Source organism: Hyperoodon ampullatus (assembly GCF_949752795.1).
Source record: "Hyperoodon ampullatus genome assembly, chromosome: 11".
NCBI lineage: Eukaryota > Metazoa > Chordata > Mammalia > Artiodactyla > Ziphiidae > Hyperoodon > Hyperoodon ampullatus.
Window position 1 is genome coordinate 54,420,303 of NC_136924.1, and position 72,089 is coordinate 54,492,391.

At 40.5% G+C, this 72,089-nt stretch overlaps 2 protein-coding genes across 4 annotated transcripts; one reads left to right on the top strand and one right to left on the bottom strand.

Annotated features, from left to right (window-relative positions):
• Positions 1–41,198: 41,198 nt before the first annotated feature.
• Positions 41,199–52,323, top strand: H1-7 (H1.7 linker histone; the record flags this gene model as incomplete). The annotated part of the gene is given in 5 exon segments (XM_079714924.1): positions 41,199–41,215; positions 43,853–43,956; positions 45,323–45,426; positions 51,387–52,160; positions 52,162–52,323. Coding segments are annotated over 5 exon segments (1,161 nt in total).
• A 10,220-nt stretch (positions 52,324–62,543) lies between these two features.
• Positions 62,544–67,291, bottom strand: ZNF641 (zinc finger protein 641; the record flags this gene model as incomplete). 3 transcript variants are annotated; one of them, XM_079715825.1, is made up of 5 exons in its annotated part: positions 62,544–63,298; positions 64,170–64,283; positions 65,081–65,168; positions 66,398–66,489; positions 67,108–67,291. In XM_079715825.1, the coding sequence occupies 5 exons, from the start codon at positions 67,289–67,291 to the stop codon at positions 62,544–62,546; spliced, it is 1,233 nt and encodes a 410-aa protein (XP_079571951.1). The 3 variants fall into 3 exon arrangements, with proteins under 3 accessions (XP_079571951.1, XP_079571950.1, XP_079571949.1); XM_079715824.1 differs by having other exon boundaries at positions 65,081–65,210; XM_079715823.1 differs by having other exon boundaries at positions 65,081–65,210; positions 67,087–67,291.
• Positions 67,292–72,089: the final 4,798 nt, after the last annotated feature.

Here is a 72,089-nt window from a genome sequence, read left to right on the forward strand (position 1 = left end):
TTCCTTCTTTCTTTTTCTTTCCTCCCTCGCTCCCTCCCACCCTTCTTCTTTCCACTTTCTTTTTCTTTCCTTCCTCCCTCCCTCCCTCCTGTCTTTCTTTCTTTCTTTCCTTCCTCCCTCCCTCCCTCCCTTCTTCCATTCACTCTTCCTTTTGCTTTCATTCCTCCCTCCCTCCCTCCTTTCTTTCCTTCTTTCTTTCCATTCTTCCTCCCTCCCCCCCTCCTTTCTTTCTTTCGTCCTTCCTTCCTTCCTTTCTTCCCTTCTTCCTTTCTTTCCCTCTCTCTTTCTTTCTTCTACTAATTCTTTCTTTCTACTTTTTCTCACTGTTATTCTGAGCCGGGTGGATGAAAGGCTCTTGGTGCTGCAGCCAGGAGTCAGTGCTGTGCCTCTGAAGTGGGAGAGCCAACCTCAGGACACGGGTCCACAAGAGACGTCCCAGCTCCACATAATATCAAGCAGCGAAAATCTCCCAGGGATCTCCATCTCAACACCAGCACCCAGCTTCAGTCAACGACCAGCAAGCTTCAGTGCTGGTCACCCTATGCCAAGCAACTAGCAAGGCAGGAACACAACCCCACCCATTAGCAGAGAGGCTACCTAAAAACATAACAAGGCTACAGGCACCCCAAAACACACCACCAGACGTGGACCTGTCCACCAGAAAGACAAGATCGAGCCTCAACCACCAGAACACAGGCATTAGTCCCCCCCACCAGGAAGCCTACACAACCTACTGAAACAACCTTAGCCACGGGGGACAGATACCAAAAACAACGGGAACTACGAATCTGCAGCCTGCAAAAAGGAGACCCCAAACACAGTAACATAAGCAAAATGAGAAAGCAGAAAAACACACAGCAGGTGAAGGAGCAAAATAAAAACCTACCAGACCTAACAAATGAAGAGGTAATAGGCAGTCTACCTGAAAAAGAATTCAGAATAATGATAGTAAAGATGATCCAAAATCTTGGAAATAGGATAGACAAAATGCAAGAAACAGTTAACAAGGACCTAGAAGAACTAAAGATGAATCAAGCATCGATTAAAAACACAATAAATGAAATGAAAAATACTCTAGATGGGATCAATAGCAGAATAACTGAGGCAGAAGAACGGATAAGTGAGGTGGAAGATAAAATAGTGGAAATAACTGATGCAGAGCAAAATAAAGAAAAAAGAATGAAAAGAATAGAGGACAGTCTCAGAGACCTCTGGGACAACATTAAACGCACCAACATTCGAATTATAGGGGTTCCAGAAGAAGAAGAGAAAAAGAAAGGGACTGAGAAAATATTTGAAGAGATTATAGTTGAAAACTTCCCTAATATGGGAAAGGAAATAGTTAATCAAGTCCAGGAGGCACAGAGAGTCCCATACAGAATAAATCCAAGGAGAAATACTCCAAGACACATATTAATCAAACTGTCAAAAATTAAACACAAAGAAATCATATTAAAAGCAGCAAGGGAAAAACAACAAATAACACACAAGGGAATCCCCATCAGGTTAACAGCTGATCTCTCAGCAGAAACTCTACAAGCCAGAAGGGAGTGGCAGGACATAATTAAAGTGATGAAGGAGAGAAACCTGCAACCAAGATTACTCTACCCAGCAAGGATCTCATTCAGATTTGATGGAGAAATTAAAACGTTTACAGACAATCAAAAGCTGAGAGAGTTCAGCACCACCAAACCAGCTTTACAACAAATGCTAAAGGAACTTCTCTAGGCAAGAAACACAACAGAAGGAATATACCTACAATAACGAACCCAAAGCAATTAAGGAAATGGGAATAGAAACATACATATCAATAATTACCTTAAATGTAAATGGACTAAATGCTCCCACCAAAAGACACAGAGTGGCTGAATGGATACAAAAACAAGACCCATATATATGCTGTCTACAAGAGACCCACTTCAGACCTAGAGACACATACAGATTGAAAGTAAGGGGATGGAAAAAGATATTCCATGCAAATGGAAATCAAAAGAAAGCTGGAGTAGCAATTCTTATATCAGACAAAATAGACTTTAAAATAAAGACTATTAGAAGAGACCAAGAAGGACACTACATAACGATAAAGGGATCGATCCAAGAAGAAGATATAACAATTGTAAATATTTATGCACCCAACATAGGAGCACCTGAATACATAAGGCAAATACTAACAGCCATAAAAGGGGAAATCGACAGTAACACAATCATAGTAGGGGACTTTAACACCCCACTTTCACCAATGGACAGATCATCCAAAATGAAAATAAATAAGGAAACACAAGCTTTAAATGATACATTAAACAAGATGGACTTAGTTGATATTTATAGGACATTCCATCCAAAAACAACAGAATACACATTTTTCTCAAGTGCTCATGGAACATTCTCCAGGATAGATCATATCTTGGGTCACAAATCAAGCCTTGGTAAATTTAAGAAAATTGAAATTGTATCAAGTATCTTTTCCGACCACAATGCTATGAGACTAGACATCAATTACAGGAAAAGATCTGTAAAAAATACAAACACATGGAGGCTAAACAATACACTACTCAATAACGAAGTGATCACTGAAGAAATCAAAGAGGAAATTAAAAAATACCTAGAAACAAATGACAATGGAGACACGACGACCCAAAACCTATGGGACGCAGCAAAAGCAGTTCTAAGGGGGAAGTTTATAGCAATACAATCCCACCTTAAGAAACAGGAAACATTTCGAGTAAACAACCTTACCCTGCACCTAAAGCAATTAGAGAAAGAAGAACAAAAAACCCCCAAAGTTAGCAGAAGGAAAGAAATCATAAGGATCAGATCAGAAATAAATGAAAAAGAAATGAAGGAAACAATAGCAAAGATCAACCAAACTAAAAGCTGGTTCTTTGAGAAGATAAACAAAATTGACAAACCATTAGCCAGACTCATCAAGAAAAGAAGGGAGAAGACTCAAATCAACAGAATTAGAAATGAAAAAGGAGAAGTAACAACTGACACTGCAGAAATACAAAAGATCATGAGAGATTACTACAAGTAACTCTATGCCAATAAAATGGACAACCTGGAAGAAATGGACAAATTCTTAGAAATGCACAACCTACCAAGACTGACACAGGAAGAAATAGAAAATATGAATAGACCAATCACAAGCACTGAAATTGAAACTGTGATTAAAAATCTTCCATCAAACAAAAGCCCAGGACCAGATGGCTTCACAGGCGAATTCTATCAAACATTTAGAGAAGAGCTAACACCCATCCTTCTCAAACTCTTCCAAACAATATCAGAGGACGGAACACTCCCAAACTCATTCTATGAGGCCACCATCACCTTGATACCAAAACCAGGCAAGGATGTCACAAAGAAAGAAAACTACAGGCCAATATCACTGATGAACATAGATGCAAAAATCCTCAACAAAATACTAGCAAATAGAATCCAACAGCACATTAAAAGGATCATACACCATGATCAAGTGGGGTTTATTCCAGGAATGCAAGGATTCTTCAATATACGCAAATCAATCAATGTGATACACCATATTAACAAGTTGAAGGAGAAAAACCATATGATCATCTCAATAGATGCAGAGAAAGCTTTCGACAAAATTCAACACCCATTTATGATAAAAACCCTGCAGAAAGTAGGCATAGAGGGAACTTTCCTCAACATAATAAAGGCCATATATGACAAACCCACAGCCAACATTGTCCTCAATGGTGAAAAACTGAAACCATTTCCACTAAGATCAGGAACAAGACAAGGCTGCCCACTCTCACCACTCTTATTCAACATAGTTTTGGAAGTTTTAGCCACAGCAATCAGAGAAGAAAAGGAAATAAAAGGAATCCAAATTGGAAAAGAAGAAGTAAAGCTGTCACTGTTTGCAGATGACATGATACTATACATAGAGAATCCTAAAGATGCTACCAGAAAACTACTAGAGCTAATCAATGAATTTGGTAAAGTAGCAGGATACAAAATTAATGCACAGAAATCTCTGGCATTCCTGTACACTAATGATGAAAAATCTGAAAATGAAATCAAGAAAACACTCCCATTTACCATTGCAACAAAAAGAATAAAATATCTAGGAATAAACCTACCTAAGGAGACAAAAGACCTTTATGCAGAAAATTATAAGACACTGATGAAAGAAATTAAAGAGGATACAAATAGATGGAGAGATATACCATGCTCCTGGATTGGAAGAATCAATATTGTGAAAATGACTCTACTACCCAAAGCAATATACAGATTCAATGCAATCCCTATCAAACTACCACTGGCATTTTTCACAGAACTAGAACAAAAAATTTCAAAATTTGTTTGGAAAAACAAAAGACCCCGAATAGCCAAAGCAATCTTAAGAACGAAAAACGGAGCTGGAGGAATCAGGCTCCCTGACTTCAGACTATACTACAAAGCTACAGTAATTAAGACAGTGTGGTACTGGCATAAAAACAGAAAGATAGATCAGTGGATCAGGATAGAAAGCCCAGAGATAAACCCACGCACATATGGCCAACTTATCTTTGATAAAGGAGGCAGGAATGTACAGTGGAGAAAGGACAGCCTCTTCAATAAGTGGTGCTGGGAAAACTGGACAGGGACATGTAAAAGTATGAGATTATATCATTCCCTAACACCATACACAAAAATAAGCTCAAAATGGATTAAAGACCTAAATGTAAGGCCAGAAACTATCAAACTCTTAGAGGAAAACATAGGTAGAACACTCTATGACATAAATCACAGCAAGATCCTTTTGGACCCACCTCCTAGAGAAATGGAACTAAAAACAAAGATAAACAAATGGGACCTAATGAAACTTCAAAGCTTTTGCACAGCAAAGGAAACCATAAACAAGACCAAAAGACAACCCTCAGAATGGGAGAAAATATTTGCAAATGAAGCAACTGACAAAGGATTAATCTCCAAAATTTATAAACAGCTCATGCAGCTCAATAGCAAAAAAACAAACAACCCAATCCAAAAATGGGCAGAAGACTTAAATAGGCATTTCTCCAAAGAAGATATACAGACTGCCAACAAACACATGAAAGAATGCTCAACATCATTAATCATTAGAGAAATGCAAATCAAAACTACAATGAGATATCACCTCACACCAGTCAGAATGGCCATCATCAAGAAATCTACAAACAATAAATGCTGGAGAGGGTGTGGAGAAAAGGGAACACTCTTGCACTGCTGGTGGGAATGTGAATTGGTACAGCCACTATGGAGAACAGTATGGAGGTTCCTTAAAAAACTAAAAATAGAACTACCATATGACCCAGCAATCCCACTACTGGGCATATACCCTGAGAAGACCATAATTCAAAAAGAGACATGTACCAAAATGTTCATTGCAGCTCTATTCACAATAGCCCGGAGCTGGAAACAACCTAAGTGTCCATCATCGGATGAATGGATAAAGAAGATGTGGCACATATATACAATGGAATATTACTCAGCCATAAAAAGGAACGAAACTGAGCTATTTGTAATGAGGTGGATAGACCTAGAGTCTGTCATACAGAGTGAAGTAAGTCAGAAAGAGAAAGACAAATACCGTATGCTAACACATATATATGGAATTAAAAAAAAAATGTCATAAAGAACCTAGGGGTAAAACGGGAATAAAGACACAGACCTACTTGAGAACGGACTTGAGGATATGGGGAGGGTGAAGGGTAAGCTGTGACAAAGTGAGAGAGAGGCATGGACATATATACACTACCAAACGTAAGGTGGATAGATAGTGGGAAGCAGCCGCAGAGCACAGGGAGATCAGCTCGGTGCTTTGTGACCGCCTGGAGGGGTGGGATAGGGAGGGTGGGAGGGAGGGAGACGCAATAGGGAAGGGATGTGGGAACAGATGTGTATGTATGACTGATTCACTTTGTTATAAAGCAGAAACTAATAAAAAATAAATTAAAAAAAAAAAAAAGAAAACTATAAGACACTGATGAAAGAAATTAAAGATGACACAAACAGATGGAGAGACATATCATGTTCTTGGATTGGAAGAATCAACATTGTGAAAATGACTATACTACCCAAAGCAATTTACAGGTTCAATGCAATCCCTATCAAACAACCAATGGCATTTTTCACAGAACTAGAAGAAAACCTTTCACAATTTGTATGTAAACACAAAAGACCTTGAATACCCAAAGCAATCTTGAGAAAGGAAAACAGAGCTGGAGGAATCAGGCTCCCTGACTTCAGACTATACTACAAAGCTACAGTAATCAAGACAGTATGGTACTGGCACAAAAACAGAAAAATAGATCAATGGAACAGGATAGAAAGCCCAGAGATAAACCCACACACATATGGTCACCTTATCTTTGATAAAGGAGGCAAGAATATACAATGGAGAAAAGACAGCCTCTTCATTAAGTGGTGCTGGGAAAACTGGACAGCTACATGTAAAAGAATGAAATTAGAACACTCCCTAACACCATACACAAAAATGAACTCAAAATGGATTAAAGAACTAAATGTAAGGCCAGACACCATAAAACTTTTAGGGGAAAACATAGGCAGAACACTCTATGACATAAATCACAGCAAGATCCTTTTGGACCCACCTCCTAGAGAAATGGAAATTAAAAAAATAAACAAATGGGACCTAATGAAACTTAAAAGCTTTTGCACAGCAAAGGAAACCATAAACAAGACGAAAAGACAACCCTCAGAATAGGAGAAAATATTTGCAAATGAAGCAACTGACAAACGATTAATCTCCAAAATTTACAAGCAGCTCAGTATCAAAAAAACAAACAACCCAATCCAAAAATGGACAGAAGATAAATAGACATTTCTTCAAAAAAGATATACAGATTACCAACAAACACATGAAAGGCTGCATAACATCACTAATCATTAGAGAAATGCAAATCAAAACTACAGTGAAATATCACCTCACACCGGTCAGAATGGCCATCATCAAAAAATCTACAAACAATAAATACTGGAGAGGTTGTGGAGAAATGCAACCCTCTTGCACTGTTGGTGGGAATGTAAATTGATACAGCCACTATGCAGAACAGTATGGAGATTCCTTAAAAAACTAAAACTAGAACTACCATATGACCCAGCAATCCCACTACTGGGCATATACCCTGAGAAAACCATAATTCAAAGAGTCATGTACCACAAAGTTCACTGCAGCTCTATTTACAATAGCCAGGACATGGAAGCAACCTAAGTGTCCATCAACAGATGAATGGATAAAGAAGATGTGGCACATATATACAATGGAATATTACTCAGCCATAAAAAGAAACGAAATTGAGCTTTTTGTAGTGAGGTGGATAGACCTAGAGTCTGTCATACAGAGTGAAGTAAGTCAGAAATAGAAAAACAAATACCGTATGCTAAGACATATATATGGAATCTAAGAAAAAAAAAAAAAAGGTCATGAAGAACCTGAGGGTAAGACGGGAATTAAGACACAGACCTAGTAGAGAATGGACTTGAGGATATGGGGAGAGGGAAGGGTAAGCTGTGACAAAATGAGAGAGTGGCATGGACATATATACACTACCAAACGTAAAATAGATAGCTAGTGGGAAGCAGCCATATAGCACAGGGAGATCAGCTCGGTGGTTTGTGACCACCTAGAGGGGTGGGATAGGGAGACTGGGAGGGAGGGAGATGCAAGAGGGAAGAGATGTGGGAACATATGTATATGTATAACTGATTCACTTTGTTATAAAGCAGAAACTAACACACCATTGTAAAGCAATTATACTCCAATAAAGATGTTAAAAATAAATAAATAAAAATTAAAAAAATAAAAAATCCTTTAGCTAGACTCACCAAGAAAAGAAGAGAGCCCAAAAAAATAAAACCAGAAATTAAGGAAGAAAAATTACAATGGACACTACGGAAATACAAAGGATTATAAGAGTACACTATGAACAATTAAATGCCAACAAATTAGACAGGCTGGAATAAATGAATAAATTCCTAGAACCATATAATCTTTAAAGCCTGAGTCATAAAGAAATAGAAAATCTGAACAGACTGATTACTAGTAATGAAATTAAATCAGTAATAAGAAAACTTGCATCCTAAAATTTCAGGTCCAGAACACTTCACAGGTGAATTTTTGCCAAACCTATAAAGAAGATTTAATACATATCCTTCTCAAATTATTCCAAAAATTGAAGAACAAACATATTCAAACTCATTTTATGAGGACAGATTACAAAACCAGACAAGGACAATGCAAAAAAAAAATTAACACCAAAATCCTTGATGAACATATTTGCAAAAATTCTCAATAAAATATTAGAAAACTGAAGTTAACATTAAAAAAAAACCGTACACCATGATCAAGTGGGATTCATTTCAGGGATGCAAGGATGATTTTACATCTGTAAATTGATCAATGTGATACATTATATTAACAAAACAAAGGATAAAAGTCATATGATCATCTCAATAGATACAGCAAAAGCATTTGACAAATTCACATTCATGTATGATAAAAACTCTCAACAAAGTGGGTGCAGAGGGAACATATATCATCACAATAAAGGCCAATATGACAAACACACAGCTAACATCATAACTCAATTCTCTAAGATTAGGAACAAGACAAGGATGCCTACTCTCACCACTTTTATTCAACATTGTATTGGAAGTTCTAGCCCGAGCAACTAGGCAAGAGAACTCAAAAATTCAACCAAACTGGAAAGGAAGGAGAAAAAACTGTCACTATTTGCTGATGACATGATACTATATATATAAAATTCTAAAGACTCTACCAGAAAACAATTAGAACTAATAAGTGAATTCAGTGGAGTTGCAGGATACAAAATTAATATACAGAAATTTGTTGCATTTATATACACTAATAATAAACTATCAGAAAGAGCAGTGAAGAAAACAATTTCAATGACAATTGCACCAAAAAGAATAAAATACTTAGGAATAAATTTAGCCAAGGAGATGAAAGCCCTGTACTCTGTCTGAAAAGCATAAGACACTGAGGAAAGAAACTGAAGGTGACACACAAATGGAAAGATATACGGTGCTCATGGATTGGAAGAATCAATATCATTAAAATGTCCATACTACTCAAAGTAATCTACAGATTCAGTGCAATCCCTATCAAAATACTAATGGCATTTTTCACAGAACTAGAACAAATAATGCTAAAATTTGTATGGAACCACAAAAGCCAAAGCAATCTTGAGAAATAAGAACAAAGCTGGAGGTATCACATGCCCAGACTTGAAACTATACTACAAAGATATAATAATCAAAACAGTATGGTACTGGCACAAAAACAGACACATAGATCAATGGAACAGAACAGAGAGCCCAGAAATAAATCCACACTTATAGGTCAATTAATATTTGACAAACGAGGCAAAAATATACAATGGGGAAAGGACAGTCTCTTCAATAGATGGTGTTGGGAAAATTGGACAGCTACATGCAAAAGAATGAAATTTGACCACTTTCTTACACCATATACAAAAATGAACTCAAACTGGATTAAAGAGTGAAATGTAAGACCTGAAATCATAAAGCTCCTAGAAGAAAACATATGCAGGGCAGTCTCTGACATAGTTCTTAGCAATAGTTTTTTGGATCTGTCTCTTCAGGCAAGGGAAACAAAAGCTAAAATAAACAAATGGAACTCTATCGAACTAAAATGTTTTTGCACACTGAAGGGAACCACCAACAATATGTAGGAGATAGCAAATAGCAGACGTTTGCAAACTATGTACCTGATAAGTGGTTGATATCCAAAATACGTAAAGAATGCATACAACTAAAAAAAATTAAAAATTGGGCAGAGGACCCGAATAGTCATCTTTCCAAAGAAGACATACAAATGCACATGAAAAGATGCTCAATATTACTAATCATCAGGGAAATGCAAATCAAATCCACAGGGATGGACCTTTAGGGTATTATGCTAAGTGAAATATGGCAGACAGAGAAATTCAAATACTGTACTATTTCATTCACATGTGGAATCTTAAAAATCAAAAGAAATGAGCAAACAAGACAAAACAGAAAGAGACTCACAGATGGAGAGTACAAACTGATGCTGGCCAGAAGAAGGATGGGTGCAGGGATGGATAAAATGTGGGTGCAGGTGAAGGAGATTAAAAGGTACAATCTTCTAGCTATAAAATAAATAAGTCATGGGGATGTAATGTACACATAGGAAATAGAGTCAGTAATGTTGTAACAACTTTGTATGGTGCTTGATGGTAACTGGATTGATTGTGGTGATTATTTCATAATGTATAAAAACACTGAACGTATATACTTTGTTGTACATCTGAAACAAATATAATATTGTATGTCAAGTATAACTTAGTAAAAAAAACTCCAAAATACCTGAAGCAAAAGTAAATAAAACTAGGAGAAAAAGACTACAAAATTACGGTCAGAGATGTCGCCATAATCAATTCTACAAGTAGATGAAATCCCAAAATATAATAGATCTGAACAACTCTATCACTCATGTTAACCAAAGTGACATTTACGGAACACTGAACCTAGCATTAACAATATAAATACCATGTCCTTTCCAGATGGACAAGGAGAATTCACCAAGATAGACGTTACTCTGGGCAATAAATAAGGAATTTTAAAGAACTTAAATCATTCAAATTATGTTACTTGATAATAACAAAATTATATTAGAAATCAATAACATAAAGATAGACATTTAGGTTGCCTCCATATTTTGGCTACTGTAAACAATGCTGCTATGCACATTGGGGTGCATGTATCCTTTCAAATTAGTGTTTTTGTTTTTTTCTGGATGTATACTCAGGAGTAGAATTTCTGGATCATATAGTAGTTCTATTTTTAGCTTTTTTGAGAAACCTTCATACTATTTTCCATAGTGGTTGCACCAATTTACATTCCCACCAACAGTGTACAAGGGTTTCCTTTTCTCCACACCTTTGCCAGCAGTTATTTGTATACTTTTTAATGATGACCATTCTGAAAGATGTGAGGTGATATCTCATTGTGGTTTTGATTTGCATTTCTCTAGTAATTAGAGATGTTGAGCATCTTTTCATGTGCATGTTAGCCATCTGTATGTCTTCTATGGAAAAATACCTATTCAGGTCTTCTGCCCATTCTTTGATTGGGTTCTTTGTTTTTACGATATTGAGTTAATATGAGCTGTATACATATTGACACTTTATTGGTCATATCATTTGCAAATATTTTCTCCCATTCAATAGGTTATCTTTTCATTTTTTTAATGGCTTCCTTTGCTGTGCAAAACTTTAAAATTTGGTTAGGTCCCATTTGTTTATTTTTGCTTTTAGCTATTTTGCCTTAGTAGACAGATCCAAAAAATATTGCTAGGATTTATGTTGGAGGGTGTTCTGCCTATATTCTCTTCTAGGAGTTTTATGGTTTCCTGTCTTACATTTAGGTCTTTAAACCATTTTGAATTTATTTTTGTATATGGTGTGAGGAACTGTTCTAATCTCATTCTTTTACATGTTGCTGTCCAGTTTTCCCAGCACCACTTGTTGAAGAGACTGTCTTTTCTCCATTGTATATTCTTGTCTCCGGTGTCATGGATTAGTTAGCCATAGGTGTGTGAGTTTATTTCTGGGCTCTTTGTTCTGTTCCATTGATCTATGTGTCTTTTTTTTTTTTTTTTTTTTTGGTGCCAGTACAATACTGTTTTGATACTATAGCTTTGTAGTACAGTCTGAAATCTGGGAGGACTATACCACCAGCTTTGTTCTTTTCCCCCAAGATTGCTTTGGCAATTTGGGTCTTTTGTGTTTCCATATGGATTTTAGGATTATTTATTCTACTTCTGTGAAAAATGTCATAGGTATTTTGATAGGGATTGCATTAAATCTGTAGATTGCTTTGGGTAGTATGGATATTTTAAAGATATTAATTCTCTTTTCTTCTTGAAACAACTGACAACAAAAGTTCTTTGTGACTATGAGATGACCTTGAGGATACTAGCGTACTATCACTTCTGCCTACATTCTATTGGTCAAAGAAAGTCACTTAGTCAAGTTAGATTCAATGGGTAGAAATGTATAGTCACATGATAATGGATAGGGATTATTATCCTATTGCAAGGAGATAGAAACTAGTCTATTAAATCAATCTATGTAATTGCCATTCCAGAAACCTAGGAGTCTCCTTTGATTCCTCCATTTTCCTCACTCCTCACATCTACTCCCTCAGGACATCCTGTTGAATCTTTTGTCAAAATACAGAGTCCATACATTTTCTTTCTGCCATGCTAATCTAAGATACCATCATCTCTTGCCTGGGCTCCAAGAGTCTCCTAATTGGTCTTCTCACTATTACTCTTACACTTCGTCTATCAATTTTCCTCACTGCAGCAAGACTGATCTTAAGATGTAAATCAGTTTGCATTGTTCACTCACTTAAAAAAAGACTTTCTATTGTACTTAGAATAAAATTTAAACTCCTAACAGCATTGGAAGTCACGTATTATCCTCCTTCTGCCTATCTCTCTAATCTCATCTCATTCTGGTTTCTTCTTTTATTCAGTATATTCCAGCCACAAGAGTCTTATTTCAGAAAAAAATTTCCAAGCTCTTTCCTGTATCATTCCCTTTGCATATGCTGTTAAATCTCTCTAGAATGCTTTTTTTTTTTTTTGGCTCATCATCATCCCTTAAGTCTTAGTTTATGTATCATTTTCTCAGATAGGCCTTCTGTGACTCTCCTCTCTAAAGTCTGTCCCCTGCTATTCTCTACCTAGCTCTTTGTTTGATTCTATCATCTTATTTGTTGGTTTACTTATCTCCTCAACTAGAGTGTAAGCACAATGAAGGCAGGAACCATTTCTGTGTTGCTCACTGTTGTATCCCCACACCTGGCCTTGACCCTGGTACTTTGTAGGTTTAAAAAAATGTTGAATAAATGAGTGTATTAATGAATAAATGAAATAATGAAATTGTTATCCAGTGCAGTGGCCATGGGGAAAGAAAAGAAAGAACATTTGAAACTTTTTAGACCCAGGTGAAATGTCCAGTCCTTTCTGAGGCCTCTTCTTATCTCTCTATTAAGAAATTGAGTATAGTGTTCCATGGCTGAATGATCTCTGATTTTTGTTTGTGCCTAATTTGTGGTACTTAACATTCTCTAACTCTTGTAGTGATTGTTTTGAACAACTACTCTCTCCTGTCAGATTTTTACCTATCTTAAAGCAAAGACTATATATTATTCATCTATCTCCCATAATATGCAGCACCTGACTTGGCAAATAGTAGACTGAATGTATGTTTGTTTTTTTTTTTTTTTTTTTAGAGGATGGTCAGTAGGATCACAGCTCCCAGGTCACCCTCCAGTCTTTTTTTTTGTTGTTGTTGTTCTTGTAATTTATTTAATTAATTAATTTTTGTCTGCGTTGGGTCTTTGTTGCTGCGTGGAGGCTTTCTCTAGTTGCAGTGAGCGGGGGCTACTCTTCGTTGTGGAGCACGGGCTTCTCATCACGGTGACTTCTCTTGTTGCGGAGCATGGGCTCTAGAGCACAGGCTCAGTAGTTGTGGCACATGGGCTTAGTTGCTCCGCAGCATGTGGGATCTTCCCGGACCAGGGCTCGAACCCGCGTCCCCTGCATTGACAGGCGGGGTCTTAACCACTGCACCGCCAGGGAAGCCCCCTGAATATATGTTTTGAATGAAAGGATTAAGGGATGATCTGAACATTTCCTGTTCTAGGATGAGGGGAGGGAGGGGCTCATGCTGCTTGAAAGTTTTCCAATCTCATTACAAAAGTTCTTTGCCCAGGGCATGAGCTTGCCATACTTCACTTTCTGAGGGAGACCAAAGAAAGATACAAATAATGGATTGACCTTTTTCCAGAATTAATAATCTTGAGTAAAAAGCCTGTTATTTCCCAAATGATTATAATACAGAGCATTTCCCAGCACAACCCATTAAGGCCAATAGAAATTACTTTGAACTTGCAAACTTTTCTCCCTGGGGAAACCTGGTAATAGTCTTGAACACACTCTGAGGAGGCACTTGGGTCCCAGCCAGTCTCTTCCCTCCTTTGGTGTGTGTGGGAATACATTTAAGGAGAAGAGAAGGTAGAATCAAACTGAGACCCTCACGGACTCCTTAGCATTTGTTACTTAGAGATTCCCAGAGGTTCCAAGTGTGGACATCCCAACAGGCAGCTTTACTTCAGACCAGTTAAGGCCAGACTGAGTTTTGCTTTTACTCTAAATGAGTCTCAGGAAGTTAGTTAGGAAGATGCCTACAGGAACTCCCTGAGTGACAGCCTAAAGAGGATCAGGAGCAGCTGGGATTTATTAAAGGCGTGAGCAAAGGGCATACGTCCAGGAGATGTCCCTGCAGATCTTGTTCTGAACATCCTGAGTAGCTTGGCAACTCCAGGGCCAACTGTCCTGTTAAGTAACTTAAAGACTGTTCCTGGAAGACTCTCTCTACTCCCACCACAAATCTTTCCTTTGCAGTCTCTTTTAGATTAGTCAGGAAAGGCTGATCTCTGATTTTGGGACATCCCTGTTAACTGTGCATTTCTCTAACCCATCCCAATCACCAATAGACAGATTAAATTCCTTCTGGAAACAAGACTTTCATCTTATTTACCCTGTATCACAGACTGTTTGCAATAACAAAAAAGCAAAAGCAATCCAATTATTCAACAATAGATAAGCTGTTAAATAAAATATGGACCACCTATATAATGACATTTTATGCAGTCATAAAAATATTTATAATGAGTTGTTTACTCCATGAATACCTATTTACCTATAATTTTAAGTGAAAAGTCAGGATGAAGAATTCTATATATAATATGAAAAGGCTATATAAAATCACATTTAGGAAAGGAATACATGGAAATATACCAAAATGAGAACAATGGAAGTATTATAGATAATATTTCCTACTTGTTATCTTTCTTTAAATGTTTCTATAGTTTCAATAGCATGTATTACTATCATAATAAGGAAAAACATATTAAAATGGTAATGGAGCCATTCAGCACAGAGTTATGATTGTCTCACATAACACCAAAGAAAAATCACTGATCAATGTATTTGTTTCCTAGAGCTGCCATAACCACAAACTGGGTAGTTTAAAACAACAGAAGTTTATTCTCTCATAGTTCGGGAAGCTAGAAGTCCAAAAGCAAGGTGTTGGCAGGATTTTTCCTTCTGGAGGCTCTGAGGGAGAATTTGTTCCATACAGCTCTCCTTCTGGTGGTTTCTGGCAATCCCTGGCATTCTTTGGCTTGTAGAAACATTACTTCATCATCACATGGGCTTTTCCCTGTGTGTTTTTGTCCAAATCTCCCTCTTCTTATAAGGACACCAGTCATTAGATAAGGGTCCACCCTCATCCAGTATGACCTCATCTTAACCTGATTACATCTGCTAAGACCCTATTTCCAAATAAGGTCACATTCACAGAAAGGTTGCTGGGCGAATAAATACCCAGACTTTACTCTGTTCTATCTCCCATCTCTAGCCAAATGGTAGAACCTAAATGGAAGCCAGAGGGCAAGGAAGCCTATGATGGAGACCATACACATTCATCCTCTGGGAGCACTGAGCAGAGTGAGGAATGGAATTGTAACGGCAAAAGGAAGCTACCTAGAACACTGGATATTTATTTAGTGTCATGAATGGTTGTATGTTTGGCCTGAGGCCTCAGTTCCTCTCTAGTACTTGTTGGGAGGCTGTTCCTTGCCATGTGGGCCTTTTACATTGCTTCATCAAAGTAAAGACTCAAGAAGATCCAGAGAGAGAAAATCCCAGCCAGATGAAAGTTGGTATCTCTTATAACCTAATCATGGAAGTGACACACCATCATTTTTCCTGTACTGTATTCATCAGGAGCAAGTCAGTAGGTCTAGTCCACACTCAAGGGGAAAGAATTAAATAAGAATGTGAACAACACGGCCTCCTTCATTCTAATAGAGTGCTAATTTTGTTCCCCTCTTCCTAACAACCAAATGCTTCAGAGGTAGCTGGGTCCCTTCCCAGCTCCAGGGGGTCAATCTTAATTAGCCTAAACCAATCATGGTTATCCTATTTCCTTTGCCAAGGGTTACTTTAAGTGTATGATACAATTCTGGCAAAAAATATGCGAGGCTAACCTCCTGGGAGGCTTCTGAGAAGATCACCCTCATTCTTAAAAGGGACACAAACACAGGGACACTTCCTGCTCCTCTGAATGTAGTTTTTTTGTATCTGATGCCTGGAACCATGTCAGCCATCTTGGAAGCATGTGGGCATCCAGACTAAGAAGGCAAACCAACACTAAGTGAAGATGGCAGAGCAGAAAGATTTAGCAAACACCTGGGATTCTGATAATGTTGCTGAGTTGCTGAATTAACCAACCCCAGATCAACCATCTCTATAGTCCTTGTTATGTGATTTAACAATGTATTCATTGTTGTGTCACTTTTGGTTGAATTTATATTAAGTTCAACTAAAAGTATCCCGACAGACAATACTGTGACTTATTTGTTAAACAGCAGCTATGCCACACTGAGTATCTAACTCTTATTAAAGTCTGTGACCACACTGAGTATCTAAACTCTTATTAAAGACCTGCTAGACCTGTGTTCGGGAGGACTTTTGAAAGATTGGCAATCCAACGGTGCAACAAAGAGAGCAGTGTTTTGCCTTTCACTCTTCGTTCCAAGAGATGATCCGAAGGGCCTAGGTCCCTGTATGTTGGTAGGTCGCCTAAGAAGTGACATCTGGTACACATTGTGTTTTCATGAGACGTGGTGAGGACGCGGGAGTCCCAGGAGTCCTGAAAAGCACACTAGCGTTTAGCCACTGCTTTGAGTAATGCTTCCTGGGAAATGCTGCATGCCTGCCTGGCATTGTGGATGCAATTCCTGGACCTTGCCTTCAGCTTGGCGCTCAGTATCGTTTTCCTTTTATGTAAAGGCGGCTCTGGGATGCCTCAGGAATGGAAGTGGAAACACACGATTTCTCTCAAGAAAATTCCACTTTCCTTCCAAAGACATTCCAGCATGCAAGAATGGACTGACAGAGCACTGTATTTCAGGCAGCTTTCACGTTGAACGATCCTTCTTTCCCGTTGGGAGGTACTACATTTCTCTTAAGGTCCCAGTCTCAAAGTTGAACACAGCCCACGTACATATAGTTTCTCACGAACCAAAAGGGACACAAGGAGGACTGTGGCACCTTCTCTGAATAATTTTGTAGCCAGGGAGTTGTGCACTGTGCGAATGGCATGAAATATTAAAGGTGCTAGGTATCAGATTTAGGTGTTCCCTGAACCTGCCAAAAGCCTAGCAGTGTTCAGGGGGAAACTGTCCATTTTCCAGACTGCATCTAAAGTCGAGTTACTGCTTGCCAGAAAGAGCCGGTAGGTAAGTACACCCAGAATGAACACTACACACCGTGTTTCACATTGCTCCTCAGTAATGTAATTATTGAGTAATTTAACCTCTCTTACTTCAGTTTTCTTATCTGCAAAATGGAAGTAATAATAATACCTATGTCATATATCTCTTGTGAAGATTAAATCCATCAATGTATGTAAACAATGACTCACATATTACAAGGGTGCAATAAATGTGAGATATTATTATTACTATTGTTGTTGTTCTTATTTATGTCAGACATTAAACTAGGCAACTTACACAGTCATTATTCTCTTTCCAGGTAGATATTACTACTTTTATTTTACTGGTGAAAAAATGAGATCAAGCAGAGAGAAAAAATGTATTCAAAGTCACACAATAACTATATTAGGTAGGGATTAGTGTATCTCTATTTTATAGATATGGAAATTGAGGTTTAGTCACACATCTAGTAAACAGTAGAGCAAAAATCTGAAGACAGACTTTCTAGCTCCAGAGCCCATGCTTTTAACCACTGTTCCATGTACTGCCTCCACAGATGAATCATAATTTATTGAACCATTCTCCTATGAACCATTCTCCTATTGTTGGTTAATTAGTATTCTAAACTTTCACTGTTACAAGTAAATGAACATCTTGAACACATATCCTTGACACAGTTAAACAAACAACTATTTCTGTATGATAAATTCCTAAAAGTGAAGGAGGGTCTGTTTTTTAATATCCAACAATGCCTTGCAAAATCAGAACAAAAATTCAGAAATTAATAAAAACTTTTTAACATGATCTAGAGCAAGGCATCTGAATAGGAGAGGAGAGAGATCCTTGTGTATTTTTTTTCCACTTTTGAAAATCAATAATGGTTTTTATTAGAATATAAAAACTGCTGCACATGTCCATTAAAATTCCATTTAGCATCCATTTTATTCGAGATTCAATGGGGCACCATTTTATTTTATTTTTTAAACATCTTTATTGGAGTATAATTGCTTTACAATGGTGTGTTAGTTTCTGCTTTATAACAAAGTGAATCAGTTATACATATACATATGTCCCCATATCTCTTCCATCTTGCATCTCCCTCCCTCCCACCCTCCCTCTCCCACCCCTCTAGGTGGTCACAAAGCACAGAGCTGATCTCCCTGTGCTATGTGGCTGCTTCCCACTAGCTATCGATTTTATGTTTGGTAGTGTATATATATCCATGCCACTCTCTCACTTTGGCCCAGCTTACCCTTCCCCCTCCCCGTATCCTCAAGTCCATTCTCTAGTAGGTCTGTGTCTTTATTCCCATCTTGCCCCTAGGTTCTTCATGACCTTTTTTTTTTTTTTAGATTCCATATATATGTGTTAGCATATGGTATTTGTTTTTCTCTTTATGATTTCACTCTTTATGACAGACTCTCAGTCCATCCACCTCACTACAAATAACTCAATTTCGTTTCTTTTTATGGCTGAGTAATATTCCATTGTATATATGTGCCACATCTTCTTTATCCATTCATCTGTTGATGGACACTTAGGTTGCTTCCATGTTCTGGATATTGTAAATAGAGCTGCAATGAACATTTTGGTACATGGCTCTTTTTGAATTATGGTTTTCTCAGGGTATATGCCCAGGCCTGGGGTTGCTTGCTCTAGTTCCTCCTCCAGCTACTCTCACCCTAAGCAGCTTCTTCTTTCTCACAGAGGACAGGGCAGCTTCCTCCACTACCGCCCCAGACAAGTGAGGAGGGAGGTCCCAAGAAAACCTCCAGTTAGTTTGGGGGGCTGTATTTAGAAAAGGGAAGCAGGTGTGTAAATCCCTGATTGGATGCTCACAGAATGGTGGAATTGATGAGCTGCCTTCAAATTTTGTAGGGATCTTGTCATATTTACATGTTCCTAAAGATGTGTGCCTACATTTTGCCTTGAAATGTCTGATTGTAAGAGGCTTGCTGTGGTAACCTGAGCTAGTAGGGTAACAGGGGGCAATGGAAGTATGATGGTTAATTTTATGTGTCAATTTGACTAGGCCACAGGATGCCCAGATATTTGGTTAAATGTTATTTCTAGGTGTGTCAGTGAGGGTATTTCCAGAAGAGATTAGCATTGGAATAAGTATGCTGAGTAAAGCAGATTGTGTTTTCCAATGTGGGTGGGCATCATTCAATCTGTTGAGGGCCTGAAAAGAATAAAAAGGCAGAGGAAAGGAGAATTTGTGCTCTCTGACTGCTTGAGTTTTGGCATTGGTCTTCTCCTGCCCTTATACTGGGACTTAACATCATTGGTGACCCAGTTCTCAGGCCCTTGGACTTGCACTAGAACTATACCACCAGCTTTGCTGGGTCTCCAGCTTGCAGATGGCAGACTGTGGGATTTCTTAGCCTTTATAATCATACAAGCCAGTTCCTCATAATAAACCTCTTGAGATATATAAAATTGATACTGTTAATCTTTCTCCTGGCCTTCCCCAAAGGGACTTATGGCCTTTTATCAGAGTTACTGCGCACTGAAGAAAATGAAATAATCAAACCTTTCACGGACTACTGGACACTGACTCTGAACTGATACAAATTCCAGGAAACCCAAAATGTCACTGTGGTCCACCAGGCAGAATACAGGCTTATAGAGGTTAGGTGATCAATGAAGTTTTAGGTCAGATCCATCTCAGAGAGGGCACAGTGGGTCACCAAACCTATTGTGTGGTTATTTCTCCATTTCAAGAATACACGCCTAGGGCTTCCCTCGTGGCGCAGTGGTTGAGAATCTGCCTGCCAATGCAGGGGACACGGTTTCGAGCCCTGGTCTGGGAAGATCCCACATGCCGCGGAGCAACTAGACCCGTGAGCCACAACTACTGAGCCTGCGCGTCTGGAGCCTGCGCTCCGCAACACGAGGCCGCGATAGTGAAGAGGCCCGCACACCGCGATGAAGAGTGGCCCCCGCTTGCAGCAACTAGAAAAAGCCCTTGCACAGAAACGAAGACCCAACACAGCCAAAAATAAATATAAAAACAAACAAATAAATAAATAAAAGATTACTAAAAAATAAGAATCTACACTTGGCAGAATCCCCACATTAGTTCTCTGACTTGCGGAGTGAGGGCTATTATGGTGGGAAAGGCAAAGTCGAAGCCACTAGAACTGCCTCTACCTAGGAAAATCATAAACCAAAAGCACTACCATACTGCTGAAGGGATTGCAAAGATTAGTACCACCATCAAGGACTTGAGGGATGCAGGAGTGGTGAGTCCCACTACATCCCCATTCAACTCTCCTATGTGGCCTGTGCAGAAGGCAGATGGATCTTGGAGAATGAGAGTGGATTATCATAAGCTTATCAGGTGGTGACTCCAATTGCAGCTTCTGTACCAGATGTGGTTTCAATGCTTAACCAAATGCTTTTTTCTTGATACCTGTTAGTTAAGACCACAAGAAACAGTATGCTTTCAGTTAACAAGGCAAGCAATACACCTTCACTGTCCTACCTCAGAGATATACCAACTATCCAGCCCTACTTCATAATTTAGTTTGCAGGGATCTTGATCACCTTTTCCTTCCACAATATATTACACTGGTCCATTAAATGGATGCTGTTATTGCAAGTATGCATCACCAGTGAAAAAACAGCCTGTTTCATGTTTATGCATGAAGCTTTAGAAACCGTGGAAATTATATAAGCTCTAAAGTCCCCAAGCACCTTCTTGCCTTCTTGACTCCACTGACCTTAGTCCCTAGGGGGCAGGCCAGCTACCCTTATTAACATTTCTCTTCCACATAGAGCTAAATGCATAAGTGGACTTAGGGCTCCTCTTGGGGAGCCACAGTCTTTTTTTCTCTTTGCAAGCACATCTGGGAGTATAGGTCCCAAAATTTAGAGCTGGGGATCAGAGAAAACAGAAAGCCTTCATTTAAGGCTTGAGCCTAAGCAATACCTGCTAACTCATAATTTACCAGAAAGTCCTATACTAGGAATTTTTAGACACTGACTCAACTAATTAACGATTCCCATTCTGTCACTTCTTATTTCTAAGTCTAGGATAAGGTCAGTCATGAATAGGCCCAATGAAATTTCAGAAGAAGAACAATATTAGATAAAGTGCCAGTCTAGTACTATCCTGCAAGATTTACCATTCATTCCCCCACATGAAGTCTGCCCATAATCTTGATAGTATCCCATTTAAAAATTCCTCACTTTTTCTTTCCTTAGCTGGATGTTTTCTTCAAATAGTAGAAAGGCAAAAATCTATAGAAATTTTTTTAATGCACAAAGATAAGTAAATTTGAGATTTAATACTTGAGGAATGTGGTAGTATTTCCTGACTCCTGCACTGTTTAACAGAGAAACCAAATCTCTCTTTATAACCCAAGAAGTTATTGTGTAAGTGATGGAAAGGGGTCTAGTTAAAAGGAAAAGAGTAGGCAACAAGCAAAAGAGGTGAAAGCCAAATAGAAGGTAAGAAGTTTTTTTAAGGAAAGACAGAAGTGAGCAGAAGGGGCAGAGACTTCCTACTGGCACAGACTTCCTCTTAATGATAAATCACTGTTCAATTATTTCCAGTAACTTCTTGTAATTCCTTTTCCAATTATGGGCCATTCACTCTGCTTATAAAATTAAAGTCAGCTCTTGCTTAATGAAAAAAAGCCAGCACAAATCATTATCCAGTGAAACAATATTTCAGTAGGTCTCCTGCTTGAGTCCCTCTTAGTTCTGATTGAGAAATTTTGCTCCTCCATTCTTTCTGGAAGAAAGATACACTTAAGTCTTCACACACTGTTATATGTGTGTGTCATATGGGTTCCTCCTTTATCCATGTATCAGGGGGCTTCTAGACCACTGTATTCTAGAACTTTAAACATTTGAGATTCAGCCTCATATTTATCGAGCATCTACTATGCTCCAGACACTCGATGCAGGAGATGTAGCAGTGAAGAAGGCAGACAAGTCCCTTGCTCTTATGGATTGTAGATTCTAGAGGAAGGGGAAGTTAACTACCAAATCAATAAGTAAACAAACAGGATATTATTCAGATAATAATAAATGCTATACTACTTTATATTGGGTGTTCAAGGAATGACCTGAGAAAAGAATGATATGAAGGAGCAAGTATGAAGATTTTGGAACAGAGGGTTACAGGCAGAAAGAACAGAAAGTGCCGAGTGTTAAGATGGAAATAAGAAAGACTAGTGTGACTGGAGCAGGGTGAGAAAAGTGGAGAGGAGTGGCACAGGTGTCCAGAGGACTGTTCATGCAGGGAGTGTAGGTCAGGGAAGGAGTCTGAATTTCGTTTTACATGTATAGGGAACAAAATTCTCTATAGTAGGATTCATAAAAACTTCATCATAGAGGAAGTCAAATGAATAAGCTTCTGGTTGAACTTTTCTTTTTGCTTTCAAGATAGCTTATTATATCTAGCATCAATTATGAAATAATCTGCTGAGAAAGAATTCTTAAACAAGAATTTAAAAATACATAAAAAATAAGGATTTCTGCCCAAAGAAGAACTTTATTGGCATTAATTATTATATAATAATAGAACATTAATATTCTATTAATAAGAATTTTTCAACACTTTTATCCTAATAAATAGAATCTACTTAAGTAATTATTAAAATATACTCATGAAAAATATATTCTTAAATAAAATCATGAGAAGTCTTCATATTCCAGAATACATTCTTATTACTCTATTATTTTTATGATCTTTAATCTCTTCCTCTATTTGTCCCTCAAAATCTAGCTATAGTAGCAAGAGATGGGGTAAAGAAAAATAAACATTATTTAAAACGCTGTTAGGCAACAAATAATTTTTAAAAAGCTTTAAATAGTAGTATATAGTTAAAATAAAGAGGTAAATTTGTTGAAATGATTTGGTGAATTGACAATTTGGCAAACTGGCCATTTGCTTTTGTTGAACTGGCATTCTACATATTGTTAGAGAATTAACTGAGGGCCAATGAGAGAGGTCAAAGTTTATGGGAGCCAGAAGACTGTAATCTGAACACAAACATCTAATTTTGCTCTCTCCTAAACCCTGCATAAACTATAGGAAAGAGGGTTTTTTTCCCAAAAGACACAAATCTACAGAGTAAACAAAAGATAAAACATCAGCAACAATATATTTTGGAAACTGAAGGTAGATAGATGTGTGGTATCTGATTTTGCAGAGCTAAGAAAGATAAATTCCAGGCCGGTAGCTAGGCAGGGGTATGGAACTGAGAATAAACTGATGTGTACTGCAAAATCCTCTGGAATTGGGAATGAAAGGTATGAGGTAAAGGCTAAAATAGGAAGAACTGGTTGAAAGCTACCTTAAAAACTTTTCAATCCTTTCATCCCTTTCCCCATTGCACACTGTTGTGAGATCATCTCTCACTCACCCTAGCAGAAAATTGGGAGTTTATGCTTTGCAGAGAAGAAGCAGTGATTTGGTCTCAGACACACTAGGTCTACTTGAAAGCATTAATATTATGCTTAAAATAGGAGGGATTAAAGAAACATATGCTTCCTAAATGTTAAGAGGCCCAGATCTCTTTCCCACCTTAACTTACAGATGCTGACAGCCACGTCTTAAGCCTCCAGGTAGAAGACTGGAAGAGTCTTCTCTGAGGAATCAGAGCAGCCTAAGAGGAAAGGCCTAAATGTATTGATATCAGGGCTTCCTAACCAAAGACCCAACCAAATTAAACAATAAAAAAACCCTCAAAGTTGACAAGTCCCACCAAAGAACTTGGAATTTCATCCAAATTTTAGTCTTCCGCTGTAAATATGAACAGGCAACAAAGTATTACTAGGAAAATGAGGAAAGCTTTCAATATGAAAGATAAAGACCAAATCAAACTAATAGGAACAAAAAGAGCAGCTAGAAGAAACAGACAATATGCAGAGAGAAGAAAACCAAAAGTCAACACCCAGAGAGATGAAATGCATCCATGAAGCAAGTATAAAAAGGAATATTTAGAAAACAAAGAAAGGGCTCTTAGCATTAAATATGATAACAGAAATGAAAATTTCAATAGAATTGGAAAATAAAGTTAAAGATATCTCCCAGGAAGTAAGGCAAAGAGCCAAAGAGGCTACCACGTGGGAGAAAACCATCACCATGATAATTTCTTTTTCTTAGAACCTAACAGTTTCTTACACTGCATGAATTTTCAGATTGAAGGGTTCAAAAATGCTCATTGTGATAAAGAAAATAAAAAAACATTGAAGTACACCACTGTAAAATTATAGTATACTGGGACAAAGAAAATTCTATAAGCTTCCAGATAGAAATATGGAAAAATAGAAAGATAGAAATAATAAGTTAAAAAGAATCATAAACCAAAAATGGTTTTGTACTTCTCAAAAGTTACTCCAGAATCTAGAAAACAATGGATAAATACCAAAGAAAAATAGTATTTCCAACCTAAAACACTATATCCTGTGAAACTACCAATCAAATGAGAGGGTATAATAAACACATTTTTGACATGCAAGTTCTTACATTTATCTTCTTTGCACTTTTTCTTAGAAGATACTAGAGGATAGTTTACTTTAAAAAAGGGGAGTAAACTAAGAGGAATATATGGGATGCAGAAGACAGGAGATCCAGCAGAAGTGAGAGGTGAAAGAAATCCCCAAGGATGAAGAGATACCCTAAAATGAGAATTATGTACCAGATTAGAGCAGTGTAACTCAAAAAAATACATATTAAGGGCTGTCATCCCCATTCCCTGTCATTATTCCATTTTTTAATCTTCACAAAGCTACTGGTAAGTGTATTCCCCCCCCAAAACACAAAGGCATGAGATCCAGGAAACAGGGAATCCAAATCAGAAGAAAGCCAAAGGGAATTCCTAGGATGGCAGTAAAAGGAAGTCCCAGGATCACAGTTTCAGAGCAGGACCAAAAAGCAAGCAGGGCAGAATGAATCTCTTGGAAGAGTCTTAAGTGTCTGTCTGTGTGTCTGTCTCTCTCTCAATCCCCCATAGACTCACACACACACACACACACTCTGGAACTGATATATTAGCTGATAAAATTGCTCTTGTGGAAAATTATAGTGAGAGATTATTGGAAGATATGAGAAGAAATAGCAATTGGTAAAAAAAATTATGTAAAAACTGCGAAAAAAACAAAGCAATTATTTTTTTAACATCTTTACTGGAGTATAATTTCTTTACAATGGTGTGTTAGTTTCTGCTGTATAACAAAGTGAATCAGCTATACGTATACATATATCCCCATATCTCCTCCCTCTTGCGCCTCCCTCCCACCCTCCCTATCCACCCCTCTAGGTGGTCACAAAGCACTGAGCTGATCTCCCTGTGCTATGTGGCTGCTTCCCACTAGCTATCTATTTTACATTTGGTAATGTATATATGTCAGTGTTACTCTCTCACTTCGTTCCAGCTTACCCTTCCCCCTCCCCGTGTACTTTAGGGAAAGACATAAGAATGTAATCCTAGTACCTTACAATAATATGATAGAAATATCTGGACAGACAATAATCATATAAATACTGAATACTGATTTATAAAAAACTATACTGTAACTCCACTGGGAGGATGGGGAAGGAAAAGCCAGAGAGGATGGAAGCACACCAAAGCTAAATCCTCTCTCCACCATTCCTATCTACCAAAATAGGATGTCAAAGGACAATGTCAAAAATAAATGAATGAACAAGATTAGAAATTTGGAGATAAGTAAATGGAGATGTATAAAAGCCAGAAGACACAGCTAGAAAAGGAGTCAGAAGTTGTTGCTTCTGAGGAGGAAGACTTGGGGAAGCAAAGAGGAGTGGGGTAGTCACTATATTTACACTAAGTCTTTCAGTACTATTTGATAACTCTTTATACTTAGTGCGTGTATTATGTTAATCAAAATCAAAAGTAATATTTAAAATTCCTGGGTTCCAAGAGAGGCCATAATACCTGATTTTGGCCTATATATAAATTGGATATTCACTCTGAATATCCAGCTTGCTCTCCCGTTGTAAATGCCCACAGCTTACACTCCCCTCTTTATGTCCCAAAATGCACAGAGAAATCTCATGGACATAGAATATGGGTGGGCAAACCATACCCCTTAGGGAAAATCAGCCTGCCACCTGTTTTAGTATGACCTATGACGTAAGAATGGCTTTTACAATTTTAAGTGGCTGAAAAAAATCAAAAGAAGAATATTTTATGACAAAATTATATGAAATTCATATTTCGGTGTCACTCACTTGTTTATTTTTTGTCCATGGATTTTTTTTTGCTACTAGTACAGCTGAGTAGTTGTGACAGTGACAGTGGCCAGAAAAGTAAAGAATATTTGCTATCTGGCCCTCTATAGAAAAGGTTTGCATACTCATGACCTGGAAGCTTAGTGTCACAGGATGGGTACACATAGGACCATCCTTCCTCTTTTAGCACCTTTCTGAAATCATATTCCAGAAATACATGCACATATAAGCAAACACACACTCTAAACTATCAGAAAATCATCTCCTTTAGCTTCACTACTGAAGCTTTTTGTCAAATTTCATCACCGAATTTCATGGCAGTCCCCATTTCCCAGCATTATGATTTTGGAATCATTAACTTAACCTGTCATCTTCTCAATTAAGAACAGAGAAAAACTGAGGACCTGATTCTAAGAAAACTAGGGATGCCACATTCCAGTCTAGTATTACTGTCAGGAAGAAGAGAGGGAAACTAGGAGGGTGGATGATCCATAAAAGAAAGTAATTAGAAAAAAGCAGTATTCTGATTTTTTTCATCACAAGAGGGTCTATCTCCCCAAAGGTAATACTACTAGCCACCCTAAGAAAATGAAAACTGAAATGTAGTTTTTTTTATCATTAATTTGAAATCTAGATCCACTCTCCATAAAATTGATTCTAGAAAGTTAGTTTGGTTGGTCCCAATCTGAATATGTTTCTCAGAAAGTGAGACTGAAAAGTTTTGGGTGGGGACAAAGGATGTAGGTCATAAACAGTTCTCTGTCCCGTGAGTCCATATCGGGCTTAAACTTCTGAAACTTCCACTCACTTACCTAGGCCTTCCCTCTTCCTCTAATCTGGGAAACAGATGTTGTGACTCCTCTTCTTCTTCAGGTTATGGTACAGTTTTCGCTACTGGGGAACTCAGTGATGCTAACTCCACCAAAAGAACTCCCTGGTCCTATTTCTGGATTGTGACCTGAACACCATTCCTTGTTTGCTGTAGCATTCAGGATTGAGGCTTCTTGAAAAAAGTGGCCTGACTTTTGCATAGAATAAGAGAAGGGAAAACAGAAAATAAAGTCCTGTTTTCAGGGGTTGTTAAGGAGAATAAAGAAATTTCCAAAAACTTCTGGCCTACAGCTTGAGCTAGGATCTACTGAGATATAGGGTAATGAGAGTTAGCAGGACCTTCCAGTCACTACTCTACTGTGTTGCCCTCTAGTTTCATTCATACCTATCATGACCTCTGCTGTGCTTCAATATTTAATAACTTCAAGCAAAGAAACAAATCAATACTGGGGGCTAATGGGCCTCAGAAAAGGATCACTAACCTCTTCTCTCAAAAGATTAGGGGCCCAAAAGAAATATAAATCTTCGTAACATGAAGGAAGGGTACTGGCCCAAACATAAACTCCTTCCTCTCTGTTCATTGTTTTCCTTTCTGGGAGAAAATTCTCAAAAACATTTACAAGTATTCTACATACTGTATTTGTATGTGTCCTTACAGAAAACAAAGAGGCAATGAGCTCCATTCCTTTTCTCCAACTCTGCCTTTCTAGCCCCACACCCCCCCTTAATACGAGTACCCCATTTCATCTACTGTGTGTGCTTCCAGGGCTCTTTCTGCAAGTTTTCTCTTATGTCATGGTCATAAATTCTTCACCACATTTTGGATGCTGCTACTGAACCCAGGACTAGATATTCTTGGGCAGATTCTGTTCCTTGGTGTGGTTCTGACTGAACTCAAGGCATAGCTGCCAGAATTGAGTCAGAACTAATTCAAAGAAGCTATGGCAGGAAATATTGGGGTCAAAAGAGTTCCCACTTAGGCTGAACTTCTGATTCCATGGGGGCAATATTCCTGAGTTTCACTGCAGGGTACCCTTCTGGCTCCAATGTCTGGCCCTAAAGGCATTATCTAGCTCAGAGAACAACTTCAGGCCAGGGGGAAGCCAGCTTCTTTTTTTTTAATTATTATTTTTTTAAATTAATTTTTATTGGAGTATAGTTTCTTTACAATGTTGTGTTAGTTTCTACTGTACAGCACAGTGAATCAGCTATACATATAAATGTATCCTCTCTTTTTTGGATTTCCTTCCCATTTAGGTCACCACAGAGCACTGAGTAGAGCTCCCTGAGCTATACAGTGGGTTCTCATTAGTTATCTATTTTATACGTAGTATCAACAGTGTACATATGTCAATCTCCCAGTTCATCCCACCCCCCTCCCACCATGGTGTCCATACATTTGTTCTCTACTACTATGTCTCTATTTCTGCTTTGCAAATAAGTTCATCTGTACCATTTTCTAAATTCCACATATAAGCGATATTATATTTTTTTCTCTTTCTGTCTTACGTCACTCTGTATGACAGTCTCTACGTCTATCCACGTCTCTGCAAATGGCACTGTTTCTTTCCTTTTCATGACGGAGTAATATTCCATTGTATATATGTACCTCATCTTCTTTATCCATTCCTCTGTTGATGGACATTTAGGTTGCTTCCATGTCCTGGATATTGTAAATAGTGCTGCTATGAACATTGGGGTGCATGTGTCTTTTTGAATTATGGTTTTCTCTGGGTATATGCCCATTGCTGGGTCATATGGTAGTTCTATTTTTAGTTTTTTAAGGAATTTCCATACTGTTCTCCATAGTGGCTGTATCAATTTACATTCCCAACAACAGTGCAAGAGGGTTCCCTTTTCTCCACACCCTCTCCAGCATTTATTGTTTGTAGATTTTTTAATGATGGCCATTCTAACCGGTGTGAGGTGATACCTCATTGTAGTTTTGATTTGTATTTCTCTAATAATTAGTGATGTTGAGCAGCTTTTCATGTGCCTCTTGGCCATCTGTATGTCTTCTCTGGAGAAAAGTCCATTTTGGTCTTCTACCCATTTTTTGATTGGGTTGTTTTTTTTAATATTGAGCTGCATGGGCTGTTTGTATATTTTGTAGATTAATCCTTTGTCCGTTGCTTCATTTGCAAATATTTTCTCCCATTCTGAGGGTTGTCTTTTCATCTTGTTTATGGTTTCCTTTGCTGTGCAAAAGCTTTTAAGTTTCATTAGGTCTCATTAGTTTATTTTTGGTTTTGTTTTCATTACTCTAGGAGGTGGGTCAAAAAGGATCTTGCTGTGATTTATGTCAAAGAGTATTCTGCCTATGTTTTCCTCTAAGAGTTTTATAGTGTCTGGTATTACATTTAAGTCTTTAATCCATTTTGAGTTTATTTTTGTGTATGGTGTTAGGTAGTGTTCTAATTTCATTCGTTTACATGTAGCTGTCCAGTTTTTCCAGCACCACTTATTGAAGATACTGTCTTTTCTCCATTGTATATCCTTGCCTCCTTTGTCACAGATTAGTTGACCATAGGTGCGTGTGTTTATCTCTGGGCTTTCTATCCTGTTCCATTGGTCTATATTTCTGTTTTTGTGCCAGTACCATACTGTCTTGATTACTGTCACTTTATAATATAGTCTGAAGTTAAGGAGTCTGATTCCTTCAGCTCTGTTTTTCTTTCTCAAAATTGCTTTAGCTATCTGGGGTCTTTTGTGTTTCCATACAAATTGTAAAATTTTCTGTTCTAGTTGTGTGAAAACTGCCATTGGTAATTTGATAGGGATTGCATTGAATCTGTAGATTACTTTGGGTAGTATATTCATTTTCACAATATTGATTCTTCCAATCCAAGAACATGGTATATCTCTCCATCTGTTTGTGTCACCTTTGATTTCTTTCATCAGTATCTTATAGTTTTCTGCATACAGGTCTTTGGCCTCCATAGGTACAGGTCTCTGGCCTCCATAGGTACAGGTCTCTGGCCTCCTTAGGCCTCCTTTATTCCCAGGTGAAAAGAGATACAGACTTCAGAAGTGCAGCCCTGTGAATACAGGAGCTATATGGAAATTAAACACTATCTCAGTCTATGTGATACCATTCCAAATTTCTGTTATACACTGTTCCCTCAGGGAGAAAGATCTTCTCCCAGGATTTCCTCTAAAAGCTTTTATTTGTGTATCCTGCTTTTCTAGTTCTTCAACTATAATTCACGGACATTTGGGGACCAGAGAGAAGCCAATTTCAAAACCCTTGAAACCAATGTGCTTTCTACCATGTGTTAGTGCTTTACTCTGATAAAAATCTCACTTGTGAGGTTTTTTTTCAAGACTATCTACCACAGCCTTATGAAGTTTTCGTATCCCCATTTAGTAGATGAGAAAACTCAGAGAACTTGATTATGTCAGATTTAATGATAGAGCTGGGACTTGAATCTAGGCTTTTCTAAGACCAAGGCCTCTGTTCTTTCCATTTTCCATGTTGGGGGTCATCACTCAATTAGAAATTCAATTTCTAAAGTTATCTAGGAAAGAAAGAATGAAACCCTCTAAACTCATCATTTCAGAGGTTAGTTTAGAATTGATAAGAATCATTAGGAGGAGGAAAAGACATGAAATGGAAGGGATAATCTAGCTTAGGCCAGACTGTATGATACAACTGAATATGTCCACTTTACCAATTTCATGTGTCCCAAGTTCCTTGTCACTGGGGATTCAAACAGTTAATTGTCCTGTCCTGAAGCTCAAAGGAAGGGTAAGTTCTCTTTGTAGAGCCAAGCTACACATCATATTCCCTAGGAGCAGGAGGCTTCCATTTGTCTAGGCAGAAAACCCAGATTCTAACATTACCTTTCCCTGACACTGCCTGCCTGGCCTTTATCCACCCCCGGAGGTGTGAGAAGCTGATTTCCATACTTCATTGGCCCACTTAGAGCTAAATCATTGGAGGGAGAGCCCTGGGTACTAGTTTCAATGTTTTTGCTATACAGTGGTGGAACCCTGGGTGGGGCCTTTTATCTCTGTTTTCTCTTCTGTGAAATGAGAGAGCTGGCCAAGACCTACTGTCAGTAGTCAAGCAATGGACAAGGGAAGATCCATGGAGCCTCTGACCCACACCATATATTGCTCCCTTCCAAGTTCCTAACCCATAATGGGTAATACTTTTATTCCCAGAGCCTTTACCATGTTAGATTCAACAAACACCCATATCTACTAGCTTTTTTGTGCCAAGCACTGTGCTGAGCATCTTTACATATTTGGGGCTTTCCAATTGGCACTCTCGGGGAGAAACAAAAACTAAACACATCCCCAACTTCCGCACCCTAATGCTTGGGTGAACAAAATAAAAGTCCTAGTCAGATTCTGGAACACTCTGCAGTTCCAAGGCAAGAGACTGAAAGAGAGTAGGGCCTGTTCAGGAGGGTGAAATTTAGAAGGCTGCCAAATTCTACTCCAGATTGTCTATAGCTATCTTTTTACCCATTTCTTATTCTTCTATGTCTCATTAATAAGGAGCACAACAGCCTTTTTCCTTCAGAGGCAAATGACCACGACAGCATCTTGAGGCTTAGCGGCCTCTCAGGCTCCACATCAGACTCAGGACACAGGAGGCTCTGAGACTACATTTCCCAGAAACCACCGCTCCGCTTGTGGTCTCAGAACAGCCTTTTGAGGGGGCGCACATGCTCTGACCATTAGCACCAGATTCTCCTCCGCCCCCTATCTCCCCCAACCCCGCGATTGGAGTATTGACAAGTTAGACCCACCCAGCCTTCAGAGTACCGGAAAGGGGTAAGCAACAAGACCGGAGCTTTTGGCTTTCACCCACTCCAGGCACCCAGTCTTTCTCCACCTCTTGTGGTAGTCCCAGGACCCCACATCGTCCCTCTTTTTGATGCCCGTCGTCCTTTGAGGACGGGAGTCCGCTGCGTGCGTCCCCTCAGCCTTAAGACAAGAAGGAGGAGCCAAAGCCCCACAAAAGGGGCTTTGGCGAATCTTCATGGAAATTATTCCTGCAGCTTGCATAATTTTAGTTTTAAGTGTAGTAGGTGGGGAGAAAATTGTTAACAAGAATGAGATAAGCAGTCAATTTTTTATCCAATTGTAATGCACAAGTGCAGTTGCAGGCCTGAAAGGCCCGCCCCGTTACCAAGGCAACATAAATAGCCCAGGGACAAAAATTTCTCTTTTCTTTCATTCTCAGTTCAACAAACACTGGTAGAAACCCATCAAATAAGATCTGGCCCTTGTTCCTAGGAGACGAAGTAAAGATGACAGTCAATTGATAAATATTTATTAAACTCCTATGCCGGCAACACATTAGACACGGAGGTAAAACAATAAATAAAAGTGCTGCCCTTGCTCTCCTGCAAACTATTCTAAGACAGAAGCGATGATTGTTGTGATGTGTGGTATGGGAACAAAAGGCAAAGACTCCTAACCCAGAACGTTAAAATGGAGGGGGAGAGAGTCAAGGAAAGCCATCCAGAGAAAGTGATGGATGTGAATTAAGTTCTGAAGTGACCTATATTTGTAAAGAACTTCAGTCCTCATTATCTGTACACAAAATTAAAGTCCAGATGATTAAAGAGCTAAACATTAAAAAAAAGTAAAAGTATTAAAAGAAAATATAGGATACTAATACTCTTTCTATGATCTAAGGCAGGGAAACAAGTCACAAAACTAAGAAGTCATCAAGGAGAAGATTGATAAAACTGACAACATAGAACATACTGTATAGCACAGGGAACTCTACTTAATGCAATGTGGTGACCAAAATGGGAAGGAAATCCAAAAAAAAGGGGATATATGTATATGTATAGCTGATCCATTTTGCTGTACAGTAGAAACTAACACAACATTGTAAAGCAACTATGCTCCAATAAAAATTAATTTTTAAAAACTGACAACATAAAATTAGAAACTTATCAATAACAGAAGATACCATAAACAAGGTTAAGAGACAAGAGAAAGACAAGGAAAAAGATATCTGTGTCATGCATGAGAGCAATCAACATCCAGATGTTTGTGCCCACCAGCCAAAAGTACCAGGAAACACAACAGTAGACAAGCAGAGTTGAGTCTAATACTTACTGCAACAAGGAAGACTGCACACCATGGGCAACGGGTGGAACATTTCTGTAAGATGGGGTTAAGAGGGGATTGTTTTGTGGTTTGGGCTTGTGTTACATTTGCGGAGAGTCTGTCAGAAATGGGGGCAATTCTATGACTGGATATCTTAATTTTTATCTAGGAGGTGAGAGAAGCCGAATGGAGCTAAAGCTGTAATTGGTAAAGCAGCAGCAGGCCCTCCTGTTCCCTGGGAGAAGGGGATGTTTGGTCATTTTTTGTGATTTGTACAGTGTTCTTGTTTTTATCTGTGCTCAGACAATTTCAGCACGGTTGTATTTTTGTCCTGCCCCATTGGAATCACAGAATAACCTTGTCTGATGTTGGTTATTCTCTGTAGTTGTTTATATTAAGTAGGGAACACCTGGGCCTAGGTACTAGTTGCAGGCTAGCTCCTCCTATCTGACACCTGTCATTTTTATTTCTCGTAGAAGTCAATAACAAAACAATAGACAACACAATAAAACATTAGGGAAGGATAAGAACAATAATTCACAAAAGAAAAAATAAAAATGAATAATTAAACACATGAAAAGATGCTCAACTGCACCAATAGGAAAATGCAAATTAAAACAGTAAAACACTGTTGGTGTTAATTTAAATTGGTCCAGGCTTTTTGGATGACAGTATCTACCAAAATATTATATGCAAGTACCTTTCAACCAGGAATTCCATTTCTTGAAATCTCTCCTAGAGAATTATATGCACATGTACACAAAGAGGAATATAAAAGGATATTTATTGTAGCATGTTTATAATAGTAAAAACTGGAAAACCCAAATAACTGGCAAAAAGGAATAATTCACAGTAGTTTAAGTTTGATCTTATTTAACCTTCTGTTATTTAATTTAAAAAAACACTTGAAAGTCAATATTTATGGCTCTAAGTAGCAACATAGGAACACAATTATGCCATAACATTTAATAAGGAAAGCAGCATTCATAGTTATACATCAGTATGATTCTATTTTTAAAAAAACTTTCCAAAGGAAAAAAAAAGATCTAGGAAATACTCCTAAATACGAATAGTATATTTAGATGGCGGGGCTATGGGAAATTTTTTCCCTTCTTTCTAATTTTCAGTATTTCCAAACTGTGATTAATTAGTATGCATTTCTTTTAGAAATGAATAGGAACATTTAAAAAATGTAGCAGCCTACAACATGTCAGCAAGTACTAAGCCAGACTAGCTGGACTGGCTAAATGATTGTCAAAAAGTAGTCCCTATGCAGAGAAGAGTTCACAAGGGAAAACAAGATTTTCCAGAAGTACCCAGACTCCACGACCCATTTGAAAATCTGGTTGCTCTTATGCACAGGTGCTGCCATGTTCCAACCTGATTTAGTGACCCTGGTGACATGTTAATACTGCTTTATAAAGCTTTTGTTATTTTTAATTACCAAGCATCAGGCCCTCTTATTTTTATCACTGAGCCTTACCCAAATCCTTGGCTTTATTCCAATTCTGAGCTTTGCCAAATAGGGTCAAGGACTGGGTGAGATTTCAGGAATGAGGTTAGGGAAAAATGTGTAATATACTAATAGGATATAAATCTATTCATGATAAAATATTTAAAACTGTTTCTATATGCTTAACTTTCACTGAAGCTTAATTTTCATATTTTCACTTCCTTCTGGAATGTCTCCTTTTATTAACTCAAATGCAAAATGCTCAAAACCAAATATATCATTTCCTCTCACCATGAGCCATTATTTAATAATTAACACAGAACTTTGAGAAGAATATGATCAAACTCCAGGCCTTTTAAAATTTTGACAAAAGTGTATCCCACGGTTGCAGATATCATCTGAGCTTATGCAAGTAATTCCACCATAAATAAGAAGAGAATAGAAAATGTAACCAAGAAGCAAGTCTAAGGAAGTCCAACTGGTAAAGAGGAGTTAAGAGCAGGGCTCACACATATTTCAGGGTTATGGTATGGTAAGGGTCAGGCTCCAAGTGAAACTGCCACATAGACTTTGAAATGGTTTTATAGAGAGGGGTAAGAATAAGGGCTTCAGTGGGTTTGCTGAAGGAGTTCACTATATAACACTGTGATGACAGGTTAAACTTGATGTTAGAAAGCTCATGAGCATAATCAAAAGTTTAGACCCAATTAGAAGATATAAGCAAAGTACAGCTGCTGTAATATGACTGGTTCCAAACAGTATTATAACTACATTGCTGGTACAGCTCTAGAGAGTGAGATGAATGGGCAACTTCATTTGGGTAAAAGGATATTCTCATATCCTTATGAGAATAATAATAGTGATAACAATAAATATAATAACCAACAGTTTTGAATGCTTAATAGGTTGTAAGGCCATGATAAGTGCTTTATATTCAATCGTTTAACCAATATTTATTGAGCACCTGGTACGTGCTAGTAGGCACTGTGCTAGTGAGAATAGGGTGGTTAACAACTTGGACAAGATTCTTGCTCTCACTGGGCTTATTTTCTAGTAGAGCTCATGAGTTATCTTATATAATCCTTCCAACAATGTCTCATAGGTATTATTAAACCTATTTTATAGATAAGGAAACCTGATGAACAGAGAAATTAAACAACTTTCTAAAAATCACAAAGCCAGCAAGTGTCAGAGTTGAGAAATAAACTTAGATGGCCTGACTCCAAGGTCACTTTAAAACCTTTATGTTATGATCATGGTTAATTAATCAAGGGCAATAAAATATTTCTATCTACATGTATATCAAGGAGTTCTTATACTGCTCAAAATGCAAAACTTTTGAGGGGAGAAGAAAGTTCCCAAAAGGAAAAATTTTTCTTAGGTCCAAGACCAGTTAGAGAGCCCTCCAACACTTATTTGTGATAGCCTAAATTTTAGAGTTCAACAACAAGAGCAAAGCAAAATTACCTTTTATAATTTTTGAATTAGAAACATCAAATGAGGTTTTTATAAGTGAAATGTGGTGAGAAAGAAAAAAAAAACTACCCTTAATATCCAGGAACCGATTTGATACAGCTAAGCTATGTTGTCCCTGGACATAAACAATGTCACAAGAACATCCACTTCAGATAAGATTATTCAACAACCCCACAAAATATTTCCCTGTCACCTAAATGAATGATTGCTTCTTCTTTACCATTATAGCTTTATCTTTGCTCTAGTTTGCTCTCCCTATAGATAAAATTTATTGAGATATCCAATCATAGTGTTGTCCCTGCTTTTTTTTTTTTTGCAGTACGCAGGCCTCTCACTGTTGTGGTCTCTCCCGTTGCAGAGCACAGGCTCCGGACGCGCAGGCTCAGCGGCCATGGCTCACAGGCCCAGCTGCTCCGCGGTATGTGGGATTTTCCCAGACCGGGGCACGAACCCGTGTCCCCTGAACCCGTGTCCCCTGCATCGGCCGACGGACTCTCAACCACTGCGCCACCAGGGAAGCCTGTCCCTGCTTTTTGACAGCACCAAATCTAGAATGTCCGCTTCCTTAGACTCTCCCCAAAATTATCAAAGTCAAAATCCCAGAATAAGTTTTTGCTAACATCCTCTTACTGAGACACTGCACAGCTTCCCATGGTGTGTGTTCTCCCTTGCTACAATGAGTAATAGATTCAACTAATTTAACTGCAGGTGTTCCTGTAGCTTTTGGCTGAAGAGCATAGACAGCATAAATATAAAAGTAACTGGTGGGCTTCCCTGGTGGCGCAGTGGTTGAGAGTCCGCCTGCCGATGCAGGGGACACAGGTTCGTGCCCCGGTCCAGGAAGATCCCACATGCCACGGAGCGGTTGGGCCCGTGAGCCATGGCCGCTGAGCCTGCGCGTCCAGAGCCTGTGCTCCACAACGGGAGAGGCCACAACAGTGAGAGGCCCGCGTACCAAAAAAAAAGTAACAAAGTGATAAATTCCACTAGACATGTATTGACCCTATATTGTATGCAAGGTAATGTGTTAGGTTCTAGGAAGTATTTGTGCCAAGGAGCTTATAATCTACTGAGGGACAAAAGGAGCACACTAATGAGGCACAAAATGCTTGAATTTTAAGCAGAAGCAAAGGTTATATTATATTGATGGAAATCAGAACAACTTCATGAAGAGGTATATTTTGAACCTGGTCTCAAAGTAGAGGAGAATTTATGATTTCCACATGTTGAATGAGAAAGAGGATATTAAGAGCTAAGGTAAAAGACTACTGTATTTGCTTCCTTAAATGATAACAACACTGTCTATAAAGCACTGAGTGCTCTAGAAATATTAGCCTTATTTATTCCTCAAAATATCTACATTTTGTAGATGAAATTGAGAGGGGTTAAGTCACTTCCCCAAGGTCACACAGCAAATAAGTGACAGAGCTGTGATTCAAACCCAAGTCGGCCCAACTCCAAAGTCTATGCTCTTAAGCATTACAACAGTGCAAGCCAGGCTTTGTGGCTGAAGTTTGTGCTCTGACTCTTTGAACTGGGCTCCCGATCCCAAGCAATGTGTTGATATAAACTGAATTTCATTTTTCTGAACTCCATTTTCACTTCTCATTCCTATTTCATCTCTGGGCCAAAGTAAAGAAACAGAGATACCTATGGAATTATCCTGCAGACTCAAGCCTTGGTCAAGCCAATTATAACCGATGTAGTACAAGTTTCCATAACCTTATGTCAGCACTAAGCCTATAGGAAGCCAGACCTTCAGAGAATCATAGTATTAGGAAGAATAACCTTGAAAATCAAATATTTCTGGGATGTCAAGCCTGTGGTCTCCAAACCTGTAGGAATTCATAAACAATTTTCAATATTTCAAATGTTCTCATAGAAATCACATAGCTCCCTAAGTCTGTGCAGGCTAAATAAAACCTTGTTTTTTGGTTTTGACTGACATAGCAACTCAGGGTGCCAATCATGTTTATCTTATGCTAATCAGAAATGAAAATGTCTTTAATTAATAAGAAATAGAAAACAAATAGTTTCTTAATAAATATGGTATGTACCTTACAAGACAGAATCTTTCAAAGCATGAGACCCAAGGAGGAAAAATAGTAACGAGTTAGGGCTCCTGATGGTCTCACTGCTGTAGTCAACCTGCCCATTTTGAGGATACCTAGGCTTAGAGAGGTGAAATAATTTGCCCAAAGCTACTCTCCTAGGGAACACAGTTCAGCAAAGGTATGTAAACAAGTGTTTTTTACTGTGTTAAAATATACATAACATAAAGTTTACCATCTTAACCATTTTTAAGTGTACAGTTGAGTGGTATTATATATACAGTCATTCACATTATTGTGCAGCCATCACCACCATCCAACCCCATAACTTCTTCATCTTGTAAAACTGAAACTCTATACCTACAAACAATAACTCCCCATTCTCCCCTCCCACTCACCCCTGGCAACCACCATTCTACTTTCTGTCTATGATTTTGACAACTCTAATAAGTACCTCATATAAGTGGAATCATACGGTATTTGTCTTTTTGTTACTGGCTTATTCCATTTAGCATAATATCCTCCATGTCCTCCATAAGGTTCATCCATGTTGCAGCATATGTCAGAACTGCCTTCCTGTTTATGGGTGAAAAATATTCATTAGATATATATACCACATTTTGCTTATCCATTTATTCATCAATGAACATTTGGATTGCTTCCATGTTTTAGCTATTGTGAATAATGCTGCTATGAACATGGGTGTACAACTATCTCTTTGAGACCCTGCTTTCAATTCTTTTGGATATATACACAAAAGTGGAATTGCTGGTCATATGGTAATTCTATTTTTAATTTTTTGAAGAACGATACTGTTTTCCACAGCAGCTGTACCATTTTTTATTCCCACTAACAGAGCACAAGGGCTCCAATTTTTCCACATCACTTGTTTTCTGTTTGTTTGTTTGTTTGTTTTCAGCAGTAGCCATCCTAATGAGTGTGAGGCTGTATCTCATTGCAGTTTTGATTTGCATTTCCCCAATGCTTAGTGATGTTGACCATCTTTTCATGTGCTTATTGGCCATTCCTATATCTTCTATGAAGAAATGTCTATTCAAGTCCTTTGCCCATTTTTGAATCAGGCTGTTTGCTTTTTTGTTGTTGAATTTTAGGAGTTCTCTGTATATTCTGGATATTAATCCTTTATCAGCTATATGATTTGAAAATATTTTCTCCCATTCTGTAGGTTGCCTTTTTACTCTGTGGATAGTGGGTTTTTTTTTTGTTTGTTTGTTTGTTTTGCGGTACGCGGGCCTCTCACTGTTGTGGCCTCTCCCGTTGTGGAGCAAAGGCTCCGGATGTGCAGGCTCAGCGGCCATGGCTCACGGGCCCAGCCGCTCCGCGGCATGTGGGATCTTCCCGGACCGGGGCACGAACCCGTGTCCCCTGCATCGGCAGGAGGACTCTCAACCACTGTGCCACCAGGGAAGCCCGATAGTGGTTTTTGATGTACAAATTTAAAAAATTTTTGTAAGTCCAATTTGTCTATTTTTTCTTTTGTTACATGCCTTTGGTGTCATGTCCAATAAATCATTACCAAGTCCAATGTTGTGAAGCTTTGGTCCTATGTTTTCTTCTAAGAGTTTTATTATTTTAGGTCTTACATCTGGGTCCTTGATCCATTTTGAATTAATTTTTGTATATGGTATTAGGTAAAGGTCCACCTTCATTCCTTTGCATGTAGATATACAGTTTTACTGGTGCTATTTGTTTAAAGACTATCCTCTACTCAATGATCTTGGTACCCTTATCAAAAATCATTTGACTGTGTATGGGAGGGTTTATTTCTGGGCTCTCTATTCTGTCCCAGTAGTGTATATGCCTGTCTTTATCTGCACAGATATTTTAAACCATAGGGCAATAGTGTTCTGTGACTGCTCATTCTTAGATCAGAGAAGAATGTGAAGCTGGTGGCTGGCCTGAAGGTGGAGAGGTGTGTTTTTTGTAAACTTCAGTAGCCTTCTCTGAGAATGAATAATATCAGTCATTATGTTCAGTCAGGTTTCTTCTGCTATTAGAGAAATATTAACCCCTATCTGTTACAATTTTTATAAGAATTGCATGTAAAATAAACCACTCATTTAGTAGAATGCCTGAAATTCAGTAAATTTTACCTATTAGATATGCTAGACAAGTAGTTCTCAAAATGTGGTCCCCAGAACAGCAACAGCATCAGTTGGGAATTTATTAAAAATGCAAATTATTAAGACATAAAGATGGCTAACGGGTACAGAAAAAATGCCCAACATCACTAATCATCAGGGAAATATAACTCAAAACCACAATGAGCTATCACCTCACACCTGTCAGAGTGGCTATTATCAAAAACACAAGAAATAATGAGTATTGGCAAGGACATGGAGAAAAGGGAACCCTCGTGCACTGCTGTTGGGATTGTAAATTGGTGCAGCCACTATGGAAAAGAGTATGGAGGTTCCTCAAAAATTAAAAATAGAACTACCATATGTTCCAGCAATACCACTCCTAGAAATTAATCTGAAGAAAACAAAAACACTAATTAGAAAAGATATATGCACCTCTAATTTCATCACAGCTTTATTTACAATAGCCAAGATATGGAAGCAACCTAAGTGCCCATTAACAGGTGAATGGATAAAGATGAGGTATGTACATGTGTACATACACACACACACACACACACACACACACACACAATGGCATATTACTCAGCCATAAAAAAGAATGAAATCTTGCCATTTGCGACAACATGCATGGATGTGGAAGGTAGCTCAGACAGAGAAAGATAAACACCATACGAGCTCACTTATCTGTGGAATCTAAAAAAAAAAGCACAAGCTCATAGACACAGAGAACAGACTGGTGGTTGCCAGAAGTAGGGGGTGTGGGTGGGTGAAATAAGTGAAGGGGGTCACAATGTGCAAATTTCCAGTTATAAAATAGCTAAGTCATGGGGATGTAATGTACAGCATGGTGACTAGAGTTAATTATACTGCACTGCATAATTGAAAGTTGCTAAGAGTAGATCTTAAAAGTTCTCATCATAAGAAAAAAAATTTTGTAACTATATATATAGATGGTAACTAGACAATATATACAAATATAGAATCACTATGTTGTACACCTGAAACTAATATAATGCTATATGTTAATTATATAAAAACAAACAAAATGCAAATTCTTGGGCCTAACCCTAAATGTACTAAACCAGAAACTTCTGGAGTAGGACCCAGCAATGTTTTTTTAACAGGCTCTTCAAGTGATTCTAATATGTATAGCCAAACTTTGAGAATTAGTTCCCAGCATGACAAAAACCAAAACCGAAATTCTCCTGAAGATATATTTACAAGTATCTTGTTTATCATTTATACATTCTCAAAGGCATAAACTAGCAGTAACACTGGGAGTTAATTTTAATAACACTGCTTGTCAAAACTTGCTGATGGGCAGGAGAATGAGGTAAAGAGAAAGCCTGAGTGCTCAAGGCCACTACAAGCACGCTAAATGGAGAGCCTGTAGTGGGAAAGAACATCAAAAGGCGGAAACGCAGGAAGGGAAAGGGTATTTTCGTTAATTATTCAGAAATCTCTAAGCGCTGGGGAAAGGCCGTCTCCTGGCTCTGCCCACGCCATTCATTCTGACTAAATGCCTTGTTTCCTTTTCTCTGCCCAGCCTAGTCCTTTGATAAGCAACTCTTCCTCACCTCAGGAGTCTCCTCAGCGGTCCACTTGGCCAGCGTATTCCTCTCCCCGGCCTAGCGAAGTAACCTTTGTTCTCTGCGTTCCTTTTGCTCTTTGGCCTTACCCCAATAGAGACTTTTCACGCCTTAACTGTTTGTCTTTTTTTGCTCTGGGTATCCCTCTCAGCACGTGCTCTTCGCCAGTGGTTACCAATTTCTTCCACAATTCCCGTGCTAGGCTCTGAGGAGCCTCCTACCTCCCGCCTCGGGGCAAAGGGTGGGAACACAGCAGGGGCGGGGCCAGGGGAAAGCTGCTCTCATTGGCCAACATTTGCTTCCCCGCCCCCCACCTCTGGGAAGTGGGAGTTCCTGGGAGGGGAAGCACTGCCCTAATTACTGGGCTTCACTGCTATTGGGCGCATGGTTTCCCGGTCCTCAAGGCACTGGGTTACCTTCCTCTGTGGGCGGGGCAGCTCTGGGAGGCTCTACCCTCTCTCTGAAAGAGGTTTTCTGGAAACCATCGTTTTAATGTGGATTACTCTGAGCTCCTGAGGCCCCCGCAACCTCGCTGGCAGGCCTTCTGCCTACATCACTCACAGGACTTCCTGTTGTGACCCCTCGCTTCTGGAGGTGCGAAAGATTAAGAATTTTGAAACCGGTTTTTAGAAGACCCGTTAATGGAGGTTTTCTGACGGTTTTTGATGTTCTTTCCCACTACAGGCTCTCCATTTAGCGTGCTTGTAGTGGCCTTGAGCACTCAGGCTTTCTCTTTACCTCATTCTCCTGCCCATCAGCAAGTTTTGACAAGCAGTGTTATTAAAATTAACTCCCAGTGTTACTGCTAGTTTATGCCTTTGAGAATGTATAAATGATAAACACTATGGAAGGAATGAAAGAGGCAGATGGAGATTCATTATGTAATCAGTGCGGGTAAAGTGAACAGGAGGAAGATTCACTTTTTTGAGAAAATTTCTCAAATTTTCTTTGAGAAAATTTCCCTGTCTTTTATGGATTGAAAACCCCTACATCTCTGTGACCACGGGAGGAGCAGTCCTCCTTGGAGTCAATTTATTTGGGCATTCTTTCCCTGTCCTTAATTTTCTCTTTCTAAAAAAGTCCTGCCCTAACTTCTTCAGAGTAGATGCTTTCATTTTTAAGGCTCCTTTAGGAATACTCTTATTTATTTATCTATTTTTATAAATTTATTTATTTTTTATCTTTATTTTTGGCTGCATTGGGTCCTTGTTGCTGCGCACAGGCTTTCTCTGGTTGCGGCGAGCAGGGGCTACTCTTCGTTATGGTGCACGGGCTTATCATTGCGGTGGCTTCTCTTGTTGCAGAGCACGGGCTCTAGGCGTGCGGGCTTCAGTAGTTGTGACATATGGGCTCAGTAGTTGTGGCATGCGAACTCTAGAGCGCAGGCTCAGTAGTTGTGGCGCACGGGCTTAGTTGCTCTGCAGCATGTGGGATCTTCCCGGACCAGGGCTCGAACCTGTGTCACCTGCATTGGCAGGCGGATTCTTAACCACTGCGCCACCAGGGAAGCCCCTATTTATTTATTTATCTGTAGCACTTTTTGTATTTTCCACATTCTTAACAATACACCTATATGAATCAGAAAAATAGGATATAAATATTACTTGAAAAGAAAAATAACTGTTGAAGTTCAGAGGCTGCAGACAGGGCAGAATTAGTTTATCTAACATATTGTTTCAATTTTTTAGGACTCAAGGTGCCTTCTTCAACCTTATCCAGCTACAGGCAGAAAGAAACTTGGCACTGTATCTTAAGGATCTTAAGGCAACTGAATCCTGGCGAAAGGACCCAGGTGAGGAACATATAAAGAATGGCTAGATAAAAGCAACTAGTAGATTAGGAAAAAGGAGCAGCTGTATCTGAAAGTTCTTAAAGTGCCGAAATAATGGTTCTCAGCAGACTAGGTATTTTATCTGTAGTCTGGTCCTTTTCTTCTGGAAAGTCATATTTTAGAATTCTGATATATGAAATGAATGTGATTTTACCCTCTTTTGGATAATTAAGGTCTTTGGATACTAATCCTGAAACCTAACTTTTTTTGCTAGTGTTTAAACATACTTTATTGACAGAGACCCTAGAGGCTTTTTCCCTATTGGTTTTAAAAATAGTTAAAAAATTAGTTTAAACCATAACTTTTATTCTTTTGATGGTTGAAGGAGGAAGCATATAAGAAAGTGGGACAGGAACTATGAAGGGGAATGTTTCCCAAGCATCCAATAAGGGAAACTGGAAATGAGTGGCAAAGAAAGAGTACCTCAGTTTTCCTGAAATCTATGAAAGGTGGAATCTGATAGGCCAACAAGAATCCAGTGTAAGAGGAAAAACTTGCCAAGTATTTTATATATGAAAACTTTGGGTTGATTTTAAGTTGGAGTTATCCTTGAGTGTTGGACCATCATATCTGTTGTTCTAGAAGAGCAGTGTAGTTGTTGAAGGACAAAACTACTTCTGGTGGTGATGAGGGTGGGGATTGAAATATGTGGGATTTGTTTCCAGCACGTGCTGTTTTGTGTCAGTTTATGCTAGATAAGTGATTCTCTAGCACATAATATGAATAGTAGAATTCTATGTTTTTAATAGTATAACTTCTGAATCAGTTTAAGTGCTTTGTAAAGTTAGTTCTTTAATCTGTTAAGTTTGTAGCCATCTTGCAGTTGTAGTATTGGTAGATAATCCAGATTTCTAGCCTGGGTCCACAGGTCCATGTATTTATTTCTTTTAGTATTTGTAGAGAAGGTTGCACCTCTTTTTGGCATATTTTTGTATATTAGCATCAAAGGAGACTTTTTTATATAATACCTAGCTGTAAAAATAATTTCAGAACTCTCATATATATTGATATAGAGAATTTGTCCCCAAGAGGCAGGGGGTGGTATGAGGCAAGACTATGCATGAGCTTCCAGCTCATGCTTAATTGTCCCATACAATTTCACTTACCAGACACAAACTCAAAAATAAAGTTATTAAGAATTTTAAGAATTTTTAGATAGCAACCTCAGTATTAAACTTCATGCATGGAGCCCTGTGTGACTGCACTAGTCACATGACCAAGAACCTGGCCCTGCTAATTACATTAAAGAAATTTTCTCCAGTGTAAAAGATGAGGGATACACACTCCTTATGTATTCCTGCTGTGTTATTTATCTTGTGCAAAATAGAAGGCTCATTCACACTGATGACATTCAAAGTGTTTCTCCGTGGTGTGACTGCTCATCCATTACCTAAAGATAGAGAAATTGCCCCCTACTCATTGGTAACATTCGTAAGATTTCTGTCCAGTGTGAATTCTCTTAGGTTGTCTAAGGGATGAAAGATCAATAAGTGCTTTTCAACACTCATTGCATTCATAGGAATTCTCCCCACTGAGTACTCTCTTATGCACAGTGAGCAAAGAACTTCAGTGGAAGGATTTTCTGTACTGATTACATTCGTAGGGCTTTTCTCTGATGTGGTTTGTCATGTTTACTAGGGGATGAAGTAGCACTGAAGGCTTTCCCACAGTCACTGAATTCCATTTTGTGTTCTGTTGTACACAGTAAGGGAAAAGCTACTCCTGAAGGATTTTTCATATTGATTACAAACATAGGGTTTTCTCCAGTGTGAGTTCTCATGAGTGCTTCCTGAAGATTGTTCCACAATCATGGCATTCATAGAGTTTCTCACCAGTCTTCTGTGTGCAGTGCAGGTAGAATTTACACTGAAAGCCTTTCCATATCAATTACATTTATAGGGATTGTCCCCAGTATGAATTCTCGTGCCCTCCAGGGACAGATCTAATGCCAAAGACTCAAAAACACTACTTATGTTCATAGTGTTCTATTCTAGTGTGAATTCTCATATGTATCCAAAGGGATGAGTGATAACCAAAGGCCTTCCTATAGTTCTTACACTCTTAGGGTTTCTCTTCATTATATATTCCCATATGCATAGAAAGTTAAGAGTAGTACTGAAACATCTTCCACATTAATTACATTCACAGCATTTCTCACCAGTAGGAATTTTCTTGTGTTGAGTAAAGGAGGAAAAACCCCGTCCTCCTGCAGTGTCCCTCCAGTGCCATCTACTGACAAGGCTTAACATCATGTCAGCTGGAAAAGGAAAAATATTTAAAAGGCCCAGATCCATTTTCACATATCCAGCAACAAAGGGTGAATTTGGTGGAGAGGCAATAAACTGGTAACTGGAATAGCTAGTATGGTAGAAATTATGGTAGGAAAAGGAGAATATGTATTGCTTGTTCAAAGCTTTGATTAGTGAGATGATATAAGAAAAGAGAGATGGTGCTGCAATTTCTCTTCCCTAGGTGGAAGAGGAAAATTTGAGATCCTTGTTGGGTTTACTTGTGAGGTGTGGAGAATTCTCATTCTGACATTTTTCTTTTATATACCATTTACCTTCTCATCTGTAAATGTGAATAATATTATCTACTTTTCAGTGTTATTGAAAGAATTAGTGATAATTTATAACTAATTATAATGCCTGGTTCATAGGCCTTCAATAACTAGTAGCTCTTCTTCCCTAGATGGATCAAAGGCTGACAAAAATCCATGGGAGAGTAGTTGTGTTAAAATTTAAAAACGGGTGTTATTTTCCCAGGAAATGGAAAATTGTTTTTTGAATTGAAATATTTAGAACTGGAATTTTGAAGAAAAACTTGGGGGAAGTTATGCAGTACAATACAAGAATGTGTATTGTTAAATGGGAATGCAAATAAAGCCTGCTTTTGGCTGTATTCTTTAGCATGGACATTTATTTACATGGTTACTCAATTTGGTGGAAAGCAATTTTTAATAAGTGAATTCAATTTTGTGGAATTTTAGGTGTTTAGAGATTAGGATAGAAATATAAATGAATTCAATTTTGTGGAATTTTAGGTGTTTAGAGATTAGGATAGAAATAAAATTCTTCATGGTGGGATTGGTGTATCAAATTGGGCATGTAGGTATGAGATGTTTTCATTCTTGGACTATAGGAGTTAACATATACATGGTAAATGATTGCTACTTTGCAAATTTCTGTTTCTGCTTTGGCTTCATTTGTACAGTATTCTGGGAATTTGAAAAGGGGTGGATGGCTGGGAATTATGATAACAGAATTGAATGATGCCCAGAATGTAGTGTTATTGGGGAGCAGCATGACTGTGTCTTAGGATTTCCCAAGCCTCATGTTGAAAGTATAAATCCTCAGAGAAATGGGTTTTCAGCTTGAGATTTAACTGACTGTAGTAGAACAGTTCTTAGATGTCCCATATTTTAGACTCATGGAAAGACTTAACTATTAATAAGCCTTGGATGAAAGGCTTAATTTGTATAGCATATCTTTGTTTGGGTTAGGATTTTAGTAATACCAAAGCCCATATTTCTTTCTTGCTGTCATTTTTTTGGGGGATATAGATTTTATGTATGTGGGGGTGGGTATGCTTAGAGCTTCTTGGGAGGAGTTAGAGAGACCAGATCTTCATATCTGCAGGCTAATTGCTGAGAGGTTTGCCTGGTCCTCCAGTAAGATCACCTGGATCTAGATTCTCTGTACTCCCTTCTGAACAGTTGTGCTGAGGATTAAAATGATGAATGTCCAATTGCCAGACTGTCTCCATGCTTTTAAGGAATCTTGATATTTTATCTTCGCATTCCTTTTTGTGAAACCACTTTAGTCCTCCCGAAAGCCATGAGTGGACTAGTGGGCTTATTTGCTCAGATGACTGTTATGGGGTTATTTGCATTAAAGTGGAAGGCACAATAGTAGTTCAGGAAAGGAAAAGGGTTTTAGAATATAAAGCAAAATGAGATGGCAAGTTACTTTTGCAAAAAAAGAGCTAGCAGTTTAAGGTCAGTTGTAATAGATTGTTGAACAGGTTTCTGTCATTCAGTTTGGGGAGAGATAAATCAAATCAGTGCAAGATAACTGAGTCAGAAAGACCTAGCCCCTGGGAACCCGAGGCCTGTGGATCAGGGAAGGGCAGTGAGATATAGATTGAGGTTAGATCAGAGTGTGCTACTAAATTTTGCTGTGCTCTGACATGGAGTTGTCCTTGGTGAAGTTAGAGTTATATAACTCTGTATGAGGGAATGAGATTAACAAAACCTTGATGTTCTTAGAATTTAATATAGTAATTAAAGGTTGCTTATTGTCTAAATCAATGAAGATACTCTATAGACACCTCATAGAGGCATGACTACCCTAGAGGAAGGGTCTTGTTTCCAACCAAGGGCAAAACGATCTTGCTCTGGAACTTGAAGCAGAAGGATTATGACCAGACATTATTCCCAAGTATGCTTTTTCCTCTCCCCCGACCCACTGCCACCTCCAGCCCCCAGGACTTCCAGAAATTAAGAGCTATTGCTCTTTCTCACAACAGGGTGGTACTGTCCTCTCTAGGTGATAACTTCTAGTTTGTAATCATAGACTATTAAAATTGGAAGGGATAGTTCAGTCTTACATTTCTGGAGCTGGGGTTGGTATTTCCTGATTGGGGGTATGATGTTGGTTTGCACTGACTCTTTTCCTGAAGAAATCATTTTTTCCTGAAGTATGTTTTCCTTTTGGGGTGTCATGATGGGGGCTAGCAAGTAGATTTATTCTAAAGAGGGAGGGATTGGTGCTATGGAAAATGTCAACTGGCTTTCTTGTCCTCTGAACCAGCTGAGTGGTGGTGGGGCATTTGTTTCCTACCTCCCATTTTTGGTTATTCCTCTATTACTTACAGCATATTTATACAGAAATCTATGTGAAATGAATGGTTATATATAAATCAAAATGTTTGCTCTTTTTTGCCATAGGTGTTTTTGATATTTTTTTCATGTATTTCTTTTCCTTTGATTTCTGCCTCTCCCAAAGGTTTCCAATTGGCCTCCTTTCTAATCACAGGGGTATCAATAAACATGGTTGTTTGATCTGGTTCTTTTCTTTCTTTTGTGATGATACCATTATGTGCAGCCAACCTGTTTTTACCTGGAGTCAGCTGATTTGAAGATCAGACTTCATTGACTTTCCTCCTATTCTCAAAGCAAACGCTTTTGTTTCTTTTTTTCTCTGGTGCTTGCCCCATCCTGTGACCACTGGCCTATGCAACCATGAAGAATAGCCAGACCAAGAGACCACACAAATGGGAGAAATCAGCACCATGTGGTTCTGCCTCTCCATCTGGCAACTCTTCCTTGATGCACTGTCCCTGTGCTGATGTGTTAGCCCCTGCCCCTGGAGATCCTCAGCGTCACAGTACTCTGCCCTGATTGAAAGACTGGGAGAAGGTACAGTGAGTGCTTATAGATACTCTTGATTCTGAGCTGTGATTATAAACTTCCCTCTAGTCTATAATGGAGATGTATAAGGGGGTGGGGAGGGTCAACCTTGGAGAAAAGGAAATGTAGCATAGTAGTTTTAAGAGCTCAGGCCTTAGAATTAAGTAGACTTAGGTTTAAATCCAAACTTTACCACGTACTACTGTGTGACCACTGACATCTGTGTCATTATTATTGTATCTGTCCTTCACACCTTGGCCCTAACCCACCTTTCCAGCCTCATCTCCTGCCACTTCCCTTCTCATTGTCTACTCTCCCCCACCACCCAACTTGTGTTTTAACCAGGAACTACCTGGGAGCTTGTTGGAAAGGTAAAATCTCTGGATCCATCCCAGATCTAATGTATTGGAATCTGCACTTTATGAAGTAAGTGCACATTAAAGTTTAAGAAGCACTGGTCTAAGCAACTTCCTGGAACTTTGATTCCTGGAAGAAACAATGCCACAGTCTAGCCTATGACTGCTGATTATATGTGAATGTTCTCTGGAAAAGTATGATATGCTTTGCAATTTGAGGTATTCTTTGAATTATTCCCAGCTAAACTGTGTCCAAAATAAGAGGTCCACGAGCAGCTAGCTTCCTTGGTTGCCTTCATTTCCAGTCCTTTGAAATTCTTCCTGCTCTTTTCTCCTGATTTTCTGGGAGTTTCCTTCTCAATCCAGAGAAAGCCTCCTCACCAGCAAGGAACTTAAGCAGACTCAATCAAATGCCTGCTATATATAATGAAGGATAGTGTTAGGTACAGCATGGGGCATAGAAATTCAAAGACTCTCTGACTCTCAGGGACCTTTTTATTTAGTTGGAAAGACATAAACATTCAGAGTAAAATAACTTTGTGCTAATTTTATGCTTTATATTTGAGTAGCCCTTTGTTATCTACCATCACCTCTTTTGAATCTTTGCAATAATTCTATGATATTGGTAGGAAGGGATTATTAAGCCTTTTTATTTTTATTTTAGATAAAGAAGTAGGATTCAAAAATATTAAGGGATTATTAATGTCATACGGCTATTAAAGAGCTAGGATATGTATCCATATTTTCCAGGTCCAGTTTTTTTTTCTTTTTTTAAATATTGTGCCACATTGTACCATCTAATACCAAATTAATTTAAAATAAAGAAAAAACAGTATAGGATTGCAGAAGTAATTGTGGGAGTTAAAAGGAGAGAAATTATTTGACTGAAAGAGTCTGAGGAGGCTTCAGTGAAGGAAGCATTTAGTAGGACTTTGAAAGATGAGCAGGATTTATCTGGACAGGGAAGGGATAGGCAATCCAAGAAGAGGACAAGAAGCAGAAAAGCACAAAGTCTGTTCAGAGAATAATGATTAGGCCAGTGTTCTTAGGCTATTTGGAATCTGGATTGTTCCAATCCAATTGAATGAAGCATCTGAACTTCCTAGGTGTGGGAATTATGTTTAGGATAGAGGGACCACAGTGGGTTCTTCCTTTGTGTCATACTCTTGCAAAAAATCCACCGTGCAGAGTCAGGGAGATATGACTGCATATATCTATCTGGTGGGACATAAAAGTGGGAGTTTCTCAGCCGGGTTGTGTTTTATAGACTACTACACCTACTTTCTAAAGGCATCGTATTACTTGTGGGTGGTTGGGAGCAACTTCTCTCACTTTGGAGAATGTGGGTAGATGGCGTGCAGGACCACAGGAAAAATAGTGACCTTCAAAAAGCGGCTGAGATCAAGATCAATGAGAAGTATGAACATAAGAGCAGGAAACAAAACCCTGGACATTATGAAGGTGATTCTTTAGGTCTGCATAGGCTCTGAAAATCCGGATTGGTTTAGACCTAGAAGGAAGTAGCGTCTGATTGGCTATTCAAAGTGAGAAAGACCCGCTACCTGCGTGGAATCTGCCGCCCTCTTACTAGGACGTGACTTACTTGCCTTTGTGACGTGGCCCAGCCGGCCTCAGCCTTAGCTCACACCTTAGTGAGTGAGGTCCAAAGCCAGCGGCCCCGCGGAAGTGAGAGCGGGGCCGTAGCCGAAGGGGCCGAGACCATGGGCAAATTCCAACGTGCTGAAATTAAAACCCAGCAGACCACGGAAAATGTGCTCGGGGGACCGCTGAGGCGGCGCCTGCTCTCCGTGCTCAACGTGGCCCAGCTGTTGCTCCAAGCCATCGCTGCGCACAAAGGGCTGACTCTGGCAGCTCTCAAAAAGGAGCTCGGAAATGCCGGCTACAGAGTGCGCAGGAAGGGCAGCCGCCACTCGCGCGAAGGGTCCAGGTCTCGTGAGAAAGGCATCCTCCTCCGGGTCAGCGGCGGCAACGCCGCCGGCTTCTTCAGGATCTGGAAGATTATGAAGTCTAAGAGGAAGCCGGGATGCCCGAGGTTGGAGGAGGGTGTCCGCTCGCCCAGGAGAACCCCTCTGCAGACGCGGAGCCCACGCAGGCGCTGCGGGAGACGCAGGGCGGCCAAGAAGGCCCAGGAAGTGTGGAGACAGAGCTTGAGGGCAGACACGAGGATGAGGATGTTAAGGCCAAGGGCCAGTTCCAGAGCCAAGGAGGAAGGGAGGGCCAAGGCAGTGGACGATGGGAGAGGACAGACCGAGAAGGAAGACTTCAGGCCCAGGACCCCCGACGAGAAGAGGCCACGCTCAAAGCCCAGGAAAGCGAAGAAACAGGCCCCGGAGAAGCTGGTAAAATGTACCATCCAGAAGCCAACCTCCGTTAAAAGCCGACGGGGCTTCGAATAGGCAGGGGAAGACTCATGACCCAAGGGCTGCTCGCACAAAGACTTCCATTAAATCTGAAGGTCCTCAGAATGCAGCCGGGACTCCACGGTGTGGGAGCACTTCCCTTCCTCCAGGCACAGATGCCTTTCCCCATAGGCTCCAATGAGAGCAGCTCCACACTCATTGAAATGGGCAAAACTATTTACAAGACCTTTCCACCACATTGTGTCTGTTTCCTCTCTCTGCCGCACCTGGAAGGGAAAGGGGGGGTATTGAGGTGAGACCTGTAGCAGAAGCATGACGGGTGAAGAGAGAAAAAGGAGTTGAGATTCGGTTCCTGTTGCAGGAGCCAAGAAAATGCCTTTCAGAAGGAAAGAAAACAGGTAGAAGAAAGCCAGCAACTTCATGGGATTAGACGAAGTGTTGAGTTAATGTTAGATACCCTAGCAAGTACATATTGAGTTCTGGGGGGACGGGCATGTAAGGAGAGAAGTGTGGGCATCACTGGGGCAAGTGAAGAATAGACAGCCTTTAGGCTAAGTGGTCCCACTGATCCAAAGTGTTCTTACCTGAAATTCCTTTTAGGAAAAAGTCCCTTCTCCCAAAATTGATTGTAATGGGTTTGTAGTTTTTGCCCTGATTTGATCATTGTTTTAACTTAGAAAATATGTCTTATATGTTAATCCTTAGTTAAATAACAGTGTGTGTGAAAGCTAGCACAAGGCTTGACACATGGTAGGTGCTTATCACAGAGAGTTAAATACGAGTATAAATAATTTTTGATGGAGTCATAATGTGCTACAGCAGAAAACTACACTGGATCAGTACTTAATGAGACCAGGATTCTAGTCAGAGTTCTGCCACTCTGACCTTAGCTGAGTTATTCACTTAATCATTCATGGTCTTGGTTTCCTTCTCTGTAAAAAATAGTTGGAATTGGACTAGGATTATTTTAGGTGATATTAAGTGTCAGTAAAATGATAAGAGGGACTTAGACATCATGGTATATGCTTTGATTGACAAAATTCATTAAGGGAATTATCAACTGGGAAAGTAATAGCTCCTAGAGAGGAAACTATTCAGATATACAGAATGCATATCAGAAATATAAGACGGAGAAGGCTAAATAATGAATAGCTAGGTCTTTGCTCTTCTTAAAAAAACAACATGTACTAAGCATTATATACCAAATTGGAGCAAATGTATGATTTCTTTTGGTTCTGAAAGCAGGGGTTAAGCACAGTGTGAGAGTAGTTCTGAGGCCATAGGCCATGACAGGACACAGAAATGATGCCTAGGGGACTAAACATCAGTGTTTTTTTAGAGTATACCTGACCAATCTTTTCCCAGGAAAGTCTAGTATCTTCTACAAGGGGGAACAGGATTTGTATTTAAAACAAACAGACTTAAGTGATGCTAATATTCACTCTCACACCCTTAAATGGGAATCACTGCTTTAAGCCTATACAGTGTAACAGCAAAATGCTTGCAGTGTATCTCATCAATAGATGATTTGAACTTTGAAATCTGCCCCTGCTGTAATTAGGTTTATTGTGCACTTGAATTGTCTGTGAGTGGCAGAATGAAGCAAACAGTCAGAAAATAGACACCTGAAAAGAGGCAATGAGAAACATTGTCTGTTGAACACAGTTAGAACAAAATTAATCAAATGCTCTTATGATAGCCAGATGTATTGCTCCTTTATAGTCCCAGGATGTTTTTACCTAAAGAACAAGGTGGTCTGGAATTAGAAATCCTTTTCCCCTAAGTTAGGATGGGAAGGACACTGACAACAATTTGTTTTCTAGATTTCCTAAGAATCTTCATGCTTCTGTTTGTATTATGATGATTTCTTCATTTAAGCAGACTTCATTCACTCAGTAAACTTATCAAATTTATTAAGTGCCAGACTTATATAACTTACATAGCTAACAATGGTCATTTCAGATTATTTTTCATTGATAAGCTTTAGGGTGGTTCTGATGAAATATGAGAAATGACCTTAACTCATATGTAGGCTATCCAGATTATCTAGACCATACTTCTGTGGAAGAAATTCCCAAGAATAGCTCATCTTATCCCTGGTGTTCACAAATGACTAAGTGTCTGCAAGATTCTCAACCCTTTGCTGGGAATAAAGATGGATAAAACATAATCCCCACTTTTCAGTGCTCACATTCTAGTGGCATATTCGGGTATTTAACCTTGGTCAGAGCAAATAGAACATCGCTGACATCAATTCTTTGCTCTCCTTTGATCTCAACTGCCTAGTGTAACGATGATCAGAAAATTGTTGGACTTTAGAGTTGTAATGTCCTCTAGCATCAAATATTCAATAGTTGTTGAAAAAACAAATACAAATGGCCTTTAAAAATATGAAAAATGTGTAACTTTACTCATAAGGGAAATATACATTAAAACAATAAGACAGCATTTTTAATCTAAAATGTTTAAGAACCTACTCCATTGGTGAGTCTGTGGGGAAACAGGCACTCACATACAATGCTAGTGAGAGTGTAAATCTCCATGATCCCAGTGGAAGAAATTTGGCTTTCAGAATTACAAATTCAAATGTCCTTTGACCCAGCGGAACCACTTTTAGGAATTTACCTTTTAGATATTAATGCATTTGTGAAAAGACTTATGTCCAAGGTATTTAGTGCAGCATTGCACTAAATGATATTAATGGAAATATCACTAGGGGACTGGTTAAACTGTGAACCTTCAATACAGTGAAACAGCATACAGCTACAAAAAGGGGGAGATTCTCTATATATTGTTATGACAAGCTCCCCAAGATAGATTAAGTGGAAAAAATTCAAGACATTGAGTATACCAAACTACATTTTGTGTAAAATGAAGGAAAATATATCTCTTTGCAATTGTATAAAGAAACTCTGGAAGATTACACAAAAAAATCTAAGTGGTTCTCTATTGTGAGGGAAGGTGATGGGAATTGTGGGAAACACATAGAAATGTGTTTCATTTAACACATTTTCAGATTCGTATAAATTGTAACTTGTTCAAAAATAAGGTAGAAATTTCCACATAATTGTCAGTTATAGCTTTTTCATTTATAAGGTGGTTTATACTTTTGCATGCACTATTTCATTTTACTTCATTACAATCTCTTAGATTTTAAATTAAAAAGCTAATGTTTAGAAAATGTACAACTTAGAAATTGACTTTTAACTGCAAATCCAGTGCTCTCTTCACTACAGTTATAGATGTTGAGTGGGGCCTCACCATCTACTCATTAGCTCTACATCTTTTTTTTATGTAGGGAAAGGTCAGAAGTTTAGAATTCATTTATACACTTGAGTGTTTTAATAATTTAGAGGTTTCTTGTAGGGAAAAGTGTTCTCCAACACACTGGGGGGAGTGTGTTTTCAGAACATGAAAATATTTCCATTTGTCAGTGGTCTCAAAGCAATAGATTTCTCCTATTCTTCTTTCTCCTCTGAGGACTTCTAACATGGCAAGGCTGTCTGGTTGGGCTGCAGATCCAGCCAAAACCTAAGTGCCTAGCAAGGACAGGAAGACAGGTTGCTTGGGGAATTAATTGAGGGACACCATGCTGGAAAGGACTTTTAAAAAGCCAAAAGATTTGGAAGAGAGGAACTGAAGACTGATGACGGAGTGTCAGCATGAGTCCTGTCAGTGCTAGGAAAGACACTGATAGGAGAGTAAGAAGGAAGTCAGGATTTCAGTCGACCACTGGAACTGGCTGAGAGAACAGGCCCATCAATGAACAATCATAGTTGTGTTTCTCCTCCCTCTGTCAATTCCTTCCCTCTTCCCCTTTTTGGTTAGGGGGAAGACCAGACATGTCAAACATTTTACTCCAAGTGCCTGGGGGGGAAGTAAGAGTGAACGCAAGAAAATAGTGAAACATATGCAGTACAAGGCAGGTAGCAAAACAGCCTGGCTGGTGGTAAGAAAGCTGCAGAGGCAGATCACCCCCTAAGCAGTAGGACTGAAGCTCTTGAAGGCAACTCCCATGAAGAAGAGCAAAGCCTTTGGGCTGCACCCAGTGCCTGCAAAGTGATTCCCTCTCCCCACCCCAGTGAAGCTCCATGGGTGAGAGGCCATGTCAGTGGGTCACAGGCTGGTGGTTTTACCCAGGCCAGGTTTCCATGTTTTTTCCCCACACTGTTTCTTACCCTGTCCTCTTGATACCCTCTACCAGATGCCCATCCTCTTCACCCTCAAAGGTGAATGCATCTGGTGGACCCAGTTCCTGTCTAACCCCATCTGTGCAGGTTTCCTCTGGCTCCCCCCAAACTTCCAATAATTGAAAATTTGTCTAGGGGGTCAGTTCAGTCACCACCACCATCTCAGGCTCCAGACTTAGGCTCAGCACTCTAAGGGTCTCTCAAGAGTGGATCAGCACTTAGACGACCCTGAGATGGAAGGCCTCCTTAAATTCATGTGCTAGGCCCTCACTCACCTCACCCTTGGCCCGGCCTGCTCAGCACTCTGCTCCCTGAGTCTCCAGAATGGGTTGCCTCCCTAGCTGATGGGAGTGACATCTGGGAGCCAAGACACTAGGAGGGAGGTGGGGAGACCTAACTTGTGGTATCTTGAGGTGTGTGTTTTGGGAGGGCCAGCGAGGGGGCTTCTGCATGGCTGCGTGACTCCCCCTGGAGCTGTCTGGTGTTTCCCACTCTGCTGCAGCCTTTTTATCAGGAGAGAAGAGCTGAGAATGGAAGGGAGAAGAGAGGATGGAGAAAGGAAGCCAGCGACACAGCCAATACATCCTTTATTCAGCTGACAGGGATCATACTGTATTATAGATCTCTAAAGATACAGATGAAGGTCCCTGGTTGGGTAATCCATGGGAAGTTCACTGTCCATCAGAGGGAACCAAGTCAGACAATAGCTAGAAATCTGGCAGGCACTAGGCTGTTGGGCTGGATGGCAAGTGGGCATACACCCCCAGAGTTGCCTGGAAGAGGGTCCCTTGGTGCACAGTGTCCTGAGGTGTGGCAGGAAAGTGCTGGCAGTGGAGGGGTCGGCTGAGGAACATGCTAAGTACAGGGGCCATCACCATACTCAGTCTCCCAGGCCTGGGACAGCCAGTGCCTGGGACGTAGTAAGCACACAAAAAATGGAAACTTCATCAAGGGAAGAAGAGCCTGTAGGGAGGAGTAAAGAGCCTGGATTTGGCAGTACAGGCAACCTTGGCCACGTCCAGATGTGCGGAGATGTGTATGAGAGAGAGAGATAGAGTGGGGAGATGGCAGCTGAGATGCTACAGCCAAGAATCTGAGGGAAGAAAGTGGGAAATATGAGCAATGGACTCTACTTAGTAGGCTTGAAGATGACAGAAAAGAAACTGGACAATAGGCAGAGGGACAGGTAGCAAGTGGGCTCACGATGGAATGGAACTGGCTAGAAACTTGAAGCGAGAAACTACAATGGAAGAAGGATAGGAATTGGGAAGAACAAATACCCTTGGAAAGGTGTGGCATTCCCCAGGCAAAACAAAACAGAAAGCCAAACCAAACCAAACCAACTGAAAAACAGAAGTGGGAGTGAAGAGTGGAGGAAGAGCTCTGCTTACTGGATGCAGGCTGTGGCAGGAAAGGAGAGAGGGAGAGCCTGAGGCCTGGAATTGAAGAAAGCTGTAGCCAACCTTCTCTGCCTTAGGAGACTGGGGTTGATTGCCTCCCCCAAAGAAACCTGGGTTCACTCTAACCTTTTGACCTTGCAGAGCCCCACAGAGGTGGTAGGTTTGCAACTGTCTTCATGGGTATGTCTAGGAGAGGGGGTGGAGGAGGAATCAGGGCCAGGGCCTGCAAGACAGATCCCTTCCTGTAGCCTGAACTGGACAGAATCTTCAAAGCAGGAGGATGCAGTTTTGACATAGGTACCATGGCTTAATTGGTTACAACCTCTACCTAGTAAACAGAGTCTAGGTTCAAATCTTGCTTGTGTCATATCTTACTAAATGAGCCTGGTTTCCTTTTATGTCTTGGGGGCTAATACTCCTGCTGCCCTTGCCCATGATTTGGGTTGGCCAAATCATGGTTGGGAATCCTTTGCGTGGCCCGTTATTGGTCTCCAATGCAATTGTGGGGTAGGAATACTTGGGTCCTTAGGGGCTTGGGACAGATGGCCTTACTCTCTACCTTTGTGCTGAATGCCCACGCCGCCTGCCTCCAGGGCAACTTATTAGGCCTGAAAAAGGACCAGATAACTAACAAAGGAGGACCATTTCTTTGGATTTTTCGGTTTTACATTGGATTTACCTTCTTTGAGGTGTCTGCTCCTTCTTGTCTTTTCAGATTTCTAGACCCATGAATTCTTAATACCCATTTAAGAAGCTCCAGCCCCAACCAATTACAACAGCTTGGTAGTTACCCCACCAGTTTCTGCAAGTGGTGACTAACCCAGTTCTTTCACTGACTTAAGGGTGGGGTAGTAACTTGGGACTCAAGAGGAATTGAACTGAGGAGCAACTAGCCTAGGATTTTGCAGAAAATAAATCTGAGAACAGGGGTGTGAAGATTCCATCTCTCCCTATTTGAAGATGGTGAGGAACCACTGATTAAAATGGAATTTGAATCTCCTAGCCAGTGGTTCTTAAACTTGAGCCTACATCAAATACCCTGGTTAAAAGACCGATTGCTGGGTTCCATCCCCAAAGTTTCTGATTCAGTTTGTCCAGGGTGAGAATTTGCATTTCTAAGACAAGTTTCAGGTGATATTGATGCTTCTGGTCCAAAGATTGCATTTTGAGATCCATGGCCTAGTACAGCACTCTGAGGAATAGAAGTAAACTTTGCCATCTCAGGATCTCTAAGGGGCCTAAGGGAATAATTTCACTTTTCTGTTGTTGCCCAACCCCACTCACCCCCATCCAGTGCACTCAACTGAATAGAAATGGAAAGAACTTGTCTTCTGGAACCTCTGGTTCTGAGTCAGGGCTCACCCTGCCCTTGATGGAAATAGGAAACAGTGGTTTGATTGTAGGAGTGCTGGAAAAGGGAGGATTTTGTCCCAAATTATCACCCCTTTGCTCCCTGAAGGCATAACATCACTTTAACAAGGGAAAATCTTTTCCTTTTTCCACTATCAGAACTACAGCTTAAAATGTAGATAGCTCTGAGAAAGCTAACCCTTTGGTTACAATCTCCACTGTAAGGGATTCTTTGCAGAGATACTCTGATGGGGTGGAAAGGCAAGGATACTTGGGCTCTGAATAGGGTAGAGGCACCACACAGAGGGAAAAAGGTGACAGGTTCCTAAAGATGGACTTCCCTATTTTACATTTTGCTCAGAGAGAACACGGAGATATTTTTTATTTAAAGGAGATAGGATAGAGTAGACATGTGGCAGAGGCAGTTGGGAGGAAGATGGGAGTGTTCCCTGTGGGAAAAATCACTCAAATCTCTTTGCCCAGCTGATGGCTGTTGCTTATTTTATTTTTCGTCCAAGGGAAGTGGTGTTGGACGGAGGTAGAGAAGACAGCAGTACAGCAGAAATGACCTAAAGGGATGCCCCTTCTGCAGAATGCCCTTAGATGCCATGTTGCCTTTCAGTTGGGTGCTATGAGTGCACCTACACTTTGGGGGCTTCACTTTCTCACCTTACAATTACTAAAACAGATCAAAGGCTGGAGGTTAACACCTGGTTGTTAAGAGGCATGATCCGATGGTACGGACAGTCACCTCATACAAGTCTTTAAAACAAGGTTTGTGAGGAGCTGGATTTGTCAGCATGTCATATGAATTTTTTAAAAACCATAGAGTAGAATGTAAGCAATACCCTTCAAGTCATTAAAGACTAGACATTCCTTATATCCTATTGCCTCTGGTATCTTAGTCCTTAAAATGTTTAGTGATCCTTGCCTTGTAATTCTTGACACAAATATATAATGACCAGATTGGGTCAGGGTGACTCCCTTTCTTTGACCCCTGTTTAGTGAATCCATGGATGGGCTCTGAACCTGTTAAATGTGTATGCAAAACTAAGTGAATTACTAATATCTTTTTTTCCTCAAAAGTGAGTTTCTGGTTTTTATCAGATTCTCAAAAGGGCCTGTGATCCAAAACAGGTTCTGAACCATTGCTCACATAGAGCTGATTTGTATTAATGAATGAGGCATAGTGGGAGGGTAAAAGAAATGGCATAGTCCAGTTTTGCCAGTGGAACCCAATATTTTCCTGTGCCCTGGGGCATCTCCTAATACTGATCCTAAAATGCTCCTATCTCTGAGGACCTGGGACAAGGATGCCTTACAAAGGGCTGGCCATTTTGCTCTATTCATAAGAACATAAGCAAGAGAAGTACATTCTGGGCAAAGAGGAAAGGCTGCTCTGAGTAGAAGGGAGGTAGGGGCTGGGTTGCTCAAGTCATATCCACTCTAAGAAGCCCAGTGAGCAAAATGACCCTATTTTTGGCTCCATTTGGGCCCAGGACTCTAAGGAGCTATGATTCACCCAGTTTTTCCTAAGCAAGTGGAACAGTCATTAAACTAGACTGTTGCAGCTAACTTCCTCTTGCCTCTCTGGTTAATTCCACCAACTGTGGTTGAGAAATGTGTGTTAAGGAAAAACCAGGATCTAAGCATTAAAGAGAAAATATCCCACTTCCATCCTCTTTGCTTTTCTCCCTCCCTAACCCCAAACTGCCCTTACATACAAGGTAATTTTTAAATGATAAGATTGGTATTAACATATCATCAACAAAGAGAAACAATGACCAACTCATCAACTAACGGATGCTTGAATACTTATGCAAGTTCTGGAGTTAAGAGTCTTAGTGCAGACACCTTTCCAGAATTGGGAGGAAAACCAACCAGAAAGCTCATTACCCTGCATCAGCTGAATAGCTAAGCCACAGCCATTTCCCCTAAAGTTCTGTTTAGGGGAATGAGATCCACAAGAATAACTCTGCCCCCTTGATGAGGCAGTCAAGGTCAAACAAGAGTGATGATAACAACCTGCAAGCAGTGTGACTCCTGCCTTAATTTCCCAGCACTTAAAACAAGACCAAAAAATCCACTAAGCACAAAGCTTCTATATGTGCCTTGCTTGAAATCTGTAAGAAACAGCTCACCTCACTGAGGATGTCTTTCTCTCTCTACTTTGGCAAAAAGAATCTGTGGCCCAGAGATTCAGACCTAGACTTAAATATCCACAGTTGTCTTGATCTCAGTGATACTGGGAAAGGCTTTATATCTCAACTCCCACAACTTAACACTTTCCACTAGGGCTCCCTTGATCACTCAGCATACTTACTATCTTGAAACAAAACAAAAAAATCCTTACAATCCCCACTACCCTCATCCCCAGAACATAGCCCCTAGAAAATCTAGCTTATATAGTTTGCACTTTGCATGCTCTCTTCAAAGACCCTGCACACAGATACACAGACACATAAAGACACTGTCAAGAGGAAAGGGGTCTGTTCAAGGGGATAAAGTATTTTTCTTCTGTGTGGGCCTGGGTTACTTGGGGGTATAAGGTCCATCTCTTAGCACTGTAGTGTGGTCTCTCAGCTGGATATATGTATATGCAGGGTGAAGGGAGCAGGAATAGGGGTGAGAAGGTTATTGTTTCTGTTTTTCAGCAGGTTGGGTAAGAGGTGTGGATGTATATTCAGATGATCGGTGTAAGGATGATGGGCCCACACAAGAATGAGGTCTGCCCCTCAGCTTTCATCTGGATCAAAAAGGGGGCTCTGGGTGCCTGATCACTATCTCTTTCCTGTTTCCTCGTTACTCTCTAACCCAGTGTTCACCAGTATGTTTCATGGAGTCACCAGTTCTGTGGGATGTGAGATAAAAAGGATACTGAAGTCAAATAAATTTAGGAAACACTGCATTAAAAGAGGCTTAACCGTTTGCTCTACTGCATAAATTTTCAGAGCCTTTAATATGCCAATATGGTCTTTCTCTTCATATATATATATATATATATATATATATATATATATATATAGAGAGAGAGAGAGAGAGAGAGAGAGAGAGAGAGAGAGAGAGAGAGAGAGAGAGAGAGAATAGTTATGTTATGGAAGGGTGATACTCAAAATATTTAACGACTGGTATGGCATAAGCTCCAACCAACCAATCCAAGCAGTTTGGGCCTTAGCCAAAAACTGCTGGTACCACTGTACCCTGGAGAATGGGCTCAGGCTGAATATCAGCCCATGCAGTAGGCACTGTTTCCCAAAAGTTTTGCCCAAAGAACTCTACTTTATGTGGCATCTCATAGAACTGGTGAGAAATACTCTGGCCAATGCTGGAACCTCATCTTTCTAGGGATGGACTGGGACTCATGACTCTGGCCACGGGGGTGCAGGAGAGGGTCAGCTCTGGCAGGGACTCCTGGTAGCACCAGTTGAAAGATGTGACCACAGCTGCAACAGAAACAGATTTCAAAAGACAGATGTCCCTCTGTCCCAGCTGCTCCGGGGACTCTGTCCCTGGTGGGTCAGCAGGTGCCTGTCCAGGTGATGTTTACGGCCGAAGCTCTTCTCACAGCGTGGGCACTGGAAGGGCTTCTCCCCAGTGTGCGTCAGCCAGTGTCTCACCAGGTGGTGCCGTCGGCCAAAGCTCTTCCCACACTCAGTGCACACGTGGCACTTTGGCACTGGTGGAGCGCGCTGCCGCTTCCGAGCCCCAGGGCTCTCTCCAGCCTCTTGGCCCTTGCAGGACTTGCCTTCTGCGTGTACTCTCTGGTGGCTGGCCAGATGGGAGTTGCATCGGAAATTCTTGCCACACTCAGAGCACTTGCTGGGTTTGTCATGTAGGTGGGTTTTCTGGTGTCGGATCAGGTGATGTCTTCTCCCAAAGCTCTTCTCACACTTGAGGCAGCTGTAGGGCCTCTCCCCAGTGTGTGTTTGCTGGTGCCTGGCAAGGTGGGAGCCCCACACAAACTGTTTCCCACACTGGGGGCATGTGTGCGGTCTTAACAGGGAATCCATTTCTGTGCTACACAGAAGGTTTGAGAAGCTATCTTCCTGAAGAAACGGTGGGCCAAGGAGCATGCCTCTGGAGCTCCTGGGCATGGAATCCCAGCTCTCATCCTGCTCTGGGTTCCAGAGAACGGTATCTTCAGACACACTAGATAACATTCTGGGAGGTTCTGCTTCGAGTTCAGGGGTATCCCCTTCGTGCTCACTTCCATCTCCTGTGGAGAAGGGAAAATACCAACCCCAAGAGGGGAGTCACAAGGGAGTACCCCAGGACATGAGTCATAGGTGAGGTTGTATGATGCCTATTAGGGCCTAAACCTCACCCCATAAAGGCTGAGAGAACAGATTTTAATGTTGTATAAGACAGTGCAAGAGGTACAGAGGTTAAAAGCCTAGGCTTAGGAGACAGATACCCAATTTTGAATCTCAGATTTCCCACTTAACTTCTGTAGGCTTTCATTTCTTCTTCTGTAAAATGGGAATCATAAAATAGATGTTATAAGACAGATAGGATAGTACCTGCATATAGTAAGCACTAGTAAATGGTCTATGCTATTATTGTTACTTATTTATTACTGTTATTTATTTAGCACTTAAAAAAAAACTATTAATCACCATCTTCCTGCCTAAGCATAGATGGAGAGAGTTAAGAAATGTGCTACAATCATCACTGGCTGGGTGACCACCTGTCAGCACTAGAGACATTGTGGAAGGCATTTCCACAATGGGTGGCAGGTTGAACAGCAACAACAATTAACATTTACTGAGTGCTTATCATGTGGCTGGTACTGTTCTACCATAGTTACATATTTAAATCTCACAATAATTTATAGATGAGGAACCCAAAGATAAGTTAATTACTTTTCCAAGGTTCCACAGGTATGGTCCTAGATTCAGATCCACAAAGTTTAGCTCCAGAGCCTGCCCTCTAAACCACTGTGTTACACCGTCTTGCTTTTGAAGAAAGAGATCTCCAAACCTTTCAGTACTATAACTCTCTGAGGCAGAGGAGGGATTAGAGGGACATGTAATGATGAAACTCCAAAAGGGGTGAAGGCCATGGCTGAGTGTATTCTACGTCATTACCTGTATATGTGACCTTCAGAATTTCCCTCTCTTCTAAGTCCTGGGGGTCAGGAACCCATTGTTCTTCCCCTCCTTCTAGTTGAGAAAGCATATCCAGTTTGGGGATTGGAAACCCTGCCCATGGGAAAGGAAAACAGAGATGTCAATTAGTTCAACCGTAATTCTCATTTCTGAAAAAAGCTGTTTCCTAGACTATTCCCTGAAACTCTATAGATTAAAAAAGGCCAGGGGACTTCCCTGGTGGTACAGCGGTTAAGACTCCATGCTCCCAAGGCAGGGGGCCCGGGTTCGATCACTGGTCAGGGAACTAGATCCCACATGCCACAGCTAAGACACAGCGCAACCACATCAGTAGAGAAATATTAAAAAATAAAAAGATAGAAGGCCAGATACAAGCCTTTCCCTCTTCCCCCCTCCCGTTTCTGTTCAGTCCCTCTTCTTTCTTCCAGAAAATCATACTTTCTTCCCAATGAGTGCTCTCTTCCACTCAAATTTCAAATACTTCCAGTCCAACTGTCTTTTCTGGTCATAACTTCACTTAATTAGCCCTACTGCAGCTGTCTCACCACCTACACTCCCATCTTTCCCTAGGTGGTTTCTGAGTTTCCAAGGACTCAGTTCCATCTCTTAGGTGTCCTTCTCTCTGCTTTGAAAGAACCTCCCAATTCCCAACCAAGAAGAGCCTAAAGTTCTCTTCTCTAAAAATTCACATCATTTTGTTGTTTTCAAAAATATGACACTTTACTTCCATTCCCTTTGAATTAACTCTAGCGTTCTTTCTCTAGTGGAAGCCTAGACAGATTCTCTGCCTAGAAAAGAACCCCACAGAGATGCTCTCCAACAACCCTGGAGCATATGACTCCATTCTCCCCGAGTACAGTCATTTAGTGGCTGGGGAAGGTCATGCTTACTTAGAGAGACCACTATCCCACAGTTTTCCTGCATGACGTATTCTCCATAAAAGTCTGTCTGAGAAGGGTCCAGGCTCCGCCACTCCTCCTGAGAGAAACACAGTGACACATCCTTGATGGTTACCAGGCCCTGAAACAAAATGTAGCATCATCTGTCAGCAGCTGTTCCTTAAGGAAAATGCGTTCTCAGTATAAAAGGCTGAGGTAGTAGTAGAGGCGAGAGGGCAAGAGAGTGTCTAGAAAAAGAACTGCCCAGAGGTCCCTGGGCAGGGCACATGGTTTTGGTGAAGAGGAAATGAGGAAAGGGGTAAAGGTAATGGTCCGTGAATGAGCGAGGAAAATGGCTGTAGAGGAGTTTCCCAAATTGGGACCATGAGAAGTTGGAGGCACCACAAACTCTTTGGTCCCTCTGTTTAGTTACAGGCGTCTGCCCAGTCTCTTCTGACCGGCCTTATTCTTTTCCTTGTAGAAATTGTGTACTAGCTCCTCCTTTCTCCACTTGACCTTTCCTTTCCTATCAGCACAAAAGAACATAGACAAAATATTCTTTCTTGCCCCCTTCCCCTATTATGCCATATCCTTATCTTTTAAGGCAGCACAGTGTGGCAGTTAGGAGCCCAGATTCTGGAGCCAAATGACTCCTAGCTCTACCACGTATTAGCAGTATGACCTTACACAAGTGCCTTAATCTTTTCCTGTCCAATTTTCTCATCTGTAAAATGGGGATAACTGAGTTTCTCTCAGGGTAAAATGAGTTAATATACATAAAGCACTCAGAGAACAGCAAGCATGGTAAGCACTTTGGGAGTATGGATACTACTACTACTATTACTGTCTTCCCATGGCTCTCCCCTTGCCTTCTGAATCTAAACCTGTTCTCTCTCTCTGGCTCTGCCCCTTTTTACATCTTTCTATCTTCTATTCTTTTCCATAAATGCTCTATCATCCACCCAATCCTGTCTACTTTATGTTCTTCCAAGCTTCCTTCAGGTCTCTTTTCCTAATCTTTCCAGATGTATTTCTTAAAGGACATTAATGAATTGCTCTTAAATTCCCCCTGTGGATAGCACAGCCATCCATTAAAAACAAACAAACAAACACCTAACCTCTAGGAATTCCCTTCTTCTCATCATGCCTCCATTCATTTTTTAAAAGGGTATTATGAGCCCCTTGGAAAGGGACAGAATCTGTTCAGACATAAAATGGACATACCCTTAGTGGTCATGTGAAATGACAAATCAATGGAATGACGCACAGGCTGTAGAAAGGCAGCGTTGAGAAAACCCTGAGAGAGGCCAAGGGAAGAACACAGCCCACCTGTGATCCAGCTGCAAGAAGTGCAGCTGCCATCTCCCAATCTCCAGTGCTCCCTTCCTGGGGAATGGCAGGAACCCAGGGAGCCGACTGAGCTGGTGAGGGGAGAGAGGAACCATTAGAGATGGAGCATCCATCCTTTACCAATTAGAGCCTGGGCCCTATTTTAGAGGGGCTTAAGGGTCACTTTTTTTTTCTATATTTATACCCATTGGTAAGACTCAAATGCATAAATGTAGTAGAAAAGACCCTCCCTCAAAATATCCTGAAAGGGTACTGAGTGGTTGTTAGTAGAGCATTTATCTCATCCATTTCTACTCGACTAGCTGTGGTTTGAATTTATATTATTTGAATGTAATTTTCATCTTGTAAAGTGCATTTTACTGAGTGTGTTTTCTCACAGCAGTCAGTGTCAGTTCCTTTGTCTCCCATATTTGTTGCCACTAACCATGTAGCGTGTGGAGGGAGTGATTATGCAAGAAACGGGAGAAGCCCAGTTACATGGTTTGCAGAATCCAGGTGTTCATTATATGAATATTTCTGTGACCAGAGCCCAGAAGTTCCTTATATTTCTGTGACCTAGTCCTGGTACTGACTATGCTGTTCAGTCACTCCCTGGCAATTTGGGGATTTTTAACTCTACTTTTTCAACAGAGGTTAGAAGACTGTTTTCGGCACTGTGCTTCCCACACACACCCCCTCCGGGCTCTCACCCTTCTCCTGAAGTGACTGTGGCTCCTCTTCAAGGTCACAGCACAGGTGCTCCAGTGGCCCTGGTGCCGTTCTCCACGGCCCCTCTTCCTGGCTTCCCCTTTCCACCTGGGGCTCTGCTCCATCCAGCTGAACACTCATTGACTCCCATCCTGTCCCCAGGGCTGCTGTCTGTTCTGAAAGCATTTTTGCTACAAACCCAAATTGTGACCTGGAACAAATTCAAATCAGTTATGCCCATGAAAATGGAAAGGGGTGATATTCCTAAGGGAGTTATGGAGAACAGCCCAGGGATAAAAGATGACACTGGATAGGAAGAGCTTGATGAAAGATGAACTTTAAAAGCTTGATGTGTTCCAATCAATTGAACCTGAGCCAGAAAAGAGCAGGTGCTATATAGCAAAGTCACAAATGGTTATTTTGGGGCTGGAAGAACTTCATTTAAAAAAGTGACCAATCCTGGAAATTCAAAAGCTACCAATTAATTTCAACAACTGAAAATACTTAACTGGAAATTTCAACCACTGAATGTAAGCAATCTGGAAATATGCAGGACAGGATGCAAACAGACTTGCACTCAACAAAAATAGATGTAATTACACATAAGATTTTCTGCCACAAATCCCATTCTCATCAGTTAGTTTAGAATGAAATGATTACTATAGGTAGAAGTCCTAGTCAAAGGGTGTATTTTTTATGAGGCTGTACCAAATGGTGCCTTACTTAGGACAAGCCTCAACAAACAGACATATAACTTGTCACTCTGTTGTAGAAAATGAGAACTGGTAGTAAATATGGTAGAAAGATCAATAACTTGGAAAGCAGGTATAACACTATAAAGCAACCCTAAAAGATAAGAGAAACTGTTGGTCAGTGAGGAGCTAACGTCTGATTGGGAAAAGAAAAAAAGAACAGAAAGGGTTTGGACTAGGTAGAAAAAGGGGAAGCAGGTGCTGCTAACATGACCCTGGGGTGAACTAACAGCCCTGTGATTTAAGACACAGGAAAGAACCTGAGACACAGGATAGAACCAGTCAGATCTCATTATAAAAACGTATTCAATTTTAAAGAAGCGTATGGTGAAGCCAGAGTGTGTTCCATCAGAAGAAACAAAAGTGAAGAAAGGGATGGGAAATATGTACATTGGGGGAAAGTTCAAAACAATGGACATAGTCTTCTCTTGACTAGGGAAGAAGGCTGATGAATGATGCTGCCAATGAATAAAAAGAGATGTTTTCTATCTCTATGTAGATCTCTTCTCTTGATTGCAAGAGAAGAGATTTAAGTTAGATTTAAAAAAAATCCTAATAATCCTGCAGTGCATAGGACCTGGTTGAAGGCTTTTTGCTCTGGACATCTTAGGAGCAGGACAGGTTGTGTTGTGACAGCGGTCTCCCTGCCTTACAGCAGGGAAATAGTCTATGAGACTGTGAAGAGTCCCTTTTTGCTTGGCAACGTCATATTTTTGTGATTCTTACTCAATGCCCAAGCAGTCAGAGCCAGTGAAAGTCTTCCCAAAACAGGTCAGAACCTTGGTAACTGTTCTGGCTCACTCATATCCATCCAAAAACAATTGCAAGAATCCAAGAGCCCAGGATAGGTAATGACAACTGTCAAGTTGTTTATTTTCTTGCCTGTTTGTCTTCAACAAAAGAGGTAGGTGGGAACTCTAAGCTCAATGCACAGGAAGGGAACAAATTTCCCTTTCATCTCAGAAGTCCAGAGATGTCTCAGGGCCTCATGGGAGCATCCTGGACGGATTCCCAGCTTACAAGGTTTCCTTTTCAGAGACTTCTCATGAGAAAGGAAAGTTCCCAATAAAGCAATAAAGGGAAAGTTCCATTTTAGCTTTTTCCTCTGAATTCCAGCCCCTGTATTCACTTAACTTTTAACATGTAAAGCATGGATTCCCCCTCTTCACCAGATGTCTTCCTCTTTCTAGCTCCGTTTGAAAGTCCTCCTTCAGGACTTTACCTCTAGGTAAATATCTGGACACCTGAGACCCACTTCATCTCTCCAGCAGCAGAGTCCCTTGATAGGAAGCCTCTTTCGCAGGCCAGATGTGAGCCTCTCCAGACCACTGACAGAAAACCTGTGGAAGTGCTAGCAGAAATATCAGCAAAGGAGGGGGCAGGTACTTGTCCTCAGACTGCATTTGCTAAAATATTTGCTCTCTCAGAGCCAGCACCTGGGCAGTTAAGGTGTCAGCCCTAACCTGGTTTCTCCCGGCTCCAGGATGATCCCAGGCCTACTGGAGTCGGGGTTCTAAGACTTTCACTTCCCCCTTTTCCTCACATATCTGGGGGGCATGGCACCTGCAGAAGTTGGTTTCTGCAGCGAGTGTTGTTGGATAGAGAAAGGGCCATGCTACCGAAATGAGTAGTCCAAGGACACAGGGACAGTCGCGCTGTCAGAGGAGCCTGGCCCCTGCCCCGGGCGGGGCGTGGGCGGGACGGGCGCCCGCTCCGGAGTAAGGTTGCTTCTGCCCTCCTTGTCACAGTGCCCCTGGAGAGGGTCAGATTTCAGAGAACCCGAGAGAGGCAGAGCTGGAGCAGGGGAAGTGAGGTCAGAAAACAGGTTTCTCGTGAACTGGGGCATGAGCAAGTGAAGAAAAAGGAGCCGCGGGGTAACCTGCGCGCGGTGACAGCGGCGGGAACCCGCGGGGCCTGACAGCGACGATGGGGGGACGGGGAGACAGGAGAGGGGCGAGCACAGAATGTCAGTGTGGCCGACCCACCCCCACCAGAATGGCAGCGACCCAGAGGCCGCGACGACCCTCCTCCCCGCCCCCACGGGTGACCGGCCCCACTCACCGCCCCGGGAAGCCAGGCGTCCCTCCCTACAGCCGCGACTCCCTCCGCCCGGCCCCACTCACCCCAGTCGTCTTGGCCTGCGGCCCGGTGCCTCCCTCCCGGGCGCCGCCTGCCCCTCCCCTCTGCCCTCGCTTCCTCGGAGCCGGCGGCCGCGGAGCCAGCGACAGGCGGAGACGGCGGCCCGGCGGCGCGGGCGGGGCGGGCACAGGAAATCCCCGCCCGCTTCCGGGGCTCGGCGGCCGCGGCGGCGCCGAGGGGCGTGGGGGCCGGGGCGGGGGACGGGCTGCGGCTCCAGGGCCCCCAGGCGGCCCGGCCCCGCATCTCGGCGCCCGCCGCCCCTGGACGCGGCGGGCCCAGGCGCCAGGATCCCGGCAGACCTTGGCGGCTCGACCCCGCCCTCTCCCTGACTGACCATCTTCCGTCCCGGCCACGCGGACTCCCGCGGGGTCCTTTGCACACAGGTTCATTAATTACCTCGACATTTAACAACCGCTGCTCACATGCCAGCGATCGCTGTGAGAGAGATTTCTCGAGACAACGGTCTGGAATTCCTCAAGGAGCTCACCTTCTAGGTTTCAGGATAGCCACGGTGATGATAAGGGGCTGGAGAGAGCGTTGAGGAGGAGTCACTAATTCTGAACGAGGTTGAGGAGGAGTCACTAATTCTGAACGAGGTTGACTTCACCAAGACGTGTGTCTGAAGTCGGCCTTGCGCCTGCATTGTCCAATTTGCGGGAGCCACCAGCCTCCGGATTGACGTGTGTTGTAACATACACACCAGATTTAGAAGACTTAACTAACAAAATGTACAATAGCTAATAAGCAATATTTTGAATATGTTCGGCTAAAATGTATTGTTGATATTCACTTCACCTACTTCTTTCAACTTTTTTAATATGGGTACTACGGTGTTTAAATTATATTTGCGGCTTACATTTTATTTCTACTGGACAAAGCTACCTCGAAGCATTAGACAGATTTGACTGGAAAAGATGAGAAAGGGCCTACAAAACAGAATAAACAGATTACTATTAGAATCTGTTTATAATCTACAAATCACATTCATTACTTCATCATCTGAACAATTCTGTACAATTTTATTTTATAGACTTAAAAAATAAGTGACTCACTTAAGGTCATAGGTGACAAACATTCCTTTAAAATATATTTATTTTTTGCTATGTGCCAGGCACTGTAACTAATTCCTGGAAGTCAAAGGTCCCAAAGGAATTGTCTGTCTGTGGATTCAAGAACTCAGTCTGTGGAAACACATGTCAACAAATATTTGCAATAAAATGTGACAAATGCTGAAGTAGAGGAATATACTTTGCACGAGGAGCATGGAAGTAAACATGTATGGGTGGGAGGTCAGAGAAGGCCTGACAGAAGTCTTGAGGGAGAGAAGAGTGGGGAGGGCTCCATTAATGAAAAAGAGGAGAATGTGCTAGACATGCAGTTGAGGAAGGGTATAGACCATGTTCTAGAGCAGATCATAGGGTATTTGGGGGAGGTGGTAAAGCCAGGATTTGTATCTTAGGTCCTGGAACTAAGTCCAGAGGTTCTTTGCATTTATGTTTCCACAGGTGAGAAATACAAGGTATGTTAATCTGGGTATGTTAACAATACCAGTGTCTCAGTGGTTTAACATAATAAAAGCTTATATTTCACATAAGTCACAGTGTGTAGCAGGCTTGTTGGAGCCAGTGGGTGGGGTGTCTGCTCCTTGCAATCATGGAAAGACCAGGTTTCTTCTATCTTGTGGTTCCACCATCCCCTGTTGCCTTGGAATCATCCAATCTGTGGGCCTCAGATAAAGAAGGAAAGCTGTGGCTGACTTATTGGAGATATCAGGGACAAGCCCTGGAAGTGCTGTATATCATTTTCACCCATTTCCTTAGCCAGAATTCATGACTAAGGTGCATGATCATATGGTTCCACCTAATTGCAGGGGTGGCTGTAAAGTGTGTGCACCCCAGTAGAAAAGGAAATGGGGTTTGATGAACAATTAGCATTGCCTCTGTCACACATATAATTAAATTAAATTAAATAACCAAGCTGACTTTACTTGAAAGAGAGATTTGGGGAGAGCTGGCAGATTATATCAAAAAAGGAAAGAAAAAGGAGGCAAAATAGTCATCTTCGGCCTGATGGCACAATAATGGGTCATTAAT